This window comes from Pseudorca crassidens, chromosome 11 (assembly GCF_039906515.1).
Source record: "Pseudorca crassidens isolate mPseCra1 chromosome 11, mPseCra1.hap1, whole genome shotgun sequence".
NCBI classification, from domain to species: Eukaryota; Metazoa; Chordata; class Mammalia; order Artiodactyla; family Delphinidae; genus Pseudorca; species Pseudorca crassidens.
This window is the reverse complement of record NC_090306.1, coordinates 16759890-16831417: the sequence shown is the minus strand read 5'-3', so window position 1 is coordinate 16831417 and position 71528 is coordinate 16759890. Positions and strand designations below refer to the sequence as shown.

The 71528-nt window shown below is 37.0% G+C and overlaps 1 protein-coding gene across 7 annotated transcripts; it reads left to right on the top strand.

Annotated features, from left to right (window-relative positions):
- The first annotated feature begins 13225 nt into the window (after nucleotides 1-13225).
- Nucleotides 13226-71044, top strand: SLCO1A2 (solute carrier organic anion transporter family member 1A2). 7 transcript variants are annotated; one of them, XM_067695858.1, is made up of 16 exons: nucleotides 13226-13333; nucleotides 16304-16493; nucleotides 16844-16960; nucleotides 21825-21966; nucleotides 24001-24133; nucleotides 28336-28442; nucleotides 31369-31515; nucleotides 34160-34258; nucleotides 34825-35043; nucleotides 37616-37780; nucleotides 39108-39303; nucleotides 43572-43737; nucleotides 50941-51113; nucleotides 56801-56865; nucleotides 57419-57536; nucleotides 63522-71044. In XM_067695858.1, exons 3-16 carry the CDS (start codon nucleotides 16901-16903, stop codon nucleotides 63736-63738), a joined length of 2007 nt encoding a protein of 668 aa, XP_067551959.1. In that variant the 5' UTR covers nucleotides 13226-13333; nucleotides 16304-16493; nucleotides 16844-16900; the 3' UTR covers nucleotides 63739-71044. The 7 variants fall into 7 exon arrangements, with proteins under 7 accessions (XP_067551959.1, XP_067551958.1, XP_067551964.1 ...); XM_067695857.1 differs by having other exon boundaries at nucleotides 16839-16960; XM_067695859.1 differs by lacking the exons at nucleotides 13226-13333; nucleotides 16304-16493 and adding an exon at nucleotides 58894-59036 and having other exon boundaries at nucleotides 16667-16960; nucleotides 63522-63660.
- The last annotated feature ends 484 nt before the right edge of the window (nucleotides 71045-71528 follow it).

Sequence of the window (71528 nt, the reverse complement as noted above, 5' to 3'; positions counted from 1 at the left end):
GAGGTAGATTCCATATGAATATGCTACTTTCAACAGACATTTAGCCTGGATTTTCTAAGATTTAGGTGAAGAATGAATTGAATTTGGACCATGAAAACTCACGTTCCCAGAAAATTCTATGGTTGTACTTAACAAGACCAAACACAAAACCAAAACAGATCAAAACCAAAACACTTCAAATAACTGAAGCTTAAAAATTAACCTGCTTCTTTGAATGTGCTGTTAATGTTTTTACAATAACTTTTTGGGGTAATGAGAAGTACCATTTAGCTCATTTACTCACTGTCTCCCGTGGAGTGATTACTCTGTGTTTATATGAATATGGATTAGGAAAATTGTTCTGCACATATGAGCTAGGGATTTTGAAGAAAGAATCTTTATCCTCAACACTGATTTTACCAAGAAAAGGGGGAAGTGGTATTGCAGTTAGTTATTAAATAAATAAGGAATAGGGTTTACTAACGTCTGAATTCAGTATACAAGAAGACTCACTCTAAATCTAAAAGCTCAAACTGTTACCTTTCCTTTAAAAAAGAAAATACTGATTTGTATATAACTTGAGTCAAATGCATTGTTAATTTTGCATTGAGTAGGACTTTAACTAATCTGTTCATTTTCTCTTGTCTTTCTCTTAGGCATATAATTTTCTGCAACATTCATTCAGATAAGTTACTGTATAGTAGGAAGGATCTTAAAACATTTTCCAAACCAAATGTATTTGCCTCTTTGGTTTCTTCTGTACTAAAATTCCTAACATGTGAGCTAGTCCTTTTAATTAAAAAACTTAACAAAGGGCCCCTATTAAAATATGAATCTGCCTGGGAGGAGCATATTAAGTTCAAAATTAAAAGGTGGTAATATATCAGTATGAATGTATTAACTAGATTAGTTTCATAGCAACTAGAAAAGAGTAGAACCAAGACATAAAACACTGTGGAAAGTGAGTCAGGTGAAGCACTATAATTCATACCTCTGTGAGGCCAAGTATGGGGTACACTGTGGGTTTATGGTATGGTGGGTAAGGGGAGGGAGGTATTCCTTGGATTACATCTTCTCTCAGGCTTCCTATAATGCTAAAACTGTGCAGCTCTCTCATTCTAGCAGTTCTGAAAGGCAGCACATGGAACTGTTTAACCTTTAACATTAATGCTACACAAAGAGTCACTCAGTAAGTGAGACTTATCTGATTTTTGAAGATACATAAATTCAGTTACGGAAATGCCAGTTTTCACTGCTCAGCGGTCCTTTTATCAGATTTACCAAGCTGGCAAAAGAAAAAAGTTTGACCCATATTATCCCTTTGCTTTTTTTCTTCTGTCAGTTCTCACACCTTATCTGTATGAAGTTGCCTACGTGTAGACAGAGTAAGTGGCCAGGTAATGTATGTGATTTGAAAGGTATTGCAAAATTTTGTGTTATTCTTTCCCATGTCCCTGCCAATGGAAATGTCCATTATCGACATTTCTCCAACGCATGAGATAACCAAGGTGAAATCTTCCTCCTGCATTTTACAAACATATGCATTTTTCCCCCCTCTGGGAAAGAGGAAAAAGATAAGCTACTTCCTAATCAGAATGGTGTCTTAAGTAAGCAGGTGTTACACTGGAAAGTAGCAAAATGAGGCAGTCAAGGAACATATATAAAGAGTTAGGGGAAAGGGAGAAGAGAAAAAGCAGGCTAAAAAATATGTTTTCATAGAAGTTAGTCTTTGATTTAGTCTGTCATCTCTCATATTGATTAAGGAGAAAAAAGGTGACAAGGGCAATTTGACTCTCTGGAGATGACAGGTGTAGGTCACGTGGGTGCACACGTGCATGTGAGTTTCTCACAGTGTGTGTAGGTGTTTTAGCAGTCCTATTAGTCCCTAGGTCGATTTCAGTGAGAGTTGCTCTGTATGTAGTTGTTGTTTTGATGTGCTTGTGATGCGAGGTGAGACCAGTGTCCACTTACTCTGCTATCTTAATCTCTTTTGAAAAGTTTTATAAATTAAAAAACGTTTATTTAAAAATAGAAGATTCTGGGCTTCCCTGGTGGCGCAATGGTTGAGAGTCCGCCAATGTAGGAGACGTGGGTTCGTGCCCCGGTCCGGGAGGATCCCACATGCCGCCCAGCGGCTGGGCCCGTGAGCCATGGCCGCTGAGCCTGAGCGTCCGGAGCCTGTGCTCCGCAACGGGAGAGGCCACAGCAGTGAGAGGCCTGCGTACCGAGAAAAAAAAAAAAGATGATTCTACCTAAAATGTTTTATTTTAGATCAATATGTTTGTAGACAAATTATAAACTTTATGATATTTGGTAATATTAAGTAGGAAGGCAAATTTTTGTCATATATATCATGCTATTTATCATGTGATATAAACTCCTTATTTTAAATTAATATTGAGAAAAAAGCATGACCTGTTAAAAAATAAATTCAAAGGTGACATTCTGTTGTATTTGGCTTCAGAGAGTCACACATTAAAATGTAGATTGGTGTTTAATTATTATATGTGTTAAAGTGTTAAAATAAGAAAAAAGCTGATATAATGTTTGGAAGTTTTACACTCTGGAGTTTAAAAATGTTTGGAGTTTAAAAAATCTTAAAAATCAATAAACTTAGTATTATACTGTTTGTATTTTCTTTAGAACTGAAGAAATAAGATAATAGGTTTTACGTCATTATTTGCAGATATTTCTAACTAGATGAAAAAAGAGCATTTAGATGCCATTCTTCATTTTATTCTTTCTTTCCAAGAATTGGTTTTGATATAATGAAAACATAAAATGAAGTACGATGCTATTGGAGGATGGAGGGGACGAAAAGTGCCCACTGAACTGAGAAGGCGTCTTGAGACTGAAAAACAAGGCAGGCAGCTCCATATAATCAATGGATCCATTTATTATAGGGCAACTTACAAGGCAGGATCTATTGGGATCAGGTGACAACAATCCCGAAGCATTCGCATCTGCACTCTGCACCACTGAGGAGCCGTTGGGGCACTTTTATAGTTAACCTAGGGAATGGGGTGAGTGCTTGGAAAAAGGGTGTACATTCCTAAGTCAAGATTTGTGAATGGGGGGACTTCCCTGGTGGCACGGTGGTTAAGAATCCACCTGCCAACTTCAAAGCTTTTGCACAGCAAAGGAAACCATAAACAAGACCAAAAGACAACCCTCAGAATGGGAGAAAATATTTGCAAATGAAGCAACCGACAAAGGATTAATCTCCAAAATTTACAAGCAGCTCATGCAGCTCAATAACAAGAAAACAAACAACCCAATCCAAAAATGGGCAGAAGACCTAAATAGACATTTCTCCAAAGAAGATATACAGACTGCCAACAAACACATGAAAGAATGCTCAACATCATTAATCATTAGAGAAATGCAAATCAAAACTACAATGAGATATCATCTCACACCAGTCAGAATGGCCATCATCAAAAAATCTAGAAACAATAAATGCTGGAGAGGGTGTGGAGAAAAGGGAACACTCTTGCACTGCTGGTGGGAATGTGAATTGGTACAGCCACTATGGAGAACAGTATGGAGGTTCCTTAAAAAACTACAAATAGAACTACCATATGACCCAGCAATCCCACTACTGGGCATATACCCTGAGAAAACCAAAATTCAAAAAGAGTCATGTACCAAAATGTTCATTGCAGCTCTATTTACAATAGCCCAGAGATGGAAACAACCTAAGTGCCCATCATCGGATGAATGGATAAAGAAGATGTGGCACATATATACAATGGAATATTACTCAGCCATAAAAAGAAACGAAATTGAGCTATTTGTAATGAGGTGGATAGACCTAGAGTCTGTCATACAGAGTGAAGTAAGTCAGAAAGAAAAAGACAAATACCGTATGCTAACACATATATATGGAATTTAAGAAAAAAAATGTCATGAAGAACCTAGGGGTAAAGCAGGAATAAAGACGCAGACCTCCTAGAGAACGGACTTGAGGTTATGGGGAGGGGGAAGGGTGAGCTGTGACAGGGCGAGAGAGAGTCATGGGCATATACACACTAACAAAGGTAGTAAGGTAGATAGCTAGTGGGAAGCAGCCGCATGGCACAGGTATATTGGCTCGGTGCTTTGTGACAGCCTGGAGGGGTGGGATAGGGAGGGTGGGAGGGAGGGAGACGCAAGAGGGAAGACATATGGGAACATATGTTTATGTATGACTGATTCACTTTGTTATAAAGCAGAAACTAACACACCATTGTAAAGCAATTATACCCCAATAAAGATGTTAAAAAAAAAAAAAAAGAATCCACCTGCCAATGCAGGGGACACGGGTTCAATACCTGGTCCAGGAAGATCCCACATGCCGTGAACCAACTAAGCCCGTGCACCATAACTACTGAGCCTGCGCTCTAGAGCCCATGTGCCACAACTACTGAGCCCACGCACCACAACTAATGAAGCCCATGTGCCTAGAGCCCATGCTCCACAACAAGAGAAGCCATTGCAATGAGAAGCCTGTGCACCACAGTGAAGAGTAGCCCCTGCTCGCCGCAACTAGAGAAAGCCCCCATGCAGCAATGAAGACACAATGCAGACAAAAATAAATAAATAAATAAATTTATTTAAAAAAAAGAAGATTTGTGAATGGGTAACTAGTTTCACGGGTGCTGGAGAATACGTCAGCGAAGGTTTTCATCGTTTTGGAGGGACTAACAGAGCATAGGGGCCACCTGGTCCTAATGATTATTAAACAATATCTATTAACTACAAATCCCTTGATGACAGAAAAGTGGTTTATTGCACAGTATAGTCCTGGGTAGGGTCAGTGGAAAGAGAGAAGAAACTCTGAGGGCTCAAGATGGTGTCAGTTATTCTAACAGCCTTACACAGGCAGATTTTAGGGACTTCCCTGGCAGTCCAGTGGTTAAGACTCCACACTCTCAATGTAGGGGTCATGGGTTCGATCCCTGTTTGGGGAACTAAGATCCTACATGCCATGGGGCCAAAAAATTTTTAAATAGAGGAATGAAACTTACTGATCAGATGAACGTACTCTTGAGGGACATTTATAACATTATTTTCTTTATGCTCCTTATTAGGTTAGATTTTAACATCAGTGCTTTTCATGCTTTCTGTCTTTATCCAATGGTCTATTAGAGGTATAAATAAAACAGTGTATGACCAAAAATAAAGATAGTTTAAAATTGTCTAATATTCGAAACCAACATGCTGACAAATGGTACTCAGCTGAGTGGTAAATGGAGGAGAGGCTAGTCCTTCACTCATTCATCTGATTAACACTAGACCTGAGCATCTCACTTGATATTTATTCAGAGCTCCAAACTGTTCCCTTTATATAATTTAAACAAGTGTTTTATTTACTAATACCAAAGTAGAAATGAGAATTGATACCCTTATGGCTGGAAGCACACGGAGCCAGTTGGGAAGTTCTGAGTAGCAACTCTGGATGCTTCCCGGCTCTCACAGTCAGTGGCTCTGGTCAGGAAAGTTACAGATGCCTCAGGCTGTTTTGCTAAATTAAAGTCCAACTAATCAAAGAGAAGGGAAAGAAAGAGGAGACTGACAAAGGTTCTTAGTGAAAGCAAAATAATTAGAGAACCAAGGGGGGAAAAAACAGTTACGAAAGTTGTTCATATTTTCTATTTCTTCCTGATTCATTCTTGGCAGGTTGTGCATTTCTAAGAATTTGTCCATTTCTTCCAGGTTGTCCATTTTATTGGCATAGAGTTGCTTGTAGTAATCTCTCATGATCTTTTGTATTTCTGCAGTGTCAGTTGTTACTTCTCCTTTTTCATTTCTAATTCTATTGATTTGAGTCTTCTCCCTTTTTTTCTTGATGAGTCTGGCTAATGGTTTATCAATTTTGTTTATCTTCTCAAAGAACCAGCTTTTAGTTTTATTGATCTTTGCTATCGTTTCCTTCATTTGTTTTTCATTTATTTCTGATCTGATTTTTATGATTTCTTTCCTTCTGCTAACTTTGGGGTTTTTTTGTTCTTCTTTCTCTAATTGCTTTAGGTGCAAGGTTAGGTTGTTTATTCGAGATGTTTCCTGTTTCTTAAGGTAGGATTGTATTGCTATAAACTTCCCTCTTAGAACTGCTTTTGCTGCATCCCATAGATTTTGGGTCATCGTGTCTCCATTGTCATTTGTTTCTAGGTATTTTTTAATTTCCTCTTTGATTTCTTCAGTGATCACTTCGTTATTAAGTAGTGTATTGTTTAGCCTCCATGTGTTTGTATTTTTTACAGATCTTTTCCTGTAATTGATATCTAGTCTCATAGCATTGTTATCGGAAAAGATACTTGATACAATTTCAATTTTCTTAAATTTACCAAGGCTTGATTTGTGACCCAAGATATGATCTATCCTGGAGAATGTTCCATGAGCACTAGAGAAAAATGTGTATTCTGTTGTTTTTGGATGGAATGTCCAATAAATATCAATTAAGTCCATCTTGTTTAATGTATCATTTAAAGCTTGTGTTTCCTTATTTATTTTCATTTTGGATGATCTGTCCATTGGTGAAAGTGGGGTGTTAAAGTCCCCTACTATGAATGTGTTACTGTCAATTTCCCCTTTTATGGCTGTTAGTATTTGCCTTATGTATTGAGGTGCTCCTACATTGGGTGCATAAATATTTACAATTGTTATATTTTCTTCTTGGATCAATCCCTTGATCATTATGTAGTGTCCTTCTTTGTCTCTTCTAATAATCTTTATTTTAAAGTCTATTTTGTCTGATATGAGAATTGCTACTCCAGCTTTCTTTTGGTTTCCATTTGCATGAAATATCTTTTTCCATCCCCTCACTTTCAGTCTGTATGTGTCTCTAGGTCTGAAGTGGGTCTCTTGTAGACAGCAAATATATGGGTCTTGTTTTTGTATCCATTCAGCCAATCTGTGTCTTTTGGTGGGAGCATTTAGTCCATTTACATTTAAGGTAATTATCGATATGTATGTTCCTATTGCCATTTTCTTAATTGTTTTGGGTTCATTATTGTAGGTCTTTTCCTTCTCTTGTGTTTCTTGCCCAGAGAAGTCACTTTAGCAGTTGTTGTAGAGCTGGTTTGGTGGTGCTGAACTCTCTCAGCTTTCGCTTGTCTGTAAAGGTTTTAATTTCTCCATCAAATCTGAATGAGACCCTTGCTGAGTAGAGTAATCTTGGTTGCAGGTTTTTCTCCTTCATCACTTTAAATATGTCCTGCCAGTCCCCTCTGGCTTGCAGAGTTTCTGCTGAAAGATCAGCTGTTAACCTTATGGGGATTCCCTTGTGTGTTATTTGTTGTTTTTCCCTTGCTGCTTTTAATATGTTTTCTTTGTATTTAATTTTTGACAGTTTGATTAATATGTGTCTTGGCGTATTTCTCCTTGGATTTATCCTGTATTGGACTCTCTGTGGTTTCTGGACTTGATTAACCATTTCCTGTCCCATATTAGGGAAGTTTTCAACTATAATCTCTTCAAATATTTTCTCAGTCCCTTTCTTTTTCTCTTCTTATTCTGGAACCCCTATAATTCGAATGTTGGTGTGTTTAATGTTGTCCCAGAGGTCTCTGAGACTGTCCTCAGTTCTTTTCATTCTTTTTTCTTTATTCTGCTCTGCAGTAGTTATTTCCACTATTTTATCTTCCAGGTCACTTATCCGTTCTTCTGCCTCAGTTATCCTGCTATTGATCCCATCTAGAGTATTATTCATTTCATTTATTGTGTTGTTCATAGTTTTTTGTTTCATCTTTAGTTCTTCTAGGTCCTTGTTAAATGTTTCTTGCATTTTGTCTATTCTATTTCCAAGATTTTGGATCATCTTTACTATCATTATTCTGAATTCTTTTTCAGGTAAACTGCCTATTTCGTCTTCATTTGTTAGGTCTGGTGGGTTTTTACCTTGCTCCTTCATCTGCTGTGTGTTTTTCTGTCTTCTCATGTTGCTTAACGTACTGTGTTTGGGGTCTCCTTTTTGCAGGCTGCAGGTTCATAGCTCCCGTTGTTTTTGGTGTCTGTCCCCAGTGGCTAAGGTTGGTTCAGTGGGTTGTGTAGGCTTCCTGGTGGAGGGGACTAGTGCCTGTGTTCTGGTGGATGAGGCTGGATCTTGTCTTTCTGGTGGGCAAGTCCACGTCTGGTGGTGTGTTTTGGGGTGTCTGTGGACTTATTATGATTTTAGGCAGCCTCTATGCTAATGGGTGGGGTTGTGTTCCTGTTTTGCTAGTTGTTTGGCATAGGATGTTCAGCACTGTAGCTTGCTGGTCGTTGAGTGAAGCTGGGTGCTGGTGTTGAGATGGAGATCTCTGGGAGATTTTCGCCGTTTGATATTATGTGGAGCTGGGAGGTCTCTTGTGGACCAGTGTTCTGAAGTTGGCTCTCCCACCTCAGAGGCACAGCACTGACTCCTGGCTGCAGCACCAAGAGCCTTTCATCCACACGGCTCAGAATAAAAGGGAGAAAAAGTAGAAAGAAAGAATTAGTAGAAGTAGAAAGAAAGAAAGAAAGGAGGGAGGGAGGGAGGAAGGAAGGAGGAAGGAAGGAAAAAAAGAAAGAAGATAAAGTAAAATAAAATAAGATAAAATATAATAAAGTTATTAAAATAAAAAAAAATTATTAAGAGAAAAAAAAAACACGGATGGATGGAGCCCTAGGACAAATGGTGGAAGCAAAGCTATACAGACAAAATCTCACATATAAGCATACACATACACACTCACAAAAAGAGGAAAAGGGGAAAAAATCATAGCTCTTGCTCTCGAAGTCCACCTCCTTAATTTGGGATGATTCGTTGTCTATTCATGTATTCCACAGAGGCAGGTACATCAAGTTGATTGTGGAGCTTTAATCCGCTGCTTCTGAAGCTGCTGGGAGAGATTTCTGTTTCTCTTCTTCGTTCTCACAGTTCCCAGGGGCTCAGCTTTGGATTTGGCCCCGCCTCTGCGTGTAGGTCACCGGAGGGCGTCTGTTCTTCGCTCAGACAGGACGGGGTTAAAGGAGCCGCTGATTCGGGGGCTCTGGCTCACTCAGGCCGTGGGGGAGGGAGGGGCACGGAGTGCGGGGTGGGCCTGCAGCGGCGGAAGCCGGCGTGACGTTGCACCAGCCTGAGGCGCGTCGTGCGTTCTCCCGGGGAAGTTGTCCCTGGATAGCGGGACCCTGCCAGTGGCGGGCTGCACAGGCTCCCGGAAGGGGGGTGTGGATAGGGACCTGTGCTCGCCCACAGGCTTCTTGGTGGCGGCAGCAGCAGCCTGAGCGTCTCATGCCCGTCTCTGGGGTCCGCGCTTTTAGCCGCGGATCGCACCCTTCTCTGGAGCTCCTTTAAGCAGCGCTCTTAATCCCCTCTCTTCGCGCACCAGGAAACAAAGAGGGAAGAAAAAGTCTCTTGCCTCTTCGGGAGGTCCAGACTTTTCCCGGACTCCCTCCCGGCTAGCCGTGGCGCACTAACCCCTTCAGGCTGTGTTCACGCCACCAACCCCAGTCCTCTCCCGGCGCTGCGACCGAAGCCCGAGCCTCAGCTCCCAGCCCCGCCCGCCCCCGGTGGGTGAGCAGACAAGCCTCTCGGACTGGTGAGTGCCGTTCGGCCCTGATTCTCTGTGCGGGAATCTCTCCGCTTTGCCCTCCGCACCCCTGTTGCTGCGCTCTCCTCCGCGGCCCGAAGCTTTCCCCCTCCGCCACCCGCAGTCTCCGCCCGCGAAGGGGCTTCCTAGTGTGTGGAAACCGTTCCTCCTTCACAGCTCCCTCCCACTGGTGCAGGTCCCGTCCCTATTCTTTTGTCTCTGTTTATTCTTTTTTCTTTTGCCCTACCCAGGTACGTGGGGGGTTTCTTGCCTTTTGGGAGGTCTGAGGTCTTCTGCCAGCGTTCAGTAGGTGTTCTGTAGGAGTTGTTCCTCACATAGATGTATTTCTGGTGTATCTGTGGGGAGGAAGGTGATCTCCGCATCTTACTCTTCCGCCATTTTCCCGGAAGCCCTCATTGTAGATTTGATTTGCATTTCTCTAATGATTAATGATGTTGAGCATTCTTTCATGTGTTTGTTGGCAATCTGTATATCTTCTTTGGGGAAATGTTGTCATAAGGTTTTATGATAACTAAATGAATTGGCAACTCTAAAGCTTCTAAAACTGTGTCTGGACTATAGCAAGTAGTATATAATGTGTATATGTTGTATTATTATCTCCAGTTATATATAGTTTTACAAAAATGGTGTCACATTTTATGTAATATATTAGGGTTTGTGTTTTTCTAATCTGGTCATAGCCCTTTAGGACAATCTGCGTCTACATGCTTTTCTTGTATGTTGGAGTCTTTGAGAGTGTCCAATCAATAAATACCAATAAGTACCAGTGCCCCCCCCCATCCTAACTGTGAATCAATTGAAAAATAAGAGACACGTATGACACACAGATTCCAAAACATCACTTCTAGCACTGACAAGCTGATGTGAGGGAATGTGCCTTATTTCTGCTGGCAAGCAGGCTTTCTTACAGTTAACCTCCAAATAGATCAACCTCCCCACGTCAGCCAGAATTCTCCACATGGAGTGAGTGAGGGTATGGAAAGGAAGGACATGTCATGCTCATGGAATTCCATCTATATAGAAGGAAATAATAAGAATGAGGAATAATAATATTATCCTTTTCCCTTTTTCTCCTCCCACCATGGAAAAGTTTTCCTTCTGACTTTAATGTACTGTTTTTACTCTGCTTGTTGAAGCATTTTAACAAAGCACTTAGTGGTAATTGAGACTATGTATCTCGAATTTCTTTGGACATTTTCCCCACATATAACTTAAATAAGAAAGCTAGATATACCTTGGTAAGTTAATAATTGGTGACAATGGCTGTGTTTTACCTGATGCGAAAGCAGTTGGTTAATATATCTGACCAGTTAAAAATCAGTTGATTTGATGACAAAATCTCATTTGGTATCACATAGAGATTGCAGGGTCTGCATATGTAATGTCAAGAGCTGGCCAATTATGCAAACTAGTTAAATCTCCTGAATCTTCTATTACTGAGAATAAAAAGAGCATTAAGGATTGAAGGTATAATATCAATAACATCAATAGGTACCCTTCACTGAATGTTGATTGTGTGCTAGCATCATATTACACACTTCTTATGTATTATCTTATTTAATTTTATTGCAACTGATTGTTGTTGTCGTGGTCACTTGTATTGGGCCCTCTGATCCTTTCTGTCCTCCATGGGACTGACTTCAGAAAATTAAAATTTCCAGGTTCCCTGATTTCCAGTTAGGTTGTCAGTGGGAGGTATTGGTGTGAGACTGGGGTTGTAGAGGGGAAAAGGCATTTCTCCAGCTCCATGCATTAAGTGGTGCCTGTGGCAGTGGCTCGAGCTCCTGCAACTCAGCCTTTTTCCCTTTCTGATACATTCACAGGAGTGAGAGAGACTTGCCACTGACATAAATCTCTGCGTTGTCCACCGTCTGCCCAGTTTGGCTTTTTAACTCTTCCGATGCCTTTAGAACTAGTTTCCCGTAATTAAATCCTCTATTGAACTACCTGTCATGGGTTCTGTTTTCTTGTCTGAACCTTGATTTATGTAAAGATAGAGATTATATTCATTGTATGGGTAGATTAAGTGACTTGTACAGAATCACACAACTAGTTTAAAAACAGGCTTTCAGGACTTCCCTGGTGGCGCAGTGGTTGAGGGTCCGCCTGCCGATGCAGGGGTTACGGGTTCGTGCCCCGGTCTGGGAAGATCCCACATGCGGCGGAGCAGCTGGGCCCGTGAGCCATGGCCGCTGAGCCTGCGCGTCCAGAGCCTGTGCTCCGCAACGGGAGAGGCCACAACAGTGAGAGGCCTGCGTACCGCAAACAACAACAACAACAAAAAAAACAACAACAAAAAAACGGAAAAAAAAACACAGGCTTTCAAACCAGTAGTGCCTCCTTGCGAAGCCCAAGTCCTTAAACTACTATGCTGTATCGAAATGATATTCCAAGTGAATGTCCAAATGAATACTTTTCATGAATTGCTTATTTTTATTACTTAGTTCAAATTGTCTGCATGATGGCACGAAGCAGCTATTATTATCCTTTAATTGTCTATCTCTCCCATTAGCTTGTGAGACTGCTTGAGAGCAAGCACATATGTTATTCATCTTTGTAGTCTTAGCACCAACTACTGTGCTTGGAATGTAGTAGAGCCTTAATAAATATTTGTGGAATGAATGAATAATAATCACTGTCATTTACAGAGGGACTATTTCATTCCAGCAAGCATGCTAGGGGTCTTATGTAAAATTTATAACTCAGTCTTCATAACAATCTTGCAAGGTAGGCATAAATATTCCAACATCATAGGTAAGGGAAAATAGGGTCAGAGTTTAAACAATTCACAACTAAACTAGAATTAAACCCAAGCTAACTGGGCTTTAAAGTCTGACCTTTTGTCTACATCTAGCTGGTTCCATTAGTATGAAGGAACAAATATATAAATAATTGGGTTGGAAAAAAATCTAACATCTTATTGGATTTCCAGTTATTAGAGGAACTTCATAAACAGGTGAAGTCTTATCTCTATGAGAAAAAAGAGGAGTTCTGTATTTTCTTGCCATAATTAAATGAAGAAACAAGTTTTTGTATCTCAAACTATGCCTATTCAGGCAAAAGGAAGAGAAATTGGGATAATAATCTGAAATATGAAATGGTTTAAATTGCCAATGTGGAAAACATTGGCTATTCCCATAATTACCTAATCATTCTCTAGAGTTACTTGGCATGAGATGTAACCCTGATGATATTCACAACTAGCTCTCCTAAAGACTTAGAAGTCAGGTTTTAGCTTTACTTTTCCATGTCTTGGTTTATTATCCAGCACGAGCCAGTAATTTTCCAAAGTACCTGGGTAGGTATTTTTATTGCTGGATTGCTGATGATGGTTTTCACTTGTGTTTCTGTGTGTTCCATACTTTGCTTTGCATGGTAAAATCATATGCATGAGTCTATGGCCCAGTTAAGTTTCTCCCTTAGTTTTACCAGAGTGATGCATTTCTAGTAACTCCTCTGAGCTTGGACTTAAAATAATACCTATATTTGTAAGGCTGATTTGCAGAATCCATGTCTTATTCTTTGATTTCTGATGAAAAGTAACTAATAGAAGCAAAATAATTTGGTAGGCGTCATACAAAGAGTCATTGTTAATTCTCCACGTGCTTCTTTGGCACATACTTGCTTGGTTTGGTATTGGTTGAAATTATTTCAGCTGGATACCACCAAGAGGCTGTTCTCTTCTTGCAGAGCTAGGAGCCATTTGAAGATTCTGGAAATAAACAGTTTTCATAAGATCTTTGCTGGCGTGACCCTGTCTTTTTTCCCAGGGAAAGGATGTTCTCCTAAATCTTCTTCATGTATGTACTACTAGTTTTGCCATGATAAAGTAAAGCCTTTATTTTGTTAATTCAATAGGAGGGATTAATATAAAATTAAATGTAGGCATTTTCCCAGGTGATTTATAATCATAAAAGCTATGTCTATGTATTTAATACTGGGGAAAGAACACAAGAAGACCGTTTATTTGTTTGATAAAAAATTGTATTCTCTTGTCGTTGAGACACGTCATTAAGGACTGGAAACCAAGGGGTGTCAAAAACCCCAGAGTGTTGCTGTTGCATGGGTGTAGAGTTTCAGTCATGCAAGATGAAAAAGTTCTAGAAATCCACTAACCAAAAGTGTGCAGGGAGTGAACAATTCTGTAATGTGCTTTTACCACAATTAAAACAAAAATAAAAACAAACACAAAAAGCAGAGTCGTGACCAGTAGACATGGAAGAAACCCAACTACATTTGTGCTGAAGAATTACCTGCTCCCATTTGAATGTCGAGAAGGAGTTAGAAATAAACTGATTCTCTGCTTCATAAAACTGCAGCAAGTCGTTTTCATTAGCAGTGATGACTGATGGAGATTGTCGGTGATGCTGTGATCCCAGGAGCAGAAGTCACCGTGTAAACAAAGCTGCGCTGACAAAAGGGGACTGTTCACAAAGCTGACACTAGCGCGGCGTTGAGAATATGAAGAAACAACGTGTGCATTCGCTGATTTGGGGCCAAAGTGCTCAGTAATGATTGTGACATTAACTATTGGAATTTACAAATTTTAAGTAAAAAGAATAGATCTTATTCATTCATTTATTTATTTTCCTCTGCTAAAATTTTTCAAAAGTATCTGAAAACCTAAAATGTTTTCACTGTATACGTTGGCAAATTAAGGAAAGTTTAGTGTTAATTGAATCGCATTTAATTCTTTCCAAGTGCTTAGCTTTAAACACTACAGTGAAAAGACAACTGTTTAAAAACTTCTTTCAGGGCTGGAAACACATTTTGAAACAAACCTTTGAGACATGATGATAAAACCTGCACAATATCACAATGCATAGAAGGAAAAACAGAATTCCCTGATGTGGTGATTTTCTGTGTTACCAACTCCAACTTCTATGCCTCCTCAGGTGTATAGGAAAAATAGGCATTTAGAATAGGGATTTTTTTTTTTTACATCTTTATTGGAGTATAATTGCTTTACAATGGTGTGTTAGTTTCTGCTTTATGACAAAGTGAATCCGTTATACATATACATATGTCCCCATATCTCTTCCCTCTTGTGTCTCCCTCCCACCCTCCCTAACCCACCCCTCTAGGTGGTCACAAAGCACTGAGCTGATCTCCCTGTGCTATGCGGCTGCTTCCCACTAGCTATCTATTTTACGTTTGGTAGTGTATACATGTCCATGCCACTCTCTCACTTTGTCACAGCTTACCCTTCCCCTTCCTCATATCCTCAAGTCCATTCTCTAGTAGGTCTGTGTCTTTATTCCTGTCTTACCCCTAGGTTCTTCATGACATTTTTTTTTCTTAAATTCCATATATATGTGTTAGCATACGGTATTTGTCTTTCTCTTTCCGACTTCCTTCACTCTGTATGACAGACTCTAGGTCCATCCACCTCATTACATAGCTCAATTTCGTTTCTTTTTATGGCTGAGTAATATTCCATTGTATATATGTGCCACATCTTCTTTATCCATTCATCCGATGATGGACACTTAGGTGAATAGGGATGTTTTTAGCCACTAAGATGAGTGAAGACAACTTTGATACCAAGAGGAATATGTTATCTCCCTCTCTTATCTTGACTGGGTAGCTATATTGAGCTCTAATATATTGAAATATAAGCAGGCAGGAGCAGGGGAAGAAAAAAACATAAGGGAGAGAGATTGAGTTCTAAATGTATGAGAAGGAAAAACTGAGAGCAGTTGAGAGGTTTATGATAAAACCAGAGGTATTATAGATGAAGACCAAAAAATAGCAGTTTCCACTCTTGAAAAATTATCCTATTCTATGGGTTTTTCTAAAACTAGTGTTATGTACTTGCACTATACTTAAGGTGACTTGGAATTTTATGGGAGGGATTTCAGCTTGAGTTCATTTGTATTGTCATTCAGAATTGCCAAGAGTGGTCTCTCATAATTTTCACTTATGACCTATGGATTTTTTCACCACTTACATACCAAACAATTTGTATTTGATCATACACTGTCCAGTTCTATTCCAATGTGTTTATTGAAAAGTTTTACCTTTCCCAATAAAAGTATAATTTCCTGGGGATCTGGGTCCAAGTACCTTTCACAGAGCCTTATACTTCTCTACCTAGTTTATATTGTCTGTAGGACAACTTGTCTGTCTTGTTCACTGCTGAAATCCTGTGCTTAGCACAATGACTGGCATGTAGTAGACTTCGGATAGATATTTGTTGTCTTCATAAAAGAATGAGTAAAGAGAATTAAGCTCATACATAATTGTTCAGTGGCTGTTTCCTTAATGTGTATAGGGGAGTGGGATTCAGGTTTTAAAAATTAGTGCCATTTGGGATATTGTTAAATGGATATTGTTCAGAGGATTTTAATCAATTAACCCTGGGGATACTGTTAAGATAGCATCTGGCAACTGGAAGTAGATTTACTAGATTAAATATAGTCAGAGTGAAATACTTTGGTTTTTAGTACAAAATATTGCCCTAATTTCAAGAAATGAATAGACAAAATCTTTGACAAAGGGTTAGTAGAATTTAATAGAGTTTTAAATCATCTTTTTGTTTTAGATATAAGACATTTTACATATAAAAATGTGTACCTATATATTATATATACACATAGACACACGTATATCTGTATTTATTATATATGTATACATATAGGTTTCCACTTCTATGTTTGATCTTCTCTGAAACCTCACTTCTTAACTTGCAGGATTCTTTTCCAGATCATAGAATTATTTGTTATTTTTACTTAAGCGATTTCCATGATTAAAATTCCATGTCTCCCCAGGTTTCCGTGAATCAGCAGTGCCCCAGAAAGCGTTTCGCTTCCTGAGACTCCAGGGAAGTCTTGGAACACAAAGAACTTGAAGAGGGAGCCTGGCCAAATAGAGATTTTTGAGCCTTTGTAGCCTTGCTAAAGCAGATTATTAGTACAAACAAAATCAAAGTCTGTGTGTTCCTAAAAGCAGCATTTTCATGTAAGTCCAAGGAACTCACTTTAGTTTTATTTGCTTTGGCTAAAGAAATGAAAAGCTTTGTTTTAACCACGTGGGCACTATTTTGCAAGGGGATCATAACAAATTGTTCTAATCTTTAATTTCACTAAAGAGTTACTACAGTGATTTGATGTAACTTTTTCAATGGAAAATTAACAACTAAATCTTTTCTAACGTCATTGTTTTCTAGATATGAATCAGAAGCTTCCTAGGTATTTTTGTAACACAATGGATTCTGATTCTGTTATTCAGATTCAGTGTTTTCTTCAAAAGAATGACGCTTTATGACTTTGCCAGCAATTTAATAGATTTTTGTCTTCTTAAAAGAATAGAACTAAGAAATATCAAGATTTAAAGCATAAATACCTTGGAACACTCAGAAGAGCAACATGGGAGAAACTGAGAAAAGAATTGAAACTCATAGAATAAGATGTCTTTCCAAGTTGAAGGTATGGACTGCTTTGTGTGGATATATGTGTATGTACCATATATATATTTTTAAACCGAGACCTTGTAAAGTTGCTTATATCTTCATGTATTAATCTAATAATAATGTCATACTACCTGATATATTGATAAGTTCTTGCTTTAATGAAGGTGGTTTGTAACTGAGGGTGTGTCTAAATAGGATTATTGATTCAGGCAATTTCAGCAGAAATAATGTTGAGGGATTTAAATGGAAGACAGGATCTTAAACACTTTCAAGTACACATTATATTACAGTAGGATTTAATTTCCTGGATTAAAGGCCAATTTAATGTTCACCCTTCTGGGGCTTCTAAGTCAGAGGAGTATGGAGGTCTCTCCTGGAAAATGGTTCACTGGACAGAAATGCTTTGTTGATCTGTATTCAGTGATGCCTTCACAATGACCCACTAAAACAAATGTTTACTTCAAGCTCTGGCAACATACCAATCATTCTTTATAAGAAAAATGCCCATTTTGTTAGCGGTTTCTGGTATTCTTGACTATTTCAGAGCAAATTCTTTTTGCGTAGCCTCAAAGCTGTTTTGCCTTCAAACAAAATTTAAATTTATTTTAAACCAAGGAATCTGGATAATTGTCTTGATTCCACAGCTAGTGCCTGCAAGTGGTTTCCAAACTATGACACTGCCACCAGTTTCCTTCCTATCAAAAGTTTGTTTTCTCTTTATACATGTGTAGGAAAGATCTACACATGTACTGGAAAGGGGAGAATCATGATATAGAGCTAGAAAATTACTTTTGCCTGAAATGCTCTGTTAATTATATATTTTTAAAATCCCCTTAAATTATTCCTAATTCTCATGTCCATCTCCTAACATTGAGGGGTTAAAAATAAGGACTGAGGCGCAGGCTTGGTTTATGTCGAGTTCAACTACTGACTTGCTGTGTGACCTCGGAGAGGTTGCTTAACTTCCTTGTGGCTCAGTTTTCTCATCTGAAAGGGGTAACAACAGTACTCATCTCACAGAATGTTTTTCTTTTTACATCCTTCAAACAATGACTGGAATATTGTAAACATTCAATAAATATTAGCTATTATTAATAATAGCATTTGTGGATAAAGGTCAAGTATTATTTATAAACAATTGGTCCTTAATTTTTTATGACTGGAGTTTGGCAGGACTAGATATTGATCTGAAATGAGATAGCAAAATACCGCAAGCACAAGTTTATCAGGTAAAAGTAAGAGACAATTGCTTCATAATTAGCTGGGTTTCTCTGTTTCTCTGACCTTAGACATATGCTCATTAAGCAACATTTTCAGAAGGTATCAAAGGACTGTCTTCAACAAATTTGCTTCAAACTCCGGGGCATTATTAAAAGCTGGTAGGACTAGCTTTATAAATATAGAGGTTATTTTGCACTAGACATGAGTCACAATAGCCACTGGTTGCTTTCACTCTATGAAGAAAACCGTACAGGTTAGGAAGCCCATCTAAATGTTTCAGGAAAAGCACTGGGATCATGATTTATCTAGTTTCCTTTCTTAAAGTGTTAAATAAAAGAAATTATTCTCTCCAACATGATTTGTACTTTATTTGATAGGCCTTGCTTGCTTTTAAATATAAAATCTGAATTATAAAACCATGTGAAAATTGTTTACTCTCAACAGTGTGCTCTGAAAAGATTTACATTGTGATGAGAGACAGAATTTCTACAACTGGTATTTAATATAAAAGGATAAATAGCTAGAGATATAGTTATACTATCTTGGCAGTTATATAACGATATGAATTTTTTTTTTTTTTTTCTTTTTGCGGTACGCGGGCCTCTCACTGTTGTGGGCTCTCCCGTTGCGGAGCACAGGCTCCGGACACGCAGGCTCAGCGCCATGGCTCACGGGCCCAGCCGCTCCGCGGCATGTGGGATCTTCCCAGACCAGGGCACGAACCCATGTCCCCTGCATCGGCAGGCGGACTCTCAACCACTGCGCCACCAGGGAAGCCCCACGATATGAATTTTGACTCATATTGAGCTTGATATTTAAATTTCCCAGGTCTTTTCCACATACATTTCTATTCAGATTTCCCCAAACTAATTGGTGCCGATAACTTTTGGCTTAGTTGTATTTAATCCTATTGAATTTCATCTTATATTCAGCTTACTTTCAGCAGCGACTACTTCTTCAAGGTGTTTTTGGATACTGATTCTGTCATTCATTCAGTAAACGTGTACTGGATGCCTACTGTTTGTGAGGCATTTACTAGACCCCAAAGATACGAAGGTAAATAATATATGGATCCTGTCATCGAGTTGTTCACAGTATAGTGAGGGAGAAGGTTATAGGCATCCAAACACATAAATAACGTGCACTGTGGGGAGTTCCCTGGCAGTCCAGTGGTTAGGACTCCAGGCTTCTACTTCAGGGGCAAGGGTTCAGTCCCTGGTTAGGGAACTAAGATCCCGCATGTCACGTGGCACGGCCAAACAGATAAATAAATAAAGTCCTTAAAAAAAAATAAAGTGCACTGTGCTGAGGGCTGTAATAGAGGCAGGCACACAGCAGCGTGGGGAGATAGGGAGTGAGTGGTCAAGGCTACCTGGGAAGTAGAAAGACAAGGAAGACTCCACAATAGAAATAATGATAGAGTTGAGTTTTAAATATTGAGCATATATTTATCAGATGCACAGGTGAAGAAAAACATTGCAAGTGGAGGACCACCTGTAAAAGAGATGTAAAGTGGCATGGTGAATTAAAAGAACTATAAATAGAACATTATGTTTAGGGACAAGCGGCAAGAGATGATAACAAGGTATATACGAGGTTTTATTTGCCATCTAAGAAGTAGGGATTTTTGTTTATGGAAGCCACTAAACAGTTTCAAGAAGTGGAGTCACATGCTAAGTATGCATTTTATTCATCTGTTTGACAAACATTTATGAAGCTCCAAATTAGTGGTGGCAGGAGGTGGAAGGGAGATTGGAGGTGGGAAAGACTAGAGGAGACTAAAAAATGATTGCAGTTGTCTAAGATAAACTGTGTATACATTTGAGAGATTTCAGCATCTGGGTGGTAGTTAAAGCCATGGGAATAAGTGAGATTTCCTAGGAAGAGCGTATATAGCAAAAAGTGGAGGGTATGAGACAAAAGCCTGAGAAGAGAAGACTGGATAGAAAGAGTCTAGCGATAGGTGGAGATATAGGTATGCATGGGGGGAGGGGAGGGAATTTCAGGAAGAAAAGAATGATTAATGATCTTAAATGACTCCGAGATATCAAGTTAGCTGAGGACTGAGAAGTACCTATTGGATTTGAAAATCAGGAAGTTGTTTATGACTTATAGAGTAGCTTCAAGAGAGGCTAGACTGAAGAGTGAGTGGAAGGTTTGTGTAGGCAATGAATCTAGACTATTCTTCCAAACAGCTTGATGGTAGCTGGAGCTACCATCAGGGATGAGGGAAGATTTTTAGGACAGAAATGTCTTGGATATATTTATAAGTTAGTGGGGAGAGAGGCAGTAAAGAGTATGAGGATGAAAATAGAGGAGGGGGTCAACAATTGATGAATCAGGATCTCAGCAATGGGAAGAATGGATTCCAGACCATGGCTGGAGGGAGTTTCTTATACAGGAGGAGGGATGCATCCTTTTAAGATGGGAGGGAAATTGGAGGGGTAGGGAGGGGTAAATTTGAAGGTGAAGTTGCTGAGATCATTTGCTGGTCAAGAAGAGCATGGGGCTGAGTTGGAGACTGACAAAAAGAAAAGATTGTGAATAATCTTGAAGGGAGTGTACAAAGTGCATTATAAATTGTGGGGTTGGTTCAAGATTGAGAAATTGGAAGATGGAGGGGTGAGGATTTTATAGATATGAGTGTACTGGCTGGAGAGTAAATCGAATGGTCTCTCAGGATGGAAGTGTCATCAGGAGATGGAAAAGCCCTATGGCATAGGATTAGGGACTACCATTCAGGCTGACATAAATATATTTATCTATAATTTTTTGATTTTGAAGCAGTAATTAATCTACGTAACGTATGATTACCCAGTATACAATGCTCCTTTTTCAAATCCCTTACTAAGACCTAAATCTTTTCACTTCCAACTTAATAAAACTATCAAAATTTTAACTTTTTAGTAAAACCATACTACTTTCTGCTGATCACAATGGTTCTATCTGTTAAGTTGTCCTTGATTTTTTTGTTACAGATGGTGTCAGCCTGACTACTGTCTGGAATTATATCAATACCTAGGAAGTGTGATTCAATATGCAGAAATTTATTGTACTGTATTCATATTCGTTTATCATAGCAAGTACCTGTTCAGTTTAGAAACATTTTTGTATGGTTTATAATTAAAATATTGCTTTATATAAATTAACTGGCAATGAGTAGCAATAGAATGTTGTATAAATTGCAGATTACTTTGTTCGAGAGAACTTAAGCAAATTTGCTATAGAAATAATGTCTTTGTGTAACGTCACATTCCTTTTTAAAAATTAACATACACATATTCTTTTGTACTACAGATAGTGTTGCAATGCTGAAGATCAATTTAAATCGTTTGCTACATGTTGTTTAGAATGATTACTTGCTTCTGTGTATGTATAAGACGTGCCCATAAAATAATGAGGCTACAAATGCCCATAAAATAATGAGGCTACACAATTCAATATCACTAATCAATTAGTCCCACTTTGGATTTTCAAAGAGAGAACATAGTATGGAAGACCAGAAGAAGAGATCACTTTAAAAGCTTCTTCCAAATACAAGAGTTACTTGAGCTGGAGACAATCAGTCTTCTGGTAGAAGATATTTTGCCAACGGGTGGCAAATGTACAATTTAAAAATAAATTTTTCATATGTTTTCTTGCACTTTTTTTCTCCCTAGATGTTTCTGTTGGCAATAACATGTGCGTATGTATCCAAAACACTATCCGGATCTTATATGAATTCCATGCTCACACAAATAGAGAGACAATTCAACATCCCAACATCTCTAGTTGGATTTATTAATGGAAGCTTTGAGATTGGTAATGAATTACTTTTCCATTACTTCTTTTTATACATTATTTTATCCAGGGAGCTAGTCTGAATTTTACTTTGCTTATTTTCCGCTTTGTACCATTTAATGTATTTTCTAAAATGACTTAAATAGCCTAGCTATTGTATTTAATGTATTTTCTAAATGTATGTATTTAATGTATTTTCTAAAATGACTTAAATAGCCTAGCTCACTTTCGAATATGTTGAGAAACAATTCATTTCAATATTATCCATGAATAACACTTAAACATCGTCACATATCCCGTCACGGGACTTTTTATTCTAATACTCCTTTGGTTAGCTAGCATGAGTAGCAGAGTGTTTAGAGTACTAATATTTAATCTATTATTTGATAACCCGTAGGGCTTTATTTTCATGTTTAGAAGATATCATGGGAAACAAAGGAATCTGTTTTCAAAAAAAAAAAAAAGCAAATATTTTTCTTCTCCTATTGTTTCTGGGAGGTTGACAATTCTCCTTTCTAAGTGCAGAGGGAAGAAGAAACAGCTTTCACATCTCGCTGAATTTATTTCAGAAACAGCTTTTAGGGAAGAATAAAGCCTTTTCTTGGGCTCTGATTTTTGTGGCCGACTGGGAAGATGTGAGGACAGAGAGAAAGAATGAAGGAGGGAAAGATTTCTTCTGTGAACAGACCCGCAGAGAAATACAAATGTCACTCCTTTACAGTTTTGTAATGGCTTTTACTTCCTTCAAGATGAAAGTTGCCTTTAATATTTTTAATCAGTATCTGAAAGAAAAATTAGGATGGGATAGAGGCAAGACTGAAACAGGTGATGCTTGATCTTGTCTACTAGCGCTCAGCTCTCTCAGACCTCATTCTGTGCCACCCGTTTGCTGGCTCTGGAGATCCTGGCTACAGAGTCAGAAGTCACTCCTTGTAGAGTCCCTGTGTAAACTCACCTCGCAGTTTAATGGAGGGCATAGGTGCCAAATAATTTAACTGAATGCAGTAAGTTTGGTGACATAGGTATATGCAGTGTCCTATAGGAACACAGAGGAGGGACACAACCTCACTTAAGGAAGATAGGCTCTTGAAGTAAAATGTTTTCTGGGTGACGAAACAGGGTTAGATAAGTGTGAAGAGAATTCCAATAGAAGAAGAAGCGTAATGTTGAAACAGCATGGTAGTTGTGTAGGAAGCAACATTCAGCCCAGTGTTATAGACTGGCCACACTTCAGGTGGCAATTCCTAGAACATAGGTCTGGAGAAATGGGCAGGGGTAAGAAATGGACTATTGGAGAGCTTCGTGTGTATGTGCTATGGAACTGACCTTTTATCCTCTAGGTAATGGAGAGTCACTAAGAGATTGGCAGAGGTTATTAACATTTCTGTGTCAAGGACCTCTTTGGCAATCTGATGCCATATAATCTCAGAATAATGTAATTGCGTAAAATAAAAACCCTAAGGGTACAAAGGAAGTCAATTATACTGAAATAAAATTATAAAAATATTAAAAGCAGCTTATATAATAATACTTCTTACCATCACATTAAATAACAATATCTCCACTAATTTTGAAGTAGTCATCAGTGTCGATAATATTTTGAAGTGTCTGCAACAGCTGTAATGTCGTATGCAAACACCTGTAACTTCTGTTGGTGATAATTGATGACAAAATCATACATACGGTTAATACTAATGTAGTTTGTGTCTACTTTCACAGTCAAAGGAAATACTAATATTAAGTTACTGAAAATAAAGATGCAATTTTTTTTCTCACTCAAGTTCATGGAGCACCTGATTTCTATCTATGGACTCGTTTGGGGTTTATAGATAGCAGGTCAAGAACTTCTGTTAAAAGACATTGTGAAACAGAGCTCTCCCTCAGGGCAGGGGTTGCGTCCTATTCATTTATTTCATGCATCCCTAGCACCACTCCCAGTATTTCAGATATTTATTATACAATAAATGCTGGATAGTCAATGATCGGGTGAGGCTGTTAATTTAGACTTTGTTCATACTAATTGAAATATTCATTTTTCACATCAATTTTTTCTAGGAAATCTTTTGTTGATTATATTTGTGAGTTATTTTGGAACTAAACTGCATAGACCTATAATGATTGGTGTTGGATGTGTGGTTATGGGCCTTGGGTGTTTCTTACAATCACTACCTCATTTCCTCATGGACCGGTAAGTACTGCAGTCTCTGATGATTTCTTTAGGTGCAACTTTCTGCAGGAAATAAGCTTGGATTTCTTTCTAGGAACAATGCTCCTAAAGACACAGAGCGCTGTAATAGAAACTGCAAGGTTCAGATTCTGTTCCACCCGCCTGTTCTGTGCTCTTAGCTGCCTGGCTTCCACTTACACGTCAATTTATGAAATAGAGATTTGGGACAACTCTTTTGTGGAGTTGAGTCTGATGAAAAGATTCTTAGGACCTGGCAAGGTTTGGGATTACTTCTTTCTAGGGACTATTTAGACACTTCTAATTACAATTGAGTTTCTGTTTAATTATGGGTCACCAAAGGATAGACCAGTCTGAAGGTTGATTTTCATTTTAAATTTTTATCAAAGTAATATGTGTGCAAAATTGTGAAAAGTAAAATTATATTGAAAAAAGCATTGTCGCCCACCCCTTCAACATTGCTCATATTACTCCTCTCCGGAGGCAACTACTCCCGACTCTTCTAGCTCTTTCTTCTTCTATTTGCTTCCATATTTCTAAGTAAATGTTTATCCTTTTAGTTTTTGATACTTTAGTGTTCTATAATATACATATTGACTTCCTACTTCCTATAAAATCATACTCACTATTCCATGTGTGTGACTATGTAAATGTTTTTCATATTTCAGCTGAACCATGCTGTTATTTTCCCTTTCTTATATCACTTTTTATTTTCCCTGGATTTAATAATTCCCTCATTTTATATTTGATTCATTTTCTTTTTATGTCTCACTAATCATCAGCAAATTCTTTACCGGTAGGACAATGTCTTCTCAATATAGTCGTACATATCAGAGGGTTTCATTTTTGTCTTTGAGATCCCTCTCCTGTCATCATCAATTTTCCATCTGCAATCTGAACTGGGAACTCTCCAGGCCTGCTGCATGGCTGCTCCTTTGAAATTTTCACTCACCATTCTCCTTGGGAATTTGTTTTACCTCTTTCTTCCATTCAGTTATTTACTTCCTGGGTAGTAATATCTTCTCCTTTCCTTTTCATTCTTACTCTTTTTGTGGAAAATGTCATCTAATAGGTTTCTGAAAAAGTGTGCAAGGAAAGTAATAATTTTAAGACCTTAAACATCGGGAAATATTCCTGTTCTACTCCCATACCCGGTGACAGTTTGGATGGTATAAAATTCTGGTTTGAAGTTTTTTCCCAAGGGATTTTTTTTTTGCGGTACGCGGGCCTCTCACTGTTGTGGCCTCTCCCGTTGCAGAGCACAGGCTCCGGACGTGCAGGCTCAGCGGCCATGGCTCACAGGCCCAGCCGCTGCGCGGCATGTGGGATCGTCCTGGACTGGGGCACGAACCCGTGTCCCCTGCATCGGCAGGCGAACTCCCAACCACTGGGCCACCCCTTCCCTAGGGATTTTGAAGACATCATTTCCAATACTTTCTAGTTTCCAGTTTTACTCTTGAGAATCCTATACCATTCTAACCCCTGTGACCAGTTTCTTTTCTCTAGGAGCTGTTGGGATTTTCCTTTAAACTCCAGAATTTGAATTCATGATAATCATGTTGGTGTAAATGATTTTCCTTTATCGTGCTAGGTGCCTTCAATCTGGACATTTGTAAAAGTTACTTGTATTGTTTCTTTGAAAATATCCCCCCTTCTTCCACCCCTCTACTTTCTCTTTCTAGAACTTCTACTTGTTCTTGAATATTGTTACATCCTGAGTTAAGCTTATAGTTTTCTCATCTTTTCTCTCCAACTTTCTATCTCTTTGCCTTCTTGTTATTTTTAGGGGAGATTTCTAAAGATTTTTTGTTTTTTTTGATGTGGACCATTTTTAAAGTCTTTGTTACAATATTGCTTCTGTTTTAGTTTTAGTTTTAGTTTTCTGGGTTTTTTGGCTGCGAGGCATGTGGGATCTTAGCTCCCCAGCCAGGGATGGAACCCGCACTCCCTGCATTGGAAGGCGAAGTCTTAACCACTGGACTGCTAGGAAAGTCCCTGGGGGAGATTTCTTTATCTTCCAAACCTTTGAATGGATTTCTGACTTTTGCTCTCATATTTTTAAGTTTTAAGGACTCTTGTTCTTTGAATGTATCTTTTTAGGGAACATCTTGCTCTTACTTTAAGAATGCAATGTCTTTTCCATCTGCATTTCAAGTGTACAGTTTTTTATTTGTTTTGTCTTTGTTTTTATGTTATAGGCTTCCTTCATATCTGGCGGTCCTTGGTTAGCTATTCATATTTGAGAGAGAGGAATAGCAACAACAAGCTAACCAGAAGTTCTGTGGTACATGTGTAGGATGTGGTTGTTGGAGGGCTTCTTCCCAGCACAGGGACTGGGTGTTTTAGAGATGGCTCAGAACTGTCCATAACCTGTCAGTTAACTCAGGCAAGGATTCTCCAATCTGTTGCCTGAGACATGGCAGCTTGGCTACCAGCCAGGTGGGAGTGGGAGTCTCTTTTATCACTATGTAGATTTTTCTTTTACTTAATATCCCCAGGTTTTAGTATGGCCTCCTATCCTCAGTGTGCTTGTTTTGACTCTCTGCAGTCTAAGGCCATGTTCGTTGGGATGGTGGAGGGTGTCTATTATAAGGATTTAACTGTTCCTTATACACACTTTAAACCAATCCTCTGATGTTTTTGGATCATACCCACTCCCGCCTTTAGAAGTATCTTGTATCCTGCCTGAAACTTTCCGGGGATATGTGGTACATGTTTGGTTCCTCCCCTGCAGGCACGCACTTAGGCTTGTGTTTCTCATATTTTCTAGTTCAGTGACCACTCATCTCCTTTCCCGTTTTCAGAATCTTTATCTTCTTGTCGAATATTCAAAATCTCTTTCTCCTTGTCAGATCTTCCATTTTCTTTATCCTTGTGGCATTATGCCTTTTCCTTTACTATTTTATAATCCATCAACTGTCATTTTGCTGAAGTTTTGGGGATGAATGAACGTTGAATGAGTTATTGGGGTTTAGTGGATAAGTTAAATGAAAATGATATGTTATCTTCTCAGGTATTTCTGAAGGGATCAGAAGTGTTCAGGCAAAGAGTTTTTACTGTCCTTTTAGTTCCTATCCTGTCCAAGACAACATCAAATAATATTCAGCTATTATTTACATTTCTTTCCACTCTCTGCCAAAGGTGTTATTTTTTTTGTCTGAAGCTGGCAAGTCTCATGGGATCATGGGTATGGAGAGAGAAGCCTTTGTCCACAGTTCACAGCCACTCTGTGACCATGACTGGACAATTGTTCAAAGGGGAAGGCATTTTGACCCTTTTTATTATGTTCTATAGCATAGAAATCAGAACTATCAGTGACATACAAGCATAGCACTCTTTAGCTCATTTGGAACTCAGAAGGGCAAGGTTGTCTCTCTCTGTGTGTGTGTGTGTGTGTGTGTGTGTGTGTGTGTGTGTGTGTTTTGTTTTGTTTTTGGATTTCTCTTATCTACTAGAAATATAGAAACCAGTCCAGCATAATTTCTACCAAAGAGAGACTTAGCTGGACATATTTTCTTCCATTATTGCAGCTTATAATTTACTTTCTGAGAAAGGGAATGGGATCTTGTGGTAATTTGCCTAAGATAATATGGTCACAGTGTATTAACCCTTTTGTCCTTACGAGAAGAGAAAAACTCATTACATTGCACTGTCACAGTGTTTGAATCTCCAAAGGTCTCTCGTTATGATGGGCAAATATTTTGTTTTTCTTGGGGATTGATGAATGCATGAAGGGATTATTGTTTGAATTCTCAGAAAGTGGGGTATATTTTTTACGAGCAAACCTCAGAGGATCCAAAGTTGGAAACTTGTTTGTTGTGTTGTTTTTCCTCCCAAAGCTTTATCTTCTTTATTATACTTCGTAGAGTCTATTATTTTTCTCCCTTTTAGTTCCTTATCCACAGCAATTATTTCCAGGAAATGATCACCTAAAAACCACAAAGCATTGATGTTAAGTAATCTAAAGGATAGACCATACATATGCAGATAATTGAAAGCTGGCTGTCAATGAATTGCACATTTTCGTGAGTGGCAAGTTCTTTTTGATGATGTCAATCTATGATGACTGGGTGGCAAAGATGAAAAGACATCTGCTTTCCTGGGTTTGGATATTGTATCTTAAGTGAAGCAGGAGCATCTTCACAACGCTCACATTGTCCTCATTGGCTCCTTGACACAAATGTGTTTTCCCTGTGTTCATACAGATATGAATATGAATCTACAGTTTCAGTTTCTGGTAATTTGTCCTCAAACAGTTTCTTGTGTATGGAAAATGGAACCCAGAGTTTCAAACCAACAGAAGATCCATCAGGTTGTCTGCTTCATTTTATTACTTTAGTTAATTTGTAACTGAACACTTTCTGTGGAGGGTCTTTGAATGAGTTACTGGGTTTGGTTAAGTAAGATAGAGGAACAAAAGATATTTTTTCCCCTCTAAAGGATTTTAGAGGGGATCATGGAGGAGAATAAGGAAGAGGAATGGCTAATAATAGAAAATGTAATGCCTCTTATATTTGAATATACCTATTAAGACTGCCTTGTCTTTTTTTTTTTTTTTTTGCGGTACGCGGGCCTCTCACTGTTGTGGCCTCTCCCGTTGCAGAGCACAGGCTCCGGACGCACAGGCTCAGCGGCCATGGCTCGCGGGCCCAGCCGCTCCACGGCATGTGGGATCTTCCCGGACCGGGGGGCACGAACCCGCGTCCCCTGCATTGGCAGGTGGACTCTCAACCACTGCGCCACCAGGGAATCCAGCCTTGTCTGTTCTTTAAAATGGTTATTTAAAAATCAGTCAAAGACATCCACCCAAGGGCCACTGTAAAATTAATTCCTTAGAGGAAAACATCTTAGAAGGATGGGTTTATACTGATGATTTGGTCTATACAATTATCTAAATAGGAAACAGAGGTAGAAACAAAGTTCAAAAGATTTGTGTTATATTATTGATATTCTATAGCAGAGAAAGCAGGCAAGTATGCTATAGTTCTGAATACTCTAGTCTCTTTCTTCTGAACTAGGAACTTGTCTTTTTTGCCCAGTTGTCCCTCTTTACCAGAGACTGCTTCCTAATCCAGCATGATAGTGTACAATAATGGTGTTTCTTCCAGGTTCTTGCAGTCCCAGGCACCAGCATACCTGCCTCTGCCCCTTCATGTGCTAAAGGACCTATATAATCTGGTGATACTTAGTCTATAGGTGACCCTGTTAATTTACCTCAGACCAGAACTTCTTTTCCTGTGATGGGCACATTTTCAGGCTGGATTCATATTAGTGGAAGTTACGGTGGTTCCTTAGGCTGGGAATTTCACCGCCAGCATGGGATAAGAGGGAATCAAAATAGTTCAAATGAGTATAAGAATAGCTGTCTCAGAAACTCTAAATCAAAGGAACCCCCTGGGGAAGCAAAAGAAAACAGTGACATCAGCAATAGCCCGCGTTCTCTCCTTGAGTTGGCTTTTGCCAAAGAATGACTCAGGTCCTGTTTCCTATTTTTCCTAATGTGCATTGTAGTAAATAAACAAAACCTTCCCAGCTGGGTGTATCTCCAGGGAAATGTGTTGATTCCTTAATCACCTGATATTTTCAGTTTTGCCCTAGAGGAAACCTGGAGTTTGCCTATGATCTATAGACATAAACATTGTGCTCATCATAGATAAAAATATGAATACCCAGCAACGGAGACTATGATTTTCTGGACTGGGAATGACTGAGAGATAGGCTCACAAGAAATTTTGAGACTCAGCTGTGTTCAGGACCCTCACATCTGTGGGTGGCACAGCTTACTAATCATCGGGAAAATGCAAATCAAAAACCACAATGAGATATTATCTTACACCTGCCAGAATGGCTGTCCTTAAAAAGGTAACAAATAACAAATATTGGTGAGGATGTAGAGAAAAGGGAACACTTGTACGCTGCTGATGGGAATCTAAGTTGGTGCAGCCACTATGAAAAACAGTGTGGAGGCTCCTCAAAAGATTAAAAATAGAACTACCACAGGATCTAGCAATTCTACTCCTGGATATATATATACATATCTGAAAAAAACAAAAACACTAGTTCAAAAAGATACATGCACCCCAATGTTCATAGTAGCATTATCTACAATAGCCAAGATATGGAAGCAACCTAAGTGTGATCAACAGAGAAATGGATAAAGAAGACGTGGTGAATACATACACAGTGGAATATATTACTCAGCCGCAGAAAAGAATGAAATTTTGCCATTTGCAACAAAATGGATGGACCGGGAGGGTATTGTGTTTAGTGAAATAAGTGAGAAATACTGTATGTTTTGACTTATATGTTGAATCTAAAAAATGAAACAAATGAATAATATAAGAGAACAGAAACAGACTCATACGTGCAGAGAACAAACTAGTGATTACCAGTGGGGAGAAGAGTGGGAGGAGGGGGGGAAAACAGGAGGAGGGGATTAAGAGGTACAAACTACTAGGTATAAAATAACTAAAAGGATGTAATGTACAACACAGGGAATGTTGCCAATGTTTTATAATAACTTTATATGGAGTATAATCTATAAAAATATCAAATTACTATGTTGTACACATGAAACTAATATAGTATTGTAAGTCACTGTACTTCAATTTAAAAAGAAGTTATTTGGTGATCACAGTATACAGTGGGCTCTATAGAGAAAATGTGATTACTACTCAGTTAAATATTTTTCATTTCTATAAAGTAATTAGAACTGTAGAGAATTCAAAACTCAGTGAGCCTCTTACATAAATCTTATATAGTCTCAATTCTAGGGAGAGATATTTGTGTTTTCTCCTCTCCCCAAAGTTAGTATATATATTGGGTAGCACTTATAACAGCTAACTAAGTTTAGTAGTTGCTGGTAAACTAACTCTCTGGAGGGAAAAAAAAGCCTTGATTTTTAGTGTTTGTCAATTTCTGTGGTGTAAATACTCTCATCAAACTACCAGCATGTTATCACTAAATACTGAATTGGGAAGAGATGTATATACTCATCTCTCCCCAGCCAGTAGGAACTGGCTCCAGCGTACCACTTATTGTTGGCCATACGTAAGTACTCTGTCAGAAAGTGCAAAAGGGTGGCCCAGTGAGTCATTGCTGGCATAGTACATTGTTGGCAAGGTGCCATGGTCACATAAGAACTGTGAAATGCTTACCTACCAAAAACTTAGAATTAAGTATTGCTAATATTTCACTACCAAAACACTAATGTAATGTCTTTTTTTCTTTGAATGCAGAATGTGTGAAGGAAGTTAAATCATTAATGTGGGTGTATGTACTAGTTGGAAATATTATACGTGGAATTGGTGAGACTCCCATCATGCCTTTGGGTATTTCCTACATAGAGGATTTTGCCAAATCTGAAAACTCTCCTTTATATATTGGTGAGTTGGAAGATCTGCCTTAGCCTCTTTTCAGGACAGTAAGCTCCTTGAGCATGGATATTAGTTATTTATTTGGATGCTTAGTGATGAACAGAACGATGAACACAGTGCTTTGGCACAACTGGCCCTCATTTAAAGTTTGTTGAATGGAGCAATTATGGGCTGACTCCAAATAAGCCACTTTGCTAAACCTGCTTTTTACTATGGAAAATGCCATTAATCTAGTGTCCCTGGAGTTCTGTTTGACTCCTCCATTTGCTGGGCACCACTCTATACCCAATCTGTTAAGAGATTTAGCAATGTTTTCTCCAAAATGTCTCATATTCAAAACCTGTCTCACTATTTTCATTACTTCTGTTTTTGTTCAGGTCTTCATCACTTCATGTATATGTTATTATAATTTCTATATTGGTCATTTTATCTGTAGTATTTATAATCAATTTCTTATAAAAATTCTTGCAGTATAATTTTTCTTAAGTATTTTAAATATCTTCTCTTTAATGTTGATGAAACATACTGATTCTGTCTATTAAATATGAGCTCTTTACTTATTACTAGCTCTGCACTCAGTTTATCTATTTAGTTTCCTATATAGTTTCTCTTTATCACAATTTCTTTATAATAGCCAGGCTGTTTCATATTTTTCACAAGTATCTGTCTTCATAATTTTGGTAATGTTTCCTGAAAATTCATTTTCTAAAATCTATCAGTATCTCCCACAATAGGCAACTTAAGATCCACCTTGTATGTTGTCTTACAATCTCATGAATATTCTTAATTTATTATGCATAACTTGCTTATATTCCTTAGTTACTCCATCTGTTGTTGGTTATAAAATCATAACTTTGAGTACAGGGACGTTTTTGTGTTAAAGTAGAAATATCTTTTTAAAACCAGAAAAGTCAAAGTGGGTGAGAGAAGATAGTAACAGAGCTACATGTAATGAGGAGATTAAAATATTTAGGAATGATTATCCCAAGCAACTTTGGGTGATTTTGATGACCCACTGATTTTGCAATAATCTTTTTCAGTGTTTTTCTATTCAGTCTTTGAAATCCATTCACATACTTATATTGAAAGATTACAGAATGCTCACCTGCAATAAATTAGCAAACACCTTGTTAAAATATGTGTTTCTTTTTTCAACAAATATTAGGGTATATAACACATAGAAACAATGGATAATCTCTACAAGTATTAAGATGAATAAGACATTATCCATATAAAGTTTAGTATATAAATAACTACATAATTATATATCAATAAAATCTGATAAATATGTGTATAATTAAATTTGAAAATCAAAGTAATAATTATTAATAATCCGTGTATAATTAAATAATTATAAGTCAATTAACTATACATCAAGAAAACAATTCCATGTATGGCTCTGGAGTTTAGGAGAGAACATAAAAGCTGGACATGAAATTTAAGAATCATCTATACAGAGACAAAAAATAAAATCAAGAGGGAGAAATGAGGTTGCCATAGGAGGTCAGATGCTACATAGTGAGGAGCCCTAGGATAAAATGCTAGGGAATACTTAAGTGAATAGAGTAAGAGGAAGAAAACTCAAAGAAGGGGTAGTCATAAGGTACAAGACTAAGACAATAAATGAATGTATAGTTTTGTATCAAGTGATACATTTGGGAGTGAAGCTTTCCTGAGGAATATGCCACAAGATATTTATCATAACATAGCATTTCTTTAAAAATCCTCCAAAAATGTGACTGTGGAAGGCAACGAAAGAATTTTGCTCTATTCTGTGACTTTCTTAATAGTAAGATCTCAGCTGTAATACTGAAGGAACCATAGAATCAAAATATCCACCCATGATACAGTAGTGATAATTCTATTCCAATACCGGACACAGTAATAGTTTACTCACAAGACACAACAAAACTCACCGAAAAAGGCCATCACTTTACAGTCTCTAATACCACAAGAGAAAATGGCTTTGAATCATAATAGGGACAGTCCCACTAATCTCATCTTTTTTTTTTTTTTTTTTGCGGTACGCGGGCCTCTCACTGTTGTGGCCTCTCCCGTTGCGGAGCACAGGCTCCGGACGTGCAGGCTCAGCGACCATGGCTCACAGGCCCAGCCGCTCCACGGCATGTGGGATCTTCCCGGACCGGGGCACGAACCCGTGTCCCCTGCATCGGCAGGCGGACTCTCAACCACTGCGCCACCAGGGAAGCCCCATAGAATTTAAAGTTTCCCATTTCCTTAGTTTTATTTCAAAATTATTATTAAGGAATGAAGTCATATATACACACTGATAATTTTAAGTAAGTTAGTCTTTCATAAGAGAAAAGGAATATTTTCATCTTCGAGAAGGGCGTTTGCACACAATATGGTCACCCAGCTGCAGCCAGTCTCTTCTAACTGCAGATCTTTACCTGTAACCGAGTGTGAAAGAGAACTTGGAGGCTTAGAGAAAGTGGCTTCAAATTAGGAGGCTCCTGTTTCAACATTTAAACAAACATGCTTGTTACTTATACATACACCAAGTTTAATTTTCCTACAGATTGAACACATAAGGCAAAAATATCAAAGGTAAAAACAATTCAACCTTCAGACTCTTCATGGGATTAGAACTCTTTATGTGGGTGTATAACTTTATATTTTCCTTTATTTTTAGGGTTTATAGAAACAGGAGCTATCATTGGTCCTTTGATTGGACTTTCGTTAGCGTCATTCTGTGCAAATGTTTATGTTGACACTGGATCGGTGAACACAGGTAACTCCATAAAATCTATTTATACAGTGTCTAAAGTGCACAAAGCATCATCAGGTATGTTATCACATTTAATTGTTACTTTATCTGACCCTCAGTTAGATAGAATCTCCACTTTCCAGGTGACCAAATTGAAGTTGAGGAGTTTAAATAATTTTCAATATTTCAAACCAGTGAGGAGAGCAAGATACAGTGCTGATCTTCTGACTCAAAATCCAGTGCTCTTTCTACTGCACTAATCATATTTCTTGTTTTCAAAAGATTTAAGCACATAGGTTTGAATTCTTTTTAAATCAAGCAATCATTTGAGGATAATGAAATAGAATTTGTAGCTCTTTAATATGTACCTATTTATAAATTCCTTACATGATAGGACAGATAGTCAAACGAGCTTATTGCTAGACAGTATTGTAACACCACATATTTTCAGACAAGTTTTATCAATGTCTGAATTATATGCAATTTCTGTACTTGGATAGAACCTGACAATTATAATTGTAATAATTTTCTATAGTTCATAAAGGAAATAATGACTCAAGCTAATAAAAGTTGTGTGTATCTCTTTACAGATGATCTGACCATAACTCCCATTGATACTCGTTGGGTTGGTGCATGGTGGTTTGGCTTTTTGGTTTGTGCAGGGGTGAATGTGCTTACTGCCATTCCTTTTTTCGTTTTGCCCAAAACGCTTCCAAAGGAAGGACTAGAGGATATTGCTGAGACCATTAAAAATGACAAAGAAGAGAAACAAAGCGAAGTCAGGAAGAAAAGGGTTGGAATCACTAAAGGCAAATATAAACATTTTATATTTTACAATTTACTTTTTATTTTCTATAGTCATGTCTGTATCTTAGTCTATTACAATATGCTAGGCTGAGTTAAAACAATTTGTCACTGACAGTCAGCAGTCAATAATGTCTAGCTGTGCTACTACAATAATGTTTTCCCATGCTACCACATGGGAGTGAATGATATAGTTTAGAACCTGAGTTAGATCAGCATTTATATGAAATTTTATGTCAATCTGGGTACTCAATAAATAAATAAATAAATTAGGTCCCATCTGCCTTAAAAAATCTATTTTACAGAGAGCATAGGTCTAATTAAAAATGAAACTCAAACCAAGAACAAAAGGAGGAAAAAATATACGCTAATCCAAATAAGTACCATATAGGTCTGAAACCAAAAGTATTAGCTGAGCTGTGAGCTTCTTGGAAGTTAAGGCAGAAAAGAAAAAAGGCACCTCAATTATAGGTCATATAATTATCTATATTTGAGAGTAGAAAGGATAACAATTCTTAAAGAGAAATTGTTGCCCAAATAACAAGTTGTAAAAAAAAGAAAAAATTATATGATGTACAATACAGGTAATATTGAGTCACATAGTTGTTTTCCAGCAAATTCAGGAGCATATTTCATGTAACAGGTTTTTTTTTTTTTGGTATAGATCCTCAATAAAAGCTCAAAGCATAATTTACAGAAGGCGTATCTATGGGAAACTAAATGAGATAATCTATGTATAGTATTCAGGAATACTGGTTCTCAAACTTGGCCACATATTGGAATCACCTAGGGAATTTTTAAAATTACTGATGCATGGAAATTTTGTAGTATTACCCAGAGGTCTGATTTAATTAGTATAAGGTATGGCCTGGGCCTTGGAATTCTTAAAGAGTGTCCATTTGGAAGGTGGTGGGGGGCTTAGTTTCCTTACCTCAGAGATAGGGATAAAATACTATTTATTATTATAAAGTTGTTGGGCGAAGGTAAAAGGAGTTCTGACACATATTACTATTATTACTGCTTACTAGTATTATTATTGTTGATGTTGCCACTTCTACTGTCACCCGTAAATTATAATATCAATTTGCACAGAATTTTTAGCAGTTACAAATTCACTTAAACCACAATTGAACATAATTTAGTACTTCTCATATCATTAGGAGCCAATTCAGAATCTTACAAATTCTCAGAGTCCTTACGATTATATTCACAACACTTGTCAAAGGGCCGGTATGGACTGGTAGGGAATTTTAACACAGAATATCATTTATAGTCTGCAAAATAAACTAGGAAAGGGCTTAACTTAGTATATGACATCTAGAAAAGAAATTGAAACTACTGAGACTCATCTATTAGGACAGTATGTCAACAAACGTGTGACTTCAAAAGCTCCAAAGAGCTGTGAACACAAGTCACTTCTCTGCCATGTACTTTATTCATAAATATGAATTCTGCAACTAGAATTCATCTCTTTGCATTAAACTATGCTTCCTCCTCTTCCAAGTTGTTTACTGATTGATACTTTGCTAGATTGGATTTTAGGCTGTTTATTAAGCAAACCAGGATAATACACAATAAGTAAGGAAATCAAGGCAGACAACATGAAGATAGGAAAAGTGAAAAGAAACTATAAGTGAGACTTTGACCCAACATGGAGACAGTGTGACCTAGAACATTTGCTAGAGCTGGCCACAAATTTGGCTCTGAGCTTTGTCTGTCCACACAAACAGGAAAACATTCGGTTAACTCATTCACATGGTCTTTAATATATAGCAAATGAATCAGGATCTTGGGGAGCGAGACCTGGGGGTTGGTATTTTAAAAGACTGTGAACCGTTAGAAGCAAAGAAATGCCTAGTACTTGAGAAAATTTATATGTCATGAATTTCCACATCTAACTACATTTTAAATGTTCAGGAATGATTAATCAATATGTGAGTGTGAACTTCTTTATCAAATTGTTTTCCTTCCTGGCTTTAGAGGACAGAACAGGAGAACAAGCATCTTTCATTCTAGATGATCTCTAGAGAAGAGAGGATATTAGTACAAGTAAAAGAGAAGGATAGGGCTTCCCTGGTGGCGCAGTGGTTGAGAGTCCGCCTGCCAAAGCAGGGGACACGGGTTCGTGCCCCCAGTCCGGGAAGATCCCACGTGCCAGTCGGGGAAGATCCCATGTGCCGCGGAGCGGCTGGGCCCGTGAGCCATGGCCGCTGAGCCTGCGCGTCCGGAGCCTGTGCTCTGTCTGCAACGGGAGAAGATAAGAAAGAAATGGTGTGAACTCGGACAATATTTTTGTCATGTAATAGTTATACTTTTTCCTTAAGACATGTTAGTATCTTAGTGAAGGCAAAACGACTGTGTTCTGATCCCTTCCCACTCAGCTGCCTCACTGTCTTGCAGAAGCTACCAAAACAATGATACAACTTTAGCTTTCAAGGGGCAAAAAGAATCAAGAAACACAAGTGCCTTATAAAACAGGAAAACATACTTTAGAGGGGAGGTTGATGTTTCAGAAAAAGTCAATCATAAAATGCAAAGCCAAGTTTGTATGACACTGTTGTCATCCTTTCCTTTCAGATTTTTTACCATTCATGAAAAGTCTTTTGTGCAACCCAGTTTACATGCTTTTCATACTAATAAGTGTGCTGCAATTCAATGCATTTGTCAATATGATCTCCTTCATGCCTAAATATCTGGAACAGCACTATGGAAAATCAGCTTCAGATGCAATCTTTCTCATTGGTATGTTTGTTCTTCTCTGCAATTGTAGCCTACATTTTTTCCCATGAAATGGTGAACAGTGTGATGATGGGTCTAGGAAACTCCTCAATTGAAATCTGTTAGGATATTTTTGCCTCTGGTAATATCCCCCCGTCTGCTCTCCAGGGAAATCAAGAGAGGGTAAGGAAGGGAAGAAGCCAGAAAATCCTGGTTTTCTTCTTTCTTTTGCTCTTTTTGTAGTCAGAATGCAAATCTGAAATATTTGTGGAAAGTTCAGGGAATGTACAAGTTAGATACAATTTTCAGATTGGTAATTCATTTATGTAAAAAGGCAGACAGAGTTAACGCATCAGGAATTTTGTTTCACATCCAGGTTTTACTTTTTTGGCTCCAATTCATGAATTCCGTGGTTTCTAATTTAGTTCCCTGGCTCCCCTGGTGTTTTGAGATGTCTCTGCAGCCCATACATTCTGATTTTCCTGCAACCACACTAACCTCGGTGGTTCTACTCCACCCTGAGTTTCTCCTGGGATCTTTTTTACTGTTTTGAAAAGAGAATTTCCAGATTACATGTACCCACATCACCTAGAGTGTTTGTTAAAAGTTCAGATACCTGGGACCCATCTCAAATATACTAAATTAGACTCTCTGGAATGGGACTTGAGAATGGATATTAAACAAGCTCTCCCAAGAGTGTGATTCAGTGAACAGACCCTGGCACTGTAAGGACGAAACCTAGGGCTGTCTTTTCCCTTTTTTTGGGGGGAGGACTGGGGGAGGGAGAGTGCTAGTCAGTAGCAGCGAGACATGAAATGTAAAGATACTTGACAATCACAGGCTCAGCAAAGTACCTCTAAAATACCTTGAGCTGAGTCAAATTCTTAACAATCAGAGTGGGAGTAAAAAGCTGCAGAATCATACAAATCATTCTATGTATGATTATATAATACTGTATATGTTATATACAAATCATTATATATATAAAATCCCACCCGAAAGAATGGAAAGCAATAAATGACTGGTCGACTTTGACTTGTCACTTCTACCTAGATCCTAAGAAAAGAGATATAGACCATGATCTCTGCATACAAGAAATTTACAACTTACTGCTATTAATTAAATGAATGACAATGGTAACAGTCTTCCAAAATATATTTCAATGTTGTGGGGCATTTAAAAATCTCTCTGTATGTAATACATAACTAAGTGGGGATAAATTTAAATTAGGCTTCTTCACTATGAGTTGGACCTAAATGGTTTTTTATGTGAGACATATTAGATAAATGTGTTATCATATTTTTTCCTTTGCTAAGTCACTTTGTACATAATATTTTACTTGCATTTATAGGTATTTATAACTTACCTCCAATATGCATTGGATATATAGTTGGTGGTTTAATTATGAAGAAGTTCAAGATTACTGTCATACAAGCTGCCCACATAGGATGTTGGTTATCTTTAATTGAGTACCTTCTCTATTTTTTGTGTTTTCTCATGATCTGTGATAATTCTTCAGTTGCTGGCATAACCACCTCTTATGAAGGGTATGTTGTTTTCTAATGAATGTCATACTCTGTCAAAAGTTAATAACATATTTTCTACGGTGATTACTCATGACCAGATTATTTGCTAATTGGAGTTAATGGCAGGAATTTGTGGTCTTTCTCCATCTTATTAAAGAGGTTGGGAATATATCACAGAGTTAGTGAGCTTATGATTGCGTGTGTGTGTGTGTGTGTGTGTGTGTGTGTGTGTTTGTCTTTGTGATATCCTAGTAGATAGTAAAATGAATATCACAGAAACTAGTTATGGTTTTAGGTTGTATTAGGATGTGTTATTCATACATTTTATACAACCATAAATAGGTAAAATTAAGAGTTGACTATACAGTCTCAATCACCTTTATATGGTTCCATGATGGGCTTAAATTTAATGTAACTGAATCCTAATACATGATATATCGATGCTTATATAAATTTATATATTTTATTTGTATAGGTATATCTATATTGTTGAATGGTTTTAGATTTGCATTTTGAGGGTTACCTGGGTTCACAGGAAGGTTTTGCATAGTGATATGAATTTTTAAAAGTAATTTGTAGGACATATCTAGATAATGGAGTGATTAGCTGAAATGAAGAGCATCCTAAAATGATCCCTTTAAAATTACCAAGGACTATACAATTGGAATAATATTAAATATATAATCATCAAAGTAATTTTATATATTATCTTATTTGAGTCTTGCAAATTCCATTTAAGATAGCTGTTGTTATTTCCATTTTACAGATGAAGAATTGAGATTCAGAGAGATTAAATGACAAAGGGGGTCATGGAAAACCTCTTCAACTCCATCAATATATAAAAATAGAATTTAAAATTGGTAAAATCTTAAAGATTATCTCCATCTCCAATTATCCTGATTCCCAGAGCAAATATGTAAAAAGGCATAATCTAGTCATGAGTCAGGACTTTAATTCAGTTTCTAGACTCCCATGCTAGCGTTCTTTTCATCATATTACATTGAACATAAGAAAAGTAATCTTGTTAGACCTTTAGATCTGTTTTTAAATCGAAGTATAGTTGATTTACAATGTGTTAGTTTCAGGTGTACAGCAAAGTGATTCAGTTACACACACATATATAAATATATATATATATATATTTCTTTTTCAGATTCTTTTCCATTATAGGTTATTACAAGATATTGAATATAATTCCCTGTGCTATACAGTAGTTCTTGTTTATTTTATATAAACTATTCATTTTTTATACAATTCTATTTATTTTTTTATAGTGTATATCTGTTAATCTCAAACTCCTAATTTATCCCTCCCTTCTTTCCACTTTGGTAACCATAAATTTGTTTTCTTCATCTGTGAGTCTGTTTCTGTTTTGTAAATAAGTTCATTTGTATCATTTTGTTTAGATTCCACCTAAGTGATATCATATGATATTTGTCTTTCTCTGTGTTAGACCCTTTTAAAAAAAACTCTTTTTCCCTGGTTTTATTGAGATATAATCGACAAAAAACATCATGTAGGTTTAAGGTGTATAATCTGATGATTTGATACATTATATATTGCAAAATGATTATCACAATAAGGTTAGTTAACACATCCATCACCTCACATATTTACAGTTTTGTGTGTGTGTATGGTAACTTTTAAGATCTACTCTCTTGGGAACTTTAAAACATACAGTATTGTTAAGCATAGTCACTAGGATGTACATCGTATCCCCAGAACTTATTCACCTCGTCTCTGCAAGCTTGTCCCTTTGACCACCTTTCCCCATTCCTTTTCCTACCTCGCAGCAACCACCAATCTACTGTTTCCATGAGTTCAGTTTTTTTAGACTCCACAAATAAGTGAGATCATATAGCATTTTTCTTTCTCTTTCTGACTTACTTCACTTTGCATAAAGCCCTCAAGCCTCATCCATATTGTTGCAAATGGCAGGATTTCCTTCTTTTTCTACGGTGGGTGATATTCCATTTTGTGTGTGTGTGTGTGTGTGTGTGTGTGTGTGTGTGTGTGTGTGTATACATATACCACATTTTCTTTATCCATTCATCTGTCAATGCACACATAGGTTATTTCCATGTCTTGGTTATTATTATGAATAATGCTTCAATGAACACAGGAATAGAGATATCTCTTCAATTGTCTATTTTCATTCCTTTGGATAAATACCCAGAAGTGGAATTGCTGGATCATATGGTAGTTCTGTTTTTAATTTCTTGAGGACACTCCATACTGTTTTCCACAGTGGCTCTATCAATTTACATTCCCACCAAAGGTGCACAAGGTTTCCCTTTTCTCTACATTCTTGCCAGCATTTGTTATCTCTTTCCTTTTGATAACAGACATCCCCTTAAACATCCTAATAGGTGTAAGGTGATATCTCATTGTGGTTTTGATCTGCATTTCCCTGATAATTAGTGATGTTGAGCACCTTTTCATTTACCTGTTTGGCTGTTTGTATGTCTTCTTTGGAAAAAATGTCTATTCAGGTCCTCTGCCTGAATTTCTAAATTAGATCATTTGGTTTTTGTTATTGAGTTTTATAAGTTCTTTATATTTTGGAAATTAACCTCTTATCAGATATATGATTTGCAACTATTTTCTCCCATTTCATAGGTTGCCTTTTCATTTCGTTGATGGTTTCACTTTCTGTGCAGCAGCTTTTTTGTTTGATGTCATCCCACTCATTTATTTTTCCTTTTGTTACTTGTGCTTTTGTTGTCAAATCCAAAAAACTCATTGCCAATACTGGAGTCAAGGAGCTTACCCTTTATGTTTTCTTCTAGGAGTTTCATGGTTTCTGGTCTTAAATTTAAATCTTAATCAATTTGAGTTGATTTTTGTGTATGGTGTAAGATAAGGATCCAGTTTCATTCTTCTGCATGTGGCTGTCTGGTTTTCCCACCACCATTTATGAAGAGACTTTCCCAACCCTATTGTATATATTCCTGGCTCCTTTGTTGTAAATTAATTGACATACATGCATAGGTTTTTTTCTGGGCTTTCTATTCTGTTCCATTGATCTATGTGACTGTTTTTATGCCAATACCATACTCTTTTAATTACAATAGCTTTGTAATATGGTTTGAAATGAGGAAGGGTGATATTTACACCTTTAGTCTTTTTTCTCAAGATTCCTTTGACTATTCAGGGTCTTTGTGGCTGTAGGATGGGCTCTGTGGCTGCCCAGGCTCTCTGGCCAGGCATTCTGGATGGGTAGGACTGGAGGCTATACTTAGCAGTTGGGTGGAGCTCCATGGCCAGGGTGGTGCATTGACTGGGAACCCAAACCAGGCAGAACTGCCAACCGAGCTCTCTGGCCAGATGGGGTCACCACTCAGCTCTGCAGATGGGCAGAGGCACTAGCTGGGATCCCTGCTTGGGCACTGCTGCAAGCAGGAATTCAGTTTACCAAGATCTGACTGCTGGTTGCTGTAAGTCCTTCTCCCCTCTCCTTCTCCAGTGGTCAAACCCCCCAGATTCTCCCAGTGATCCCCTGTGGAAAGATCTGAGTGGGCCTCCTGGAAAGCATTCAACAATCTGGGGGCACTGGGCTTTCTTTTCCCACTGGAGAAACCATAGGCTTAGGGGGACTGTCTTGATGTGGTGTTGTGCTAGCCAGGGGGAGGGGCAATCTGCTCAGAGTGTTATTGCTCCTGTTATCCTTCTAAGGTCATCCTTCTCAGTCTCTGTGGCTCAGGAGGTGCTTCAACCTCACAACTGTGTTCTGGGATTTTCACAGTGGTGCCTTGTTTATGGATAGCTGCTAATTGGTCTTCTTGATGATCACCGAACACTTTTTATACTAGAAGAATATATTTGTCTACTCAAGTAGTTGTTTCTGGAGCTAAGTATATTATATACATTATAAATTGCACTTACAGACTTTGCTCTTACAGATTTTGAGCCCTTGAGATTGTTTTTATAAAATATGATCTCTCTTGTTATTTTCCACCATGTGGACCAACACTGGGATTTGTTCATCTTCATTTTTGAGTTCTAATTAATACCTGGAAAAATACTTCCTGTGTAGTAGGTGTTCAGGTAATGCTTGTTTATTGGCTTTTGTTTACCTGAAAGAAATCATTGAAAAACTGGCTGTGGTCACCAAAGTAAGGTGTATTTTCTTGCAGAGTTATAGTATCCAAGCCATACATTGACAGTGGGAAGATTTATGCTTCTATTTTGGGAAGTAGAAGAAATATAATTGGGAACTGAGCTGAAAAGAAAAAGAAAATGCTCTAATATTCTTTCAATATCCATGGCATTATTTTAAATCATTTCAGAGTGCAACAAGATTTACATGTGGGAAATGGCATCCTTGCTGACTGCAACATGGATTGTAACTGTCCAACTAAAATATGGGACCCTGTATGTGGAAACGATGGTTTGTCATACATGTCAGCTTGTCTTGCAGGTTGTGAGACATCCTCTGGAACAGGAATAAACATGGTAACACATCTTATTGGCCTTTTATACAGAACTTTTGTTTTATGCACTGCATTGGCACATTCCAACTATGAACTGGGTCCATATTTGACAAAAGTAAAATTAAAGTCTTTCCTCAAAACAAAATTATAATTTTTTTTGTGGAAAAAATAAGTTAATTTCTATGTGCTCACTTAATTTATCTTTTACTTCCTAGATCTTATTTGAATTCTTCTGCATGTCTGAGCTCTGATCTTTAATTCCATAACACATGACATTATTACTTAATGTCATTTAAAAATACTCTAGACTGAAAAAAAAATACTCTAGACTGAGATAAAGTAGGCAGTTTTGCTCTTAATTATCCAGTCAATCTCTTTGTTGGGTTTTTTTTCTTTTTTCCTGTGTATATGTACACATGTACTTTCTGTGTTTTTACATCGTGACAGCTTTTTAAGAAGATAGAATTGGGCATGTTTTCTTGCCTAAAAAATGTCACTTGTAATGTTGGTTGGTGATCAAAATAAAATACAAATTTTGATTTTTTAATTTTATTGCTGGGTCAAAACATATACAAAATTCTAACGTTTATAATTGTTATTTATTTATTTATTTAAAACATCTTTATTGGAGTATAATTGCTTTACAATGGTGTGTTAGTTTCTGCTTTATAACAAAGTGAATCAGTTATACATATACGTATGTCCCCATATCTCTTCCCTCTTGCGTCTCCCTCCCTCCCACCCTCCCTATCCCACCCCTCTAGGTGGTCACAAAGCACCAAGCTGATCTTCCTGTGCTATGCGGCTGCTTCTCACTAGCTATCTATTTTACATTTGGTAGTCTATGTACGTCCATGCCACTCTCTCACTTTGTCCCAGCTTATCCTTCCCCCTCCCCATATCCTCAAGACCATTCTCTACTAGGTCTGTGTCTTTATTCCCGTCTTGCCCATAGGTTCTTCAGGACCATTTTTTTCTTTATTCCATATATATGTGTTAGTGCACGGTATTTGTTTTTCTCTTTCTGACTTACTTCACTCTGTATGACAGACTCTTAAGTCCATCCACCTCACTACAGATAACTCAATATCGTTTCTTCTTATGGCTGAGTAATATTCCATTGTATATATGTGCCACATCTTCTTTATCCATTCATCTGTTGATGGAAACTTAGGTTGCTTCCATGTCATGGCTATTGTAAATAGAGCTGCAATGAACATTTTGGTACATGACTCTTTTTGAATTATGGTTTTCTCAGGGTATATGCCCAATAGTGGGATTGCTGGTTCGAATGGTAGTTGTATTTTTAGTCTTTTAAGGAACCTCCATACTGTACTCCATAGTGGCTGTATCAATTTACATTCCCACCAACAGTGCAAGAGGGTTCCATTTCCTCCACACCCTCTCCAGCATTTATTGTTTGTAGATTTTTTGATAATGGCCATTCTGACCGGTGTGAGATGATATCTCATTGTAGTTTTGATTTGCATTTCTCTAATGATTAATGATGTTGAGCATTCTTTCATGTCTTTGTGGCAATCTGTATATCTTCTTTGGAGAAATGTCTATTTAGGTCTTCTGCCGATTTCTGATTTGGGTTGTTTGTTTCTTTGATATTGAGCTGCATGAGCTGCTTGTAAATTTTGGAGATTAATCCTTTGTCACTTGCTTCATTTGCAAATATTTTCTCCCATTCTGAGGGTTGTCTTTTCGTCTTGTGTATGGTTTCCTTTGCTGTGCTAAAGCTTTTAAGTTTCATTATGTCCCATTTGTTTATTTTTGTTTTTATTTCCATTTCTCTAGGAGGTGGGTCAAAAAGGATCTTGCTGTGATTTATGTCATAGAGTGTTCTGCCTATGCTTTCCTCTAAGATTTGATAATGTTTGGCCTTATATTTAGGTCTTTAATCCATTTTGAGTTTATTATTGTGTATGGTGTTAGGGAGTGTTCTAATTTCATTCTTTTACATGTAGCTGTCCAGTTATCCCAGCACCACTTATTGAAGAGGCTGTCTTTTCTCCACTGTATATTCTTGCCTCCTTTATCAAAGATAAGGTGACCATATGTGCGTGGGTTTATCTTTGGGCTTTCTATCCTGTTCCACTGATCTATATTTCTGTTTTTGTGCCACTACAATATTGTCTTGATTACTGTAGCTTTGTAATATAGTCTGAAGTCAGGGAGCCTGATTCCTCCAGCTCCTTTTTTCTTTCTCAAGATTGCTTTGTTTATTCGGAGATTTTTGTGTTTCCAAACAAATTGTGAAATGTTTTGTTCTGTGAAAAATGCCAGTGGTAGTTTCATAGGGATTGCATTGAATCTGTAGATTGCTTTGGGTAGTATAGTCATTTTCACAATGTTGATTCTTCTAATCCAAGAACATGGTATATCGCTCCATCTATTTGTATCATCTTTAATTTCTTTCATCAGTGTCTTATAATTTTCTGCATACAGGTCTCCTGTCTCCTTAGGTAGGTTTATTCCTAGATATTTTATTCTTTTCATTGCAGTGGTAAATGGGAGTGTTTTCTTAATTTCACTTTCAGATTTTTCATCATTAGTGTATAGGAATGCAAGAGATTTCTGTGCATTAATTTTGTATCCTGCTACTTTACCAAAAATGCTGGTAGGAATCTCTATGTATAGTATCATGTCATCTGCAAACAGTGACAGCTTTACTTCTTCTTTTCTGATTTGGATTCCTTTTATTTCTTTCTCTTCTCTGATTGCTGTGGCTAAAACTTCCAAAACTATGTTGAATAATAGCGGTGAGAGTGGCAACCTTGTCTTGTTCCTGATCTTAGTGGAAATGCTTTCAGTTTTTCACCATTGAGGACGATGTTGGCTGTGGGTTTGTCATATATGGCCTTTATTATGTTGAGGAAAGTTCCCTCTGTGCCTACTTTCTGGAGGGTTTTTATCATAAATTGGTGTTGACTTTTGTTGAAAGCTTTCTCTGTATCGATTGAGATGATCATATGGTTTTCCTCCTTCAGTTTGTTAATATGGTGTATCACATTGATTGATTTGCATATATTGAAGAATCCTTGCATTCCTGGGATAAACCCCACTTGATCATGGTATGTGATCCTTTTAATGTGCTGCTGGATTCTGTTTGCTAGTATTTTGTTGAGGATTTTTGCATCTATGTTCACCAGTGATATTGGCCTGTAGTTTTCTTTCTTTGGGACATCTTTGTCTGGTTTTGGTATCAGGGTGATGGTGGCCTCGTAGAATGAGTTTGGGAGTGTTCCTCCCTCTGCTATATTTTGGAAGAGTTTGAGAAGGATAGGTGTTAGCTCTTCTGTAAATGTTTGATAGAATTCGCCTGTGAAGCCATCTGGTCCTGGGCTTTTGTTTGTTGTAAGAATTTTAATCACAGTTTCAATTTCAGTGCTTGTGATTGGTCTGTTCATATTTCCAATTCTTCCTGGTTCAGTCTCGGAAGGTTGTGCATTTCTAAGAATTTGTCCGTTTCTTCCAGGTTATCCATTTTATTGGCATATAGTTGCTTGTAGTAATCTCTCATGATCCTTTGCATTTCTGCAGTGTCAGTTGTTACTTCTCCTCTTTCATTTATAATTCTATTGGGTCTTCTCCTTTTTTTCCATGATGAGTCTCACTAATGGTTTATCTATTTTGTTTATCTTCTCAAAGAACCAGCTTTTAGTTTTATTGATCTTTGCTATTGTTTCCTTCATTTCTTTTTCATTTATTTCTGATCTGATCTTTATGATTTCTTTCCTTCTGCTAACTTTGGGTATTTTTTGTTCTTCTTTCTCTAATTGCTTTAGGTGTAAGGTTAGGTTGTTTATTTGAGATGTTTCTTGTTTCTTAAGGTAGGATTGTATTGCTATAAACTTCCCTCTTAGAACTGCTTTTGCTGCATCCCATAGGTTTTGGGTCATTGTGTTTTCATTATCATTTGTTTCTAGGTATTTTTTGATTTCCTTGTTGATTTCTTCAGTGATCTCTTGGTTATTAAGTAGTGTATTGTTTAGCCTCCATGTGTTTGTATTTTTTACAGATTTTTTCCTGTAATTGATATCTAGTCTCATAGCTTTGTGGTCAGAAAAGATACTTGACATGATTTCAATTGCCTTAAATTTACCAAGGCTTGATTTGTGACCCAAGATATGATCTATCCTGCAGAATGTTCCATGAGCACTTGAGAAGAATGTGGATTTTGTTGTTTTTGGATGGAATGTCTTATAAATATCAATTATCTCCATCTTGTTTAATGTATCATTTAAACCTTGTGTTTCCTTATTCATTTTCATTTTGGATGATCTGTCCATTGGTGCAAGTGGGGTGTTAAAGACCCCTGCTATGATTGTGTTACTGTCAATTTCCCCTTTCATGGCTGTTAGCATTTGCCTTATGTATTGAGGTGCTCCTATTTTGGGTGCATAAATATTTACAATTGTTATATCTTCTTCTTGGATTGATCCCTTGATCATTATGTAGTGTCCTTCTTTGTCTCTTGTAATAGTGTTTATTTTAATGTCTATTTTGTCTGATATGAGAATTGCTACTCCAGCTTTCTTTTGATTTCCATTTGCATGGAATATCTTTTTCCATCCCCTTACTTTCAGTCTGCATGTGTCCCTAGGTCTGAAGTGGGTCTCTTGTAGACAGCATATATACAGGTCTCGTTTTTGTATCCATTCAGCCAGTCTGTGTCTTTTGGTTGGAGCATTTAATCCATTTACATTTAAGTTAATTATCGATATGTATGTTCCTATTCCCATTTTCTTAATTGTTTTGGGTTTGTTATTGTAGGTCTTTTGTGTCTGTCCCCAGCAGCTAAAGTTTGTTCAGTGGGTTGTGTAGGGTTCCTGGTGGAGGGGAATAGTGCCTGTGTTCTGGTGGATGAGGCTGGATCTTGTCTTTCTGATGGGCAGGTCCACGTCTGGTGTGTGTTTTGGGGTGTCTGTGGCCTTATTATGATTTTAGGCAGCCTCTCTGCTAATGGATGGGGTTGTGTTCCTGTCCTGCTAGTTGTTTGGCATAGGGTGTACAGCACTGTAGCTTGCTGGTTGTTCAGTGAAGCTGGGTCTTTGCGTTGACATGGAGATCTCCTGGAGATTTTCACCGTTTGATATTTCTTAGAGCTGGGAGGTCTCTTGTGGACCAGTGTCCTGAACTTGGCACTCCTACCTCAGAGGCACAGCCCTGACACCTGGCTGGAGCACCAGGATCCTGTCATCCACACAGCTCAGAATAAATGGGAGAAAACAATAGAAAGAAAGAAAGTAGAAGATAAAATAAAATAAAGTAACATAAAATAAAATAAAGTTATTTAAATAAAAAATACTTATTAAAAAAAGTTTTTAAGTCATAAAAAGTAAAAAAAAAAAGAAAGAAAGAAGAGAGCAACCAAACCAAAAACCAAATACACCAATGATAACAAGTGCTAAAAACCATACTTTAAAAAAAAAAACAAAAAACGAACAGACAGAACCATAGGACAAATGGTAAAATCAAAGCTATAGAGACAAAATCACACACAGAAGCATACACATACACACTCAACAAAATAGAAAAAGGGTTAAATATATATATATATATATATCTCGTTGCTCCCAAGGTCCACCTCCTCAATTTTGGGATGATTCATTGTCTATTCATGTATTCCACAGAGGCAGGTACATCAAGTTGATCGTGGCGCTTTAATCCGCTGCATCTGAGGCTGCTGGGAGAGATTTCCCTTTCTCTTCTTTGTTCGCACAGCTCAGGGGCTCAGCTTTGGATTTGGTCCCGCCTTTGCGTGTAGGTCGCCTGAGGGCGTCTGTTCTTCGCTCAGACAGACGGGGTTAAAGGAGCAGCTGCTTCGGGGGCTCTGGCTCACTCAGGCCGGGGGAGGGAGGGGCACGGAGTGCGGGGTGGGCCTGCAGCGGCAGAGGCCAGCATGACGTTGTAGCAGCCTGAGGCGCTCCGTGCATTCTCCCAGGGGAGTTGTCCCTGGATCCCGGGACCCTGGCAGTGGCGGGCTGCATAGGCTTTCGGGAGGGGAGGTGTGGAGAGTGACCTGTGCTTGCACACAGGCTTCTTGCTGGCGGCAGCAGCAGCCTTAGTGTCTCATGCCCGTCTCTGGGGTCCGCGCTTTTAGCTGCGGCTCGCGCCCGTCTCTGGAGCTCCTTTAAGCAGCGCTCTTAATGCCCTCTCCTCGCGCACCAGGAAACAAAGAGGGAAGAAAAAGTCTCTTGTCTCTTCGGAAGCTCCAGACTTTTCCCGGACTCCCTCCCTGCTAGCCGTGTTGCACTAACCCCTTTCAGGCTGTGTTCACACGGCCAACCCCAGTCCTCTCCCTGGGATCCGACCTCTGCAGCCCGAGCCTCAGCTCCCAGCCCCGCCCACCCCAGCGGGTGAGCAGACAAGCCTCTCGGGCTGGTGAGTGCTGGTCAGCCCCGATCCTCTATGCCGGAACCTCTCCGCTTTGCCCTCCGCACCCCTGTTGCTGTGCTCTCCTCCGCGGCTCCGAAGCTTTCCGCCTCTGCCACCCGCAGTCTCCGCCCGCGAAGGGGCTTCTAGTGTGTGGAAACCGTTCCTCCTTCACAGCTCTCTCCCACTGGTGCAGGTCCCGTCCCTATTCTTTTGTCTCTGTTTTTTCTTTTGCCCTACCCAGGTACGTGGGGGAGTTACTTGCCTTTTGGGAGGTCTGAGGTCTTCTGCCAGCGTTCAGTAGGTGTTCTGTAGGAGCTGTTCCACATGTAGATATATTTCTGATGTATTTATGGGGAGGAAGGTGATCTCCACTTCTTACTCTTCTGCCATCTTGAAGCTCCACCTTCCAAATTTTGATTCTTATTGAAACCTGGGAACATAAGAATTCAAAAAGGGTTGACTTTGTTCTGTTTGTGAAATAAACTATATTTTTTGAAATAAAACTTTGTTTATTGGTAAGTAAACATTTCAACTGAGCATTCTGAAACAAATTTTTTTTGTCATATTTAGCATGTGGCAAAACAGCATGTGTTTCTAAAAAGCATGACTTTTAGGCAACAGAGCTATTGCAAATGTACTCAAATTTAGAAAGAAATACCCTTTTTCGGAAACCACCTTCTATGTTTTGTCTCACGAGATAATCCTGAGACACAATAAAGGATATGAGAACAAAGGGAATAAACTGTCTATCTTGACCTAATTGGGCATGCAGAAAATATTTGAGATTTGTATTCAAAACTTTCCTTCCTTAAATAGGATAATATATTATTTTTGACAGGTGTTCCAAAATTGTAGCTGCATTCAAACACCAGGAAATTCATCTGCAGTTCTTGGGCTATGTGACAAGGGACAGGACTGTTCCATGATGCTCCAGTACTTTTTAATCTTGTCGGTGGTCAGCAGTTTCATCTATTCTTTATCTGCCATCCCTGGATATATGGTTCTCCTGAGGTACAAGAATTATTTTCTTTATTTAGATTTATTTCTGGTTATTTAGTAAGGGAGCTTTTTCTAAGAAAGCCACTTAAGTCCACAGTATCTAAGAACCTGGTGCTCTATATATACCAGTTATTAAGATTTTCCCATTAAGCATTGTTGAATTTTACCAAATTTTAAAGTTAGCAATAAAAATGTTTATCTGTTGGTATTTCCCTCCCTATCTTTCCTACCTTATTTCTTAGGGTTAAATTAGTGAACCTCTCATTGTTTAACACAAGAAGAGACACATTTATATTTTAGGGTAAACCATATGAAATGATCATTTTCCTAGGTACAGAGTGGTTGCCTAGCTGTCATTTCTTATAGTTCAACCTATAGTACAGCAGAGTTTAAAGCTGTCGGAAGTCTCAGTTTCACCAATTACTACCCACAGGGCAAAAGGCAGGTCAATTGATCTTTCTGAGCTCCTTTTATCTTTAATTAAAAAATGGATATATAATGAATGCTCAACTGTCTTATAAGGCTACTGTGAGACACAAACATTGAAGGGCTTACTGAAAATAGGAAATTGCAGAGCTAGGATTCAGACTTAGGTTTATTACATGTATTTTTCCAATTACAGCAGCTTCATGCCTTGTAAACAATTCTAAACATGCCTAGTAAGCAAAGTGCATTGTTTTCTCTTTTCTTCATCTTGAAGCAGAGTTAAGTTGATCATAATTCTCAGTTCATAGTTTATCCTAGGTGAGGTAAGGTTTCCCTCTTGTTTTATTTCACTTTATTTTAATTTTTTTTATTCCATTCCCCACTTCCTATTACCACCAACATCTATATTAATATGATAGACATATGTTCTTAAATACGTATTTTCCTTTGTAAAATACTAAGTTTTTTGTGTATTGTGTTTTATATTCACACAAATAGTGTTGTGCCATAAATATGTTTTGGTTCAAAAGGCACATGGATACATATATTCACCAAGTACTGCTAGTACTTATGAGTTATTCTCGTACCATCAATGCATGGGAATTTCTACTTCCTTATAGCCTCACCAACACTTAGAATTATTGAACTTTCTGACTTTGACTCTTCCAATGGGTGTAAAATGGTAGCTCACTGATGTTTTAATATGTGATTTCCGAATTCAATGAGTTTAAGAATTTCTTCAAACTTTTTTCTAGCTATTAATGCTTCTGCTTCAAGATGCTTATTCATTATTTTTGCCCATTTTCATTATAATTCCTATACTTTTCTTGGTGAATTATAGACATTAATGAAATATTGTTTGCTTGCTACAATTATCTTTTCCTGGTCTCTCATCTTTCCTTTGAATTTTTTCATAGTATTTTTTATGAAATTAAATCCTAAATTTTGTTGTAGTGAAATCTAACAATTTTCTTGCCTTAGGGTTTGTATATTGGGGAGTCACATTTCAAAAGGGTTCCCATATTCCTAATTTATAAAAGTATTCCCCTAAATTTTATCCTACCAGCTATACAGCTTTACCTAGTTCTTTAAGTCATCACAAGTTTATCTTTATGTGTGGCTCAAGAGAGAGAGATATTCAGTGTTATTTTTCTCCAGAAAATTAAGTAGCTTTCCCAGCATCATAGCACAAATGAGAGGTCTTTATTCCATTGATTTGTGGTGTCATCTTTATCGTATTTAAAGTTTTTATATAACATGGGCCATTTTCGTTCTTATTCTGTTCCACAGTTTATTTGTTCTCATACCAGTGACATTGCATATGTTAATGTCTCATACAGTAGCTCTTCCTCACCCACCCAACACTTTCACCTTCACTCTTCCTTTATTCTTTTCTTCCTAAATTGATTTAGCTATCAATGCATGGATCTTTATACTCACATATGAATTTGATTGTATGGATTCTATATATTAATTGGAGAAACTCTGACATCAAATATTTGTGAACATGGAATATTTTTCCATTTATTTAAAATTTCCTTTATAGATACTACACACACACACACACACACACACACACACATATAATATGTATATACACACACAAAATGTTACCATGTACAATTGCAAATATATATGTACCCATATATATCCAAACATACATACATGGACATGTACTTATTTGTAATTTAACATGGTGTTTATTTTCTTTTATATTTTCTAGTTGGTTATTGTTGGTTTAGAGGAATGCTGTTGATTTTTTAAAGTTTACTTTTTATCCAGCAACTTTTCTTATTTTTCTAATAACTTGTTGATTTTGTTAGGTTTTCTATGTAGAAATATGTGCACATATGGAGAGTTTTATCTCTTCACTTCCAAACCTTACACATCTTAGGTTTTAAAAATTTTCTTACAGCATCAGCTTGGACCTCCAAAACTGTGTTAAACTATTTGGTGATAGTGAGTATTCTTGTTCTTCTCTAATTTTAATGGAAACCATGTAAAAATTTTCCATTAAATATGATGCTTGCTATAGATTTTTAGTATGAGTTTTCATCTAGTTTCTGAGTTTTTAATAATAGAATCAGTATTCAACTATCAATATATTTTTCTTCATCTAGGAAAATATTTACATATAATCTTCCAACTCAGTACTTTTAGTGTAGTGGAAAAAAGTGATAGTTTTTTTCTACATTGAACTGCTTGCATATCTAAGAAAAACCATACTTAATCACAATATATTTTTATATATGATTTGATTTAGATAATAATTTATTTAAAATTATTATATCTATGTTGATAAGTAAAACGTACCTTTTATTTTCTATTCTTTTTTGTTTGTTTTTTTTGGAATCTTTCTAGGCCCACAAAATAAATTAATAAATTTTCCATTTTTAAACTTCTGGAACAACTTGCATTAAATATCTGTTTGTTGAAAGTTTTATGAATTCACCTGTAAAACTATTTGTACTTTGGGCTTATTTGGTCAGTGATACTTGGTTATTATTTTCATTTATTTAATGTTAGTGTCTATTCACATTTTCCATATCTGCTTACACCAGTTGTATACTTGTTAGTGTATGGTGTTTATAATATTCTTTTATCATTCTGATATTCTCTGATATATATATATATATATCAGAGAATATATATATATATATATATTTCTTTTTTAAAGAACCAGTTTTTGGCTTTGATAATCTTTATTTCATCTATTTCTGCTCTTTATTTTATTTATTTAAAAATTTTTTTCCTTTTGGGCTTGCTCTGTTTTTCTTTATTCAACTATTTGAGTTTAACACTTAGATAATTTGCTCATTTTGATTAATGTAAATAAAATCATACATTTCCTTGCAAGTATTGCTTTAATTATATCTGAACTAGTATTTTCCATGAAGCTTACTTCTAACTCTTTTGTAATATCTTTTATGTTTGCTCCACTACACAAAAATTTATTTATGTGTTATATAATTTCCATATCTATGAGAAATTTCTGTAGGTATCCTTTATTATTGTTATTTCATTTTCACGTTCAGAGAATATAATCTGACAGATGTGGGGTTTGGGGGGAAATATTGAGGCTTTCTTTGGGGCATAATGCATGTTCAATTTTTGAGTGTTTCATGTGTTTCTGAAAAGAAAGTGTAACTTCTGCATTTTGGGTATACAGTTTCCATATTTCTTGGATTGAAGTTAATCACTGTGTTATCTAAATTTTGTAGATCTATGCTTGTTTTTGGTCAGCTTAATTCAACAGTTTTTTGAAGATGGGTGTTAAAATCTTTTAAAATTGCTGATGTATTTCTTCCTATAATTCTGTCAGTTTTTTAATTTATATATTTGGAGGCTATATTGTAGGATGTAAATGTGTCTTTATCATTATACTTCTATTATTAGCAGCACTTAATTTTCTTCTTTATCTTTTAGTCATTTCTTTCAGGCAATTCTATTTTGTCTCTTATTAAAATTGCAGTACTGGCTTTCTTTTGGTTCACTGCTTCCTGTTACACCTTTTTCCTTCCCTTTCTTTTCAATCTTCAATCTTCTATTTCACTTTATAGACAATATGCTAGATCTGATTTTGTAATTTCAGATTGGTGAGTTTAACCCACTTATATTTATTGTAATTAATGTGATAGGGCTCTTTTGCCACTTTATTTCATATATTCTATTTATTTGACTTTTTGCTTCTGTTTTTGCTTTCCATTGTATTTATTGGATTTTCTTCTGCTGCTTTAAAAGTCAAATCTTTCCAATGGCTAGCCTGATTATTGAAATTCTTAGCTACATTTCTGTTTTACTTATCAATTTCAAAACTTTTCAGTAATAATATCTACTTTCTATTAAGATGAATACTTAATCATGCTCTCATATCTCTTCATATCTTTACTCTCTTCCTCCAGCTCTTGCCAAGATCACATTGTTGGATTTAACACCTGAATTTTTATGGATATACTTATGCTTTTCTCTATTTTTGTGGAATCTTCCTGGATCTCCTACCGTGATGGTAGAAGGATGCAACATCTATGCTACTCTGCCAGTTTTTAAGAACTATTTTAATTTCTCTCAGCATTTTCCCATAATTTGAATTTTAATTTTTCTTTCTTATTTCTGGATTCTAGAATTAATGTTGTTATCAGTGTCAAATAGTGACAGCATTTGGAGAACAGTTTAAACTGTTTACAATTTCTTAGCTATAAGGATTTCATACTTTTGTGAGATCATAAGGTGGTATATTAGAAATAGAGGAGGAAGAAAAATTCTTCAGTGAAATTTAAATGCCCTATTTTCTGTATTAAATGGTAACTATGGGAGCAAGAGGGTCATGCTAGGTCTCCTGGCTTTTCTTACTTCCTTCTCAGTAAAATCCTTGATGCTGTCTAAATAACCTACGTGTTAGATAGATAATGACCAGATCAACTGTATTTCAGTCTATGACGCTGAAGAGTTATTTGAATTGGTAAAATACTTATGCCAAGAAAATGCCAATAATACGATGTTTTTGCTAAAAATGTACTACGTCCTTTTGTGAAGAAAGCTGCTTTCATTTTCTCAGCTTTGAGTTAATCAAAGAAGGGAAGGGAATACAGAGGAACTCTCCAAGTGAATTCTTGGAGCAGGTAGCCATGCTGCTGATGAAGTGAGTGGAGCACAAAAAGTGCCATTGGGGAATTATAGTCTTCATTTCTACTCATAGGAATTTCAGGCAACAGTGAAAACATCAGGGAATTTCCGGAGAGAATGGAGGAATCTATGCCACTCTTGAAAAGATACCAAGTCACTTAAAATATGTTTGCTTTGGATTTTTTTCATCACTTTCCTTTGAAAATTTTTATTCTGGCTTTCTTTTCTCCTTACATTTATTTTTTTAAATTCTTGGCTTTTCTGTATTTTGTTAATAGAAATAATTTAAATACACCTAGGGTTGTACTGTTCTTGTTTTAGGCTAAAGTTTTAACCATCAGAATCAAGAAATACTATTCAAGAAGAGGATACTGGGGTAGAAATCAACTGATATGAAACATTTTCTTCCTTGATAACTTTATGATAGAAATGAATGAGCAAAAAGTGATGGATAAAATGCCAAGGACCAGAGGTGGGGCTCCTGTGAAGGTTATGGACTGGATAATCAGGCCTTGGATAACCAAGACCTGAGCAGGCAGGAAAATTTTCTAAGGCTCAGTGTGTTACTAGCACACAAAGAGTTCTTTTAAGAAACTCTGGTAGATTTTAAATGTCTACTTTTTAAATTTATGAATTCATTTATTTTTTAGGTGTATCAAGCCTGAAGAGAAGTCTCTTGGTGTGGGATTACATGCATTTTGCACAAGGGTATTAGGTAAAAATAGTTATTTTTCCCAACATCACATCAGACCACTATTAAATACTAAGTAGATGAAATCACTCCCTCAGAGTAACAGTCTAACAAATATTCCTTCTGCTTGTAAACAGCACTTTGTAAGTAGTGTGAGAATGAAGAACAAAAAGAAATAGAGAACTTCTCTTTTTTATTTGAAAAAGACCTATCTGACCTTAATTCTACTTTTCATCAATGCAATTTGAAAAGCAAAGGAACAGGAAATGCTTTGTTAAAGTATAATGTGCATGTGATTGGCCCAAAACATTGCAGAAAAAAATGTAAAGAATCATTAATTCAGTGTTTTTCTCTACTGATGATTTTTATTTTGCATTTATCCTTCAGATTACTTATTTTTTATAATCTAAAAACTTTACAGTAAAAGTAACTTCCAGTTTCTAAAAGTAAAATTTAAAGCAATAGATGTATATTTTGTTAAACTGTATTTGTTCTACGAATAAAGTTAAAATGTTTCCAAACAAAATATATCTTCTTACCTTGCTAATGGATTCTTCTTTCTCGCTTTTAATTGTAGCTGGAATTCCCGCACCTATATATTTTGGAGCTTTAGTGGACTCCACATGTTTACACTGGGGTACTTTGAAATGCGGTGAGTCAGGGGCATGTAGGATATATGATTCCACCAACTTCAGGTAAAGATAATTTTTTAAATTGCTTTCTAAGCATAGGCAGTGTGTAAAATGGTACCATTCATATCTAACATTTTCTTTGTCAAGGGACTAGATTACTTTTGCCTTTGTTTCCAGAATAGATAGTGGTACTGTATCTCCAATTCTTATTTATATACTAGAATTTTATTTCCTCAGTATTTTCAAAGTACTTGATAAATATAAGCATGGGTGGCTTTCAAAAGCTTGTTCCTTAAATTGGTTGCAATCAATATATTGTTGAAGGTCATGGCTGTACAAAAGCTACCTATCTAAATTATATTACTCTCAAGTATCCCCATTTAATCCTACATCGTTTCAACATCTTACTAGGTTAAATCCTTACTTCCTTTCACTATCCACTTCTGATCTCTAAGATGGTATTTTTTCTCCCTTATTAAATTTCACTGGCACAATATTCTTCATGTCTCTTAAAGCTTTATTTTTTTTTTAATAACAGACCTGATTTTGAACAAACCTCATATGATAATATTAACCTGTTTTTTAACAAAACTCTTCCATTTTTCTCTTTTTATGTTCACATTCTTTTCCATTTAGAGACCTGGATTTTGTTTAAATTTATATTAATTTCTCCTTATGGGGCAGTAAGAAAACTCATTTTCTAAAAATGATTTAGCATTATTTAAAATAGTCTAAGGTCTTCTCTTGATCAGTAAAAGGATATATGTCAAGAACTGTGAAGAGAGCAGACAGAATGTGATTCATGTTTTCATCAGTTCCCCTTTCCCCTAAAGTTCCACAGGGGTAATATGGAGGTGGGCACAGATACATACTGTGCATGCAATGGGTTTGCATCACAATTGAGGAAAGCCAAGGATCCCTAGTGTAGGTTGGCCTCATCCTGCTGCTTTGATTCCTGTTTATAGTAGCTTTGATTAAATGATATTTCAGACAAAATTATTATATTTGGTACCATCCTCTGTCAGTCAGGTGAATTAGAGTGACCAATGAAGTGTACTCATGAGAAAATTCATCAGAAACTAATACAATGTAGAAACAAGAGTTACATGTTGATGGACAATTCTTCATGGGTTCCTTGAATTTTGGCATATCTTGTCAGCAGAAGCTTTTGTTCTGAACTATCTTTTCAAAGATGTTTGAACAGTAAGTGACCTTGGAAGATAAAAATGGTCTTTTCCTCTGGAGCAGAGTTTTCTGTCCAGGATGATAAAGGTAACATCCCCCTCTGGGGCAAATGTTGGCAGATTTGCTTGCAACCCATTTAAATGATAGGGATTTCCTAAACTCAGGATTGCTTAGCTGTGACCCGAACGCAGTGTGTGCACAACATCCACCTGGGTCTCCTGTGTCCCCACTTCAGGACTTGGGGGGTGAAAACTAACCTGAACATGAAGCTTGTGCTGATTGCTGTAAAAAAGTCCTTTGTCTCTGACCAAGGAGGCTTGTATCTTCTGCCAGTTTCCATGCAGCTATGGCAGGCTAACTTGTTAGCTTAAAATCCAGGTAAGATCTAGGACTCTTTTACAATTCTTGAGAACAAAATACTGATTAACTTAAAAATTGGCCAAAAATGTAAGGATGATCACTTATATTTATTACCATCTAATGAAAAGTGGGGAAAGGATTAAGGAAAATTTGATGGAAGTAAGGCATAGGAAAATAAAAACACACAAAATAATTGAAAATAAAGCCTAAATATACCAGGTTTCACAATAAGTGTAAACCAATTGAACTCGCTTCTTAAAAGATAATGCCTTTCATATTGAAGTTTTCCAAATTCCAGCTACATGTTGTTTACAAGAGAGAGCCTAAAAATATAATGCAAAGAAAGGTTGAAGATAAAGGTCAGAAAATGTATACCAGACAAATATTAAATCAAGCTTCTGTGGTTATATTAATGACTGTAAGACAAAGTAGAATTTAAAGTGAAAAGAATTAATAGAATTAAAGAAGGATATTACTTAATAATAAAAAAAGCACTTCACCAAAAATATATAACAATCATGAATCCATATAAATCTGTCAACATAAACTCAAATATATAAAACAAAAATTCACAAAATTACAAGAAGAAATCTACAATTAGGAAAATTTCAACACACTTCTACAAGTGAATATAAAATACAGATGAAAAATTAGTGAGAATATAGAAGATTGAACCATCCAATTGCGCAAAAATTATCTATTGGTAGATATATCGTGATTTTTTTTTTTTTTTTTATTTGCGGTACGTGGGCCTCTCACTGTTGTGGCCTCTCCCGTTGTGGAGCACAGGCTCCAGACGTGCAGGCTCAGCGGCCATGGCTCACAGGCCCAGCCACTCCGCGGCATGTGGGATCTTCCCGGACCAGGGCACGAACCCGTGTCCCCTGCATCGGCAGGTGGACTCTCAACCACTGCGCCACCAGAGAAGCCCTATCGTGATTTTTTTTAACCCAACTAACAGCAACCATGGGAAAATAATGCAAACCTCATTGTAAAAGAGATTTAAAAAGAAACCCTTTTGCACGTTATTGCTGTGATTCTAAGGAGGGAATAAGATACAGATACACCCAAGAACTAGACCGAGTGATCTACTCCCTCTGTGATTATTCCCAGTATCACTATGAAAAGAACTAGGAAAGGCCTAAGAACCTGGGGGACAGGGAAAAGCAAAGGGAGAATGATCAAATTTGGAGGAGTAAATACAGAGAAATAGAACAGCAAAGAAAACCAAAATAAACAAAGAACAACAACAAAATACTCAAGAAGAGCTTGTAAACTGAAATGTTAAAATACATGAATAAATCCAACAGTAAGAAAGACAAGCACATAAACTACCAATTGAAACATGATTGATTCCAGATTAAATTTAATCTAATATAAGAATCTGACAAAGACTTTAAAATAAGTATGTTTAACCAGCTCGATAGGTTTAAAAATAATAAATTGATGGCATAATACCCATTAAAAAATGAATAAGAAATTATGAAAAAATTCTAGCAGAAATAAGAATATCAAAAAGAACTCTTGGAAATATTAGAGATTAAATGGATAGCAGTGAAATAAAAAGAATCCTAAATACATAATAAACTTCAAGTCAACATAAGATAAGAATTGGTGAAATGGAAGAGAGTACAGAAGAATTTATCTAGAATGTAAATCAATGATTTGAACTGATTCAACAAAAATGAACTACATAAGTAATGTTAAAGACCAATTAGCAATTAAAGGATATATCTCAGAAATTTTCTAGAACAGAGAATAGAGGAAATGGCAGAGATAAATTAAAGAACTAATGGCTTAGAATTCGTTAGAATTTAACAGAGTCATACATTTTCAGATCACAAGTGCACTTCAAATGCCTAATGGAATAAATTAAATAGACATATCAGAGTGAAATTACAAATGCTCAAGATAAAGAAAAAACATAAACACTACCCAGAGAAATAAACATGTGGCTTATAAAGAAATAACAGTTAGACCAATAGCAGATAGGTCATCAACAACCATGGATCCTAATATCTTTATGGTTCTTATTGCTCTGGGTTTGGGTTGAAACAAAAACACAAACCAGAGAGCAAGAAATTATCAAATGTGACTACATATAAAATTTTTAAAAATGTTTGCAACAGAAAACACCATAGACAGTGAAGAATGATAGAACACAAACTGGAAGCATCTGGAACTCTCATACACTGCTGGCGGTGAATAAAAACTATTGAAAAGAACCTTTGGGCAATATTTCCTAAGCTGCATCCTCTAAGATGCTTACACATAGTTTAGAGAAACTCTTGCTCACATGCACAAGGAGACATGGCAACAAAGGTTTGTTGCAGTTTTGTTGATATTTAAAAAATTTTGAACAAAAGCGTCCCACAGGAAAATGGATAATAAGCCGTGGTGTGTTTGCTACCGAACTCAGGTTCGGCTGCTAGCCACTCAAAAGCCAATACACTGAGAGGCAGTGTCAGTAGAAAAGAAAGGTGCTTTAGTCAGAAAAGCTGCCAATCTGGGGAGAAGGTGGCCTCGTGTCCAGAGACAAACTCCGAAGATTCTGCTTAGCCATGACAGTTTTTAAAGGAAAAAGTGTTTGGGGGGAGGGGGAGGGTGGGAAGAATCTCAGTGAATCATGGAGGCAGGAGATTGTTCTGCATCATTCCCACCGAGTGCAGACTGGCTGACTCTATCTTCGGATGTTATCTTGCCTGAATGATCTGCCTGCAGGATTGCTAAGCGAGCTGTTGGGAGCAGAGAGCTAACCATTCTTTATCTATTTAATTCTTCACTCTTACTTCTTTTTAACTAGGAAAAGAATCAACAGGCTACTCAAAGCATGGTGTGCGTTAAAGAAAGCGTTAAGTCAGGAGTTAGTTTCAATTGTTTAGTGATTTCATTCCTATAATTAGGGTTTTAAAGTTAGAGGGGGACAGAAATGGGTAAACAGGAAACGGGCAGAAGAGTTGCTTTCATGTTCATACATCACAGTGTTGTTCAACAGTTAAAAATAAATGATGTAGAACTATATGAATGAGCCTAGTTTTAAAATGGTGGGCTGACAGAAAAACTTTCAAAATAAAACTGTAGTATTATGCCAATTATTTAAAATGTAAAAATATATACAATAATTGTATAAATTACGAATGGATACATGCATACTTTGTAAAGCTATAAAAATAAACTAGGAACAAAATCCATAAAATTCAACATAGTGTTACACCTGGGATGGGTTAGAATGTAGTAGGATCACAGGAATTAAATATTTTCTTTTAACCTGGTTTGAAACAAAAATGGCAAAATTTAATCATTTAAAAAACCTGGATGGTGAGTACAAATATGCTTAACTCTTTTTTTCCTGAATTCTTGAAATGTTTCCTAATAAAAGAAAATTTTAGAAGTAGAACATGAATATAAGAAGCAGAAATTAATAAACAGACTACACACCATAGAGGTAACCCCAAAAAAGCTGTGTTTTCTAAAAGATTGAAATATAATAATAACAATAATCTGGAAAGGCAAATAAAGAAAGAGAAGAGGCATAAATAAACACTATTAGGAACTAAAAAGGAAATGTAAGTACAGATACTTAGGAATTTTATACATAATAATTTGGAAACACGTTAAATAGTTTTCTAGATTAATATGTATTATCAAATTTTACTATAAATATATAGAAAACATGAATATTTTCATAGCCATTTAAAAATTTTGAATCAGTCAAAAATTCTCATCTTCCAAAGACATCAAGTCCAGAAGCTTTTAAGGCAAGTATTACAAACCTTCAATGAACTGATGATTCCTGCATTATACAAGTTATTCCTAGAAACGGAAAAAGAGGGAAAATTTCCCAATTCATTTTACAAAGCTAGTGCAACCTTGATATTGACATTAGACAAGTTCAGTATAATGAAAAAAGTATAAGCTGATTTTACTTGTAAATATACATGCAAAAAATTATCAAATTGAATCCAAAAAGATATAAAAACTAACAGAGTTTGTTATAGAATTATAATAATAATCTTGGATATTCTGCTAATTACGTACAGAAAAATGATTTAGTGATATTTTACAAATTCACAACTAAAACTCTGAGCAAACTCAAAAGAGGAGAAAGAAACTTCCTTAACCTGATTAAGATCATCTAAGAAAACACAGGAGTAAATATTATAATTAGTGGTGATTTTTGGAAGCATTCTTATTAAATATTGAAATAAAACTGCTATCCCTGTCAGTATTAAATTTAAGTTGAGGAGTCTATTCAATGTAAAAAGATAAAATAAAAACAGTAACAAAAGATTAGCAAAGAGGGAAATAAATTTCGATCGTCTGGATAAAAAATCCCAAAACTCATTTTAACAAACATTAGAATTCATAAGTGAGTTCATGAGGTTAATTCATAAGGTTGACGTGCAAAACAATTAGCTGCTGCTCTCCTTATGAGAGTAAAATATTAATAATTAACTATATGCAAAACTATAAGTTTTAATATGTTTTAACTTTTTTTGATAGATACATCTACCTTGGATTGCCAGCAGTGCTAAGAGGATCAAGCTATATTCCAGCCTTTTTAATCCTCATTATTTTGAGGAAGTATCGTCTGCCAGAGGAAAATGCCTCTTCAGAAACTATGCTTGAGGCCAAGTTTACAGGGAAGGAAAATGAGGGCAAAGAGACGGACCAAAATTCCAAAGTTTTGAATGATGATGAATTGAAAACTAAACTATAATGCTCTTTTATATCATGCTTCGCAGAATTGGAGAACACACTACAACTTAATTGTTTTTAAAATCAATAGAGGTACTTACTGCAGGTAATATTTCCTTGTCTTTAAGAACCTCAACATTTTTCTTTACTCAAGGTAAAAAAATGTTCACTGATGGTATTTCTGAAGGAACAATGGCATTTGAGATTTTTCCTCAGAGGGACATTTATAAACAACCTTCAAAGTAGGATATTAGAACCAGCTTTATTTTTATGTTAACTTGTTAAAACAGCAATTTCTCTTTTCACTTATGCAAAATAAGGGCATATTTCCCAAATCTTTTCCACATGATGCTAAAAATTTCCTATTATGAAAATCTATTTAATTCCATTGAATTTCTGCTTTGATATCAGGATTATTTCAAGACTGAAATTCTTATCTTCTTATGTGAATATTTAAGTATTTTATTCAAATTTATCACTTCATGTGAAAGAAGAGTAAATCTTTTAAATCTATTTTGGAATTGTTCTTTACCTCTTCCTATTCATTCCAGACATGATTCTTTTAAAATAGATTACTCACTAATATGCCATCACTTGATTTCAGTTCATTCCCTGCTTTTTGACTCATGTCATATATTTGCTCATTTTGTTCAGAGTACTGACAAACTTAATCAGGTAATTAAAAATCATGTAGCAAAGATTGTTGGATTTTTTTTTCAGCAATTCAATGGCAACTGAACTCTCTCTTAAAAACAAATGTCTAAGTCAAAGTGTGAAAGGTCAATATTAGAAAATCACTAGTCCTTTTTTTTTCAGTATTTTTTAATTAATTAATTAATTTATTTTTGGTTGCGTTGGGTCTTTGTTGCTGTGCATGGGATTTCTCTAGTTGCGTCGAGCAGGGGCTACTCTTGGTTGCGGTGCGCGGGCTTCTCATTGCAGTGGCTTCTCTTGCTGCAGAGCATGGGCTCTAGGTGCGTGGGCTTCAGTAATAGTGGCACGTGGGCTCAGTAGTTATGGCTGGCGGGCTCTAAAGCGCAGGCACAGTAGTTGTGGTGCATGGGCTTAGTTGCTCCGCGGCATGTGGGATCTTCCCAGACCAGGGCTCGAACCCGTATCCCTTGCATTGGCAGGCGGATTCTTCCCACCAGGGAAGTCCCGAAAGACACTAGTCCTTAAAGGCTGTTTGTATTGCCAGATGTTATCCAAAAAATCAGTTTCCCAGATTCAGGAGGCCTCCTTAGTCTAATGTTTATGTCACCCAACGTGTCCTAAGTTAGAACACAAACACAAATTTTCTTTATGTCCTCTTAGAGAATGAAGTGTTTAAAAAGTAGCTTCTGTTATGGAACTGAGGTTAAGAAAATTCAAGATGTACATTTAAAACTAGATCTACACTTATTATTATTTTGTAGCTTAGGGATACAATAAAAGTATGAAAGGATTTTAGAGACACAAGAGGCCTTATGGGTGATATGGAGTTTCTGGTTCAAGAGAATAGAATGAACAGCCATGTTTATCTACTTATTCTCCCTCCCACTGAAAGGACAGTCAATATAGATGCAATGATAGAACTCCCTTAAGGGTGAGGAAGATGTGGAGAGGGAGGATTGGAGAAGTGGTTGTCAATATACTCTGATTATTTATGTGTCATATAAAGGGAATGGGAGTGTCTCCAGGGATAGAACAGGGTGGCAGGAGCTGTCATTCAGGATGCACTTAGAAGGAGCCTGGGATGTAGGTAGGAACCTCTGAGTTGAAAGTTCAAAGAATACAAGTTAGACAGAAAATAGACCACAAGCTAGACAGGAAATAGGCCAGTTAGCTGAGGGACTGTCTATGTATACTTTGCAGACCAATATGATTTCCTGAGAATTGGATGCATCATTTAAGGAGAAAGCAACAGAGAGGACTGGGTAGAACAGGTTTGGGGGAGAAGATTTAAGAGTTCAGTTCTCTGCTCACGAAGTCTGAGACTTCATCAAGACTGTGATTCAAGACAGGAACAGTGTTGACACTGGAGAGAGGAGCTAAAACCATTGGAAGTGAGGAGTTCCAACTCAGGGGACGTGTGGCAGATGAGGGACAGTTCTGTGTTAGGGTCAGATGACATGAAACTTGGAGCTGCTTTATTTGGGAAGGGAGGAAATGGGGAGAATGCTCTGGAAGCTAAAAGAGGAGCAAGAACTCACCCTATATCCAGAGAGTTGTGAGAAAAAGTCAACAGTTACCACATGAGATGCTTTTGGGGGAAGCATTGTCCTCAGGAGAAATCCAGATTTTGGTGAGGCTGCAGCCGTGAAGAGAATGCTGGTTTATGAGTTTGAGAATATGGACAGTTTTGGAGATGAGGGACTCTGAGTTCCAGGGGACAAACTGAAAGGGGGCAGATTTCAAAATTGGAGTCTGAGAGAAAAAGTTGATAATTAGAGGTATATGGAAATTAGAGAATGAAAATTAGAAGAAGGGGAATGAGAGATCATCTGGAATTCCGGGACTTTTTAGGTAACTGACGTAATGAGGTTAGTCCTGATAGATTTCAAGACAGATAGTGTTGGTGAGACTGTGAGTGTCAAAATTAGGAGGGGTCATGACTGGGCTTCCTCATGACCCCTTGTCATGGAGGCAAACTGGAGAATCAAAATCTTACTTGAGTACTTGTGGGTCTTTCTTGACTTCTGTTGATGGGTTTAAGTTGATCAGAGAAAGCTGAGTCTTAACTCTGTGCACAGTTCACCCACTTGAATACCCTCAGTGGAGCAGGGTAGGCCCAGAGAGACATGATTTTGGACCCAGTGTCTTGGGCTCACTCTTATCGCCTGCTGGGAATGATGGCATTTTAGTCTAGGGTTCTCTCTTGACACTTCTTGGTGGAGGAAAGAAAATCAGAGAAAGTGAGTATTGGAGTGCTCTGTGACCTCTCCTGACCTCTGTTGTTCAAGTCCATGAGGCCTAGGGAAGTCAGTTATTATTCTGAGCATTTGTCCTCCCTCAGGATAGGGTAGAAGTAAAGGCACAGCAGACGGAAGTAGAGGAGAGAAACAGCAGGAAAACCGGTAGTGGGAAGTCTAGGATCGTTCATTGTCTTATTTAATACTGTGAGGAGTCTAGGTTTATGGAATTAGAAATGGTTTAATATATTATTTATAATTCTCAATATAACTGATATTTATGGGAACTTTAAAAATAAGTACATAGAAAAACCACAAAAATTGGGAAAAAACATAAAGGGAAGGAGAGGAATTCTTCATATTTTATAGCATGGAGTTAAAATATATTTTAAGCTTAATAAATTCAGATAAAATTGGCAAACACATCTTATCAGAACTGCTGAGAAGTGGTTGTCTGTGTAGCGTTGGAAGCAGGAAGAAAAGCAAAGAACAATGCATTTGCCTTTCATTTTTGCCCCTTTTGTACTCTGATTTCTTTTCTCTTTTGCATGTAAAATACAATGAAAAAAATTTCATAAAGAATACACATCAGCAAAAACAATAATAATAAAAGAAATAAAACAGGGCATTTTATAGAAAGGGAAGAACTGAGTCCTCCAATTGTGAGATTTTCAAAGGTTCTACAATGGGTGTTCATTTATTTACTTATTAGTTTAGTTTATTTTTTAACATCTTTATTGGAGTATAATTGCTTTACAATATTGTGTCAGTTGCTGCTGTATCACAAAGTGAATCAGCTATACATATACATATGTCCCCATATCTCCTCCCTCTTGCATCTCCCTCCCACCCTCCCTATCCCACCCCTCTAGGTGGACACAAAGCACTGAGCTGATCCCCCTGCGCTATGTGGCTGCTTCCCACTAGCTATCTATTTTACATTTGGTAGTGTATATATGTCCATGTCACTCTCTCACTTCGTCCAATGGATGTTTATTGAGCAACTTTTTTCTTGTTTCTGTCCTTTGTTCTAGAGGATATGTGTCTTGGTGTGTGTATGTAAGGAAGGTGGTGATGAACTAAGTTGTAGGCCTTAAAATTCAAGTGGGTGTCATTTTATTAGGGTGAATAAATATATACAGAAAACAATGACAGAATGACAAATAACAGCACAAGGTAATTTCAAACCCTATGGACATATGGTGAGTCACTAAGTAATCAGAGATTTTTGCAAAAACTTCCCATTCTGTTTTTGGGAAACATTGCAGAAGCATGCTAATTGGTAAGGGATTTCTTTCCAAAAGAAGAAGACAAAGCTTTCTAGGAAGACATTTTGCCCTTTTTCCTTCTTCCTTCTGGAACTGAAGATATTAGGCCTCAAGGAGGAGCAAGAAGCCGTCTTGCCACCAAGAGGCAAAAGCATAGGGATGAAAGATGATGAAACACGGTGTAGCAGGAAGACAGTGAGAGCCCGGCCACCAGCAGTGGAAGGGCTGAGTTTTGCGGGCTTTTAAGTTTACCAAATGTGAGAGGAAGGCCTATAAAAAATTTCAAAATGATGAATACATAATAAAATTAAAAGTGATAATTTGCTTAGAATGAGAACAAAAAATCACAAGTTCCATATGATATGCTTTCAGACATGATCATGATTTCTTTTTTTTAAAAAGCACTACTGCAAACATTAGAGTTAAGTGGGATATTTAATTTTAATAAAGCTTTCCTGCTGACGTTGGGAGTGAGAAGGAAATGGCTACTATTGCCATTTCTATTCAACATTATGTCCTAGCCACAGAAATGGGAAGAAAAAGAATTAAAATTTGTAAGGATAAGAAAAGAAACAAAAAATAAAACTATCAGTGACACGTTTGTATTGAAGAAAATCCACAAGTTACTATAGATGAGCTATCAACGTGATTAAGTGAATTTTAAGAAAGTTCACTGGTTACAAGGGCAGTCCACAAAATCAAATGCAGCTGTTCATATATCAATAGCAATTAGGAAATGATATTAGTAAAGCATATTATTTAGTGTAGCATCAAAAAAACACAAAAAACAAAAAATAAAACCACATTGAAATCCTAGCAATAAATCTTATTGTGTCTAAGACCTCTATCCCCAATACTGCAAAGCAGTATTCAAAGAAATTAAGACCTACATCATGTTCATTTATTGAGAGATTTAATATTTTAAGGATGTCGGTTCTCCCAAATTTTATCTATAAGTTCAGTGAAATCTCAGACAAAATCCCAGTCGTTTTTGAAATGTGGATATTGACACGATTAATTTGGCCTTTACATGGAAATGTAAAGGGCCAGGAAGAAATCAAAGCAATCTTGAAGGGTAAAGTTGGAGAAGCCCACCACCAGATGTTAAGACCTATAAAGCTAAAGGAATTAAGCCAGTGTGATATTGACAACCAGTCTCCCATCCCTGGTGCCACTCTCTTCCTTGCAGAGACTTTCTTCACCCCACACAGAGTCCAACACCGTGTGCTGCTGGGCTGCTCTTTTCCTACCTGGAAACCCTTCTCACCCTTTTCGGGTTCCAACACCTCACATCCAGCCTTCACTCTGCTCTCCCCCACAGTGATGTCTTCTGCACCCTATTCAGGTCTGACACCCATGGCAGGGTGCCCCATGTGTGATGTCCCCCTTATACTCCTGTGATGGTCGGTGCTGTGTGTCAACTTGGCTGGGACATAGTATCCAGATATTTGGTCAAACATTATTCTAGATATTTCTGTGAAGGTCTTTTTTAGATGAAATTAACATTTAAATCAGTAGACTTTGAGTAAAGCAGATTACCTTCCGTAGTGTGGGTGGGCCTCACCCAATCAGTCAAAAGCCTTAATAAAAAAAGACTGGCTTCCCCTGAGGAAGAAGAAATTCTCCCAGCAGACTGCCTCTGGACTAAAACTGCAACACCAACCCTTCCCTGGGTCTCTAGGCTACCCCCCTACTACCTATGTATCTATCTATCTATCTATCTATCTATCTATCTATATCTATCTATCTATATCTATCTATCATCTATCTCCTCTTGGTTTTGTTTCTCTGGAAAACCCGACTAACAGACCCTTCCTTGGATTCTGACACCTATGCTAGACTACCCCTCTTATGGACACTCTCCTAACACTGCTTGGACTCCTGGGCTTTTACACCCACTCAGGTCCCTGTAGTTCCCCTTAAACAGCTTTCCTCCACCTGCACCTACCTACATACCTACTTTCTTGGCCCCATCTAATGGCTCAGGAATGAATTATTCTGGAAGGAAAAGGACAAGACAAAGAAAGAGAAAGAAAAGAGAAGACCAGGAAAGGAAGGAGGGGAAGAAAACAATTGAATATTTGATAAATTTTAGAAAGTGAATATTATGTTGGATGTTATGTATCCAGAGAGTAGATGCATATTGCTAAGTGTATTTTACACTAAGTTCACCTATGTCTAGGTCGAGATTAATAAGTGCTATTACACAACATTGTAGCCTTGAAATTTATGTTGATTTCCTATTACCTCCTGCTCTAGGATGAATAGAAACAAAGAGCTTCTTTTATTGATTGTATATTTAAAATGCTTTTCCATTTGTTCAACCACATAGTAGGCATAAGAAATCTTGGAAGTGATTTTTTTAAATTTATGAACCATGTATCTAATTTTAAAATTTATTACTCGAGAGATTTGTGGATCCAACAAACAACTGCCTGAGATTATTTTTATATTTTTAAACAAGGCACTTATTTTCCTTTTAACTGTTCTCAAATTTATAGCCTGTTATATGTGTATATGACTTATATATGTGACTCGTACAGGACACAAATTATAGAAATGGCCCAAGTAGTACTCAGAGCTTTATTATAAACAAAGCTACTGAAGTAAAGCCTGGTGTGTGATAAAAACAAAATATGAAACTTTTCTTGCAATCAGCCCTAAGAAAAATTCAAGCAAATGTTACTTTAAAATCAAATGGAATAAAATAAAAAGGAAATCACAAGACTCTTCAAGCCCTCAGATGTCTGTAATTCCTATGTGTATGGCTGTTAGCATAACTGATACCATCTTGAGCACTGTTTCTCCTGTCCTTCTGCTGACTCTACACAGGACTGTACTGTACAGTAAATCACTTCTCTGTCATGAGGGGATTCATGGTTAATAGGCACTGTTTACTAATCATTAGGAACAGGTAGCCTTTAGTCCCCAGTGATGGAAACCTTCCCTGACGTATTCTCAGCATCCACAAGACTAGTTACCCATTCATGAATCTTGACTTAGGAATGCCCGTCCTCTTTCCAAGCAACTACCCCTTTCCCTAGGTCAACTAAAATCGTCCCAGTGGCCCCTTGGCAGTGTGAGTGCAGCTGTGAACCCTTCTGGATTGTTGTCTGCCCAATCCTATCGTGTGAATGTTACCCTATAATAAACTGATCCATTAATTATATCGAGCTGCCTGCCTTGTTTTTCGGTTTCAAAATGCCTTCTCAGTTCAGTGGGCATTTTTCATTCCTTCCATCCTCCAACACTGTTGAAGTCAATTTCTGAATAAAATAATAACTTAACATATCCTAATGATATATCAAGCTTGATAGATTCAAAAGACATCCTTCACGAATTCAGAAAGATACATGCACCCCAACATCCAGAGCAGCATTATTCTCAATAGCCAGAATATGGAAACAACTTAAGTGTTTATGAATGAATGAATAAAGAAGAGGTGGTGTGTATATATATATATATATATATATATACACACACACACACACATACATACACACACACATATACACAATGGAATATTTTTCGACCATAAAACGAAAATGAAATCTTGCCATTTGTGACAACATGGATGGGCCTGGAAGGTATATTATGCTTAGTGAAGTAAATCAGAGAGAGATAAACATTGTATGTTTTTCCTTATGTGAGGA

Excerpts from the sequence above, each read along its gene's own strand:
- SLCO1A2 (XM_067695858.1), top strand. The coding sequence starts at position 16,901 with ATGGGAGAAACTGAGAAAAGAATTGAAACTCATAGAATAAGATGTCTT. Across the intron at positions 21,967-24,000 it reads TAATGGAAGCTTTGAGATTG|GAAATCTTTTGTTGATTATA; the intron begins GTAATGAATTAC and ends AATTTTTTCTAG. Across the intron at positions 43,738-50,940 it reads CTGGAACAGGAATAAACATG|GTGTTCCAAAATTGTAGCTG; the intron begins GTAACACATCTT and ends TATTTTTGACAG.